This window comes from Papaver somniferum, unplaced genomic scaffold (genome assembly GCF_003573695.1).
Source record: "Papaver somniferum cultivar HN1 unplaced genomic scaffold, ASM357369v1 unplaced-scaffold_115, whole genome shotgun sequence".
Lineage (NCBI taxonomy): Eukaryota > Viridiplantae > Streptophyta > Magnoliopsida > Ranunculales > Papaveraceae > Papaver > Papaver somniferum.
Genome location: NW_020620492.1, coordinates 2,988,514 through 3,058,612, shown reverse-complemented (window position 1 = coordinate 3,058,612; position 70,099 = coordinate 2,988,514). Strand labels below are relative to the sequence as shown.

Here is a 70,099-nt window from a genome sequence, read left to right as displayed (position 1 = left end):
TATGTTTTCTATATCCATCTTCTTGATCTATCCATGTGATTAGTTTTGACTCCGGATATTGATGTCCATAGTGCGACTATCTGAGTAGATCTCTGTCACTTCATATGAATTTTAGTATGCTTGACTTGCAAACTTGTGTACAACAATTGGAATTTCACATCAGGGTACTTCCTCCTGTAGTCAATAAGTATGCCAACCAAGGAGATTCTTTAGTGCCTTCCAAGGTTCTATGTAGATAGCTAGGGTATGGTAAGCCCTCCGGAGTCAACACTCCGCCACTGGTGTGGAATGGAAAACACACAAAAACACTTGCAAGTATACAAGGTCAAGCTTTATAATATAGGGATAAGAAAGGGATCAGTCCACAGGGAGTAGGAGTGCATAAAAGAAATTTTCCTAAGCTAGCAATGGAGACAGGGCACTATGGCAGTGAGCAAAGCAAGGTAATGTGGCAGATTCAAAGAACTAAAACAGTTAACACAACAAAGCAGTTAACACAAGATGGCAAAACAGCAAGGAACCAAGGCTGTGAGCCAAGGGCAGGGGTGAGATTGTGCACTGATTTCAGTGCACAATAGGCTTCAAAATGCAAGAACTAAGCAAAACAGTAAAGGAATGTAACTGAGCAGTGAATAAAAGCAGAGCAGGAATTGTAAGTGACTGAAGAAAGGAATTGTGGCTAAGCTAATGGCTTAGAATCCACCTTGGTGTCCTAGCCAAACAATGTAGTTCTAGGTTGAAATTAAGACCCTAAGCATACAATTGGAATGGAAAGAAAATCAGCTTGCTCAACTAATGTGCTCCTAGCATTGACTGTCTTTTGACAGTACAATCAATCACAAGCACACAGATGAGCACTAATCTCTCCCATTGCACAAGAAAAACAAGCATTAAGGCTCTAACCTAGCAATTCATCATCCAACAATGCACTAAGGCTTCATCTGAGCCTTAGCTGCAGTAATTTAGCTCATGAAAAACATGTTAACAGTATCAACATTCATCACATATGCTAATTGAAACATAACATACACACAACAATCAACTGTTAACTGCATAAGAAGACTGAAATTGGAATTGCATAATATTTTGGTTTAATTCTCTACTGGCTAGTCCAGAGATCATCCCCCTCTACATCACCCCCTATTTATACATATAAGAAAAATCCCCAAATCCGGACCACATCAGTGAAATTAGGGTTTACCAAATATCCAAAATTGACTCACCTAACAGCTGTGATTTTACTCAATTATCTTCACCCACTCTGCTATTTCTAGTTACAATCAACAATTCCCAAAAATCTTCAATTTGTAAAATTAGGGTTTTCTGTTGTGAAATAGAAATCAAAATCGACTCACCTAATCTCTGATAACTGCTCCAAAGTGTCGACCCATACTTCAATTTCCTCTCCTGCGTCTACCCATGCTCTAATTACAACTCTATTTCAACCTATTCTACCAATTTCACATCTAGGGTTCATGAGATTGGTGAGGCGTGAAATTGGTGGAATAGAAGTCTATAGAGTTGGTGAAAGTGGTAGTGATGATGGGTTTTAGGGTTGGTAGGAGCCATGATGGCTTTGGTGGTGGATGAGGTGGTGGCAGACGGAGCAGGTGGTGGTGATGGCGCTGGACATCGAGTTGCAGAAGAGAAGAAGGGGGAAGAAGAAAGAGAAGGTCGATGGGATTAGGGGTGTGTTTGTCTGAAGGGTATAGGGTTAGGTTGTTCGAGTGTGAGGCGGGCTCATCAAATTTCGATGTTAGGCGAGTGATAGGCGTTGTATCGATACATCTGAAATGCATCCAACGATAAGATGGAACATAGCCTTCAGCGACTGTCGGATGAAGAGATACAACGAAACTAACGGCGTGAGATGGAGTTAGGTGCTGTAGTGTTGGTCAGGAATTTCAGACTTTGATGCACGAAGAGGAGGCGACCGTTGGATGATGATATGGATCCAATCTGACGGCTACATGAGAAACGGGTATGGATATAGGAAATGGACTTGGGTGAGGGTTTTGGGCATTGGGTATGCCAAGCCCATATCTTCTTTAAGAACAATTCTTCCTCTTCAAGCCCACTTCTAGCCTTTTGGTCTTGTGCACAACATTCTTCGCGGCTTCCTTGTGTAATTCCTCCCGGCTTTTCACCGCTTTTCTGCTCTTTTCCGCTCCGCTATTCATCCAGACTTTATTTATTACCAAAAAATGCAAAATTAAGTAAGAAAAATATTTATTCTTGAAAACAATGAAAATACAGAATATGGGATAAAATGTAGAATTAATGCACAAAAGATGAGTTAAAATGCCAACAAAAAGGGATAAATATATACAATATTAGGCACTCATCAAATACCCCCAAACCTGAATTTTACTTGTCCTCAAGTAGAACAAAACTAAGGAAATCCTAACTATACCACTGTCGCTGGTCTCTCGAATGCATTTAGCGTATGCATTAAGCCTTTTAAACCACTAAGTGTCCCTAGTGGACGAGTTGAAGTCTCGTGAAGGTTTGCTTAGAACGTACCTACAAAGTTCTAGGTCAAAATATAAGCTCAGATTCCATCAAATGTGACATGTGCAAGTCAGTTAAGCTCACAGCAAAATGGAGATGTCAATCTAGCTATCAAAGGCACAATCCTAGCACTGATAACAAAAAAAGACATGTGATAAGAGTGTAAAGTGTATCTACACATGTGTAAAGAAAGATCCGAAGTTATGACTACTAATCACCAAGAGATAGTTTCTCAGGCTAAGAACCAAGGTCGAAATCTAGCTAGCTGTCCGGACTTTACGAGAATTGTGAATGAGTTGGAGGTATTTCACAATTACTCGCGTTGTACATCAATGGCATACACCCTCCTTGCTTATTACAATGAAACAACAAAATGACTCTTTACATGACTCTTATTTACATTGACTATTCTCTTTTTATTTTTGGAACAAGAGATGATGGAATTGATAAATACTTGATTTTTTTGGAAACACTTTTGATACATGTACAAAAGGAAACAAAAGATTACATGACACTTTGCAAGAGGTAGCCCTTTTTGATGCACCCAGTTAAATTCGATGGTTGTCTTTCTTAATGTAACCTCCACCTTCTATCCCAACCAACCAAAGAACAAGCTAGTCAAGTTTCGTTCAGTATTCTAAAGTGATTGGCAATCGTAACTTCCTATCAAACACCTTGAAGATCGAGGCCATACATGTATTGGTAGATCGTGCGCGTGCAAATTTCTTATCACTATGTGAATTGTGCTAGAATCAGGGTGCCTAAATATCTAGACTAAGACTCCTAATAAAAATACATATTTGCACAAGAGTCAACATTTCAAGGTAAATGAGCTCCATTTTTATGATTTTTTTAATTTTTTAATTTTTTATTTTGATTTTTCAATTTTTTCAAAAAGAAGAAGGAGTTCGTTTTCAATTATGGCATATTATCATGGTATCTACTCTATACCCCCAAACCTAAACTAAACATTGTCCTCAATGTTTCAAAATATGGAAAGAATTATAAAACAATATATGAAGAGGAACATGCTGAGTAGAGTAAAAGGAGAGAGAATACCCGATTGTACAGCGAAAGCTCGATTAAAACTCCGTTATTCAAGGCAAAAATCCATCATATTAGGAGTCACAATGGATGAGCACAAAATATATACAAAAGGAAATTTAACTAACACATTATCTACAAGAAAATTTGGTTTTTAATGGGATTGGACTTTTTGGAAAAATTTGGTTTTGTTGGGAAAAAGAAAATTTTGGTTTTTAGGGAAAGATTTGGAAAACTTTTTGGTTATTTAGGGAAAGAGTGGACCAGTTTAGTCCACATAGACTGGGTCCTCCAGGTTGGTTGTTTCAATGTCGGGTGGAAATGGCTCAAGGAATGGCTTTAATCTCTGCCCGTTGACTTTGAAAACGTTCTTGTTGGAGACATCCTCCAGCTCTACAGCTCCATGAGGAAAAACTGTGCGTACTAGGTACGGACCCTTCCATCTGGAACGCAGTTTTCCTGGAAAAAGATGTAATCGGGAGTCATACAGCAAGACTTTCTGACCAGGAGTGAAGGATTTGCGTAGAATACGCTTATCATGAAACATCTTCATCTTCTGCTTATATAACTTGGCACTGTCATAAGCCTCATTTCTCAATTCTTCCAACTCGTTGAGTTGAAGTTTCCTTTGAATTCCAGCTTCGTCCAGAGAAAAGTTCAGTCTTGATTGCCCAGTAGGCACGATGTTCTAATTCCACAGGTAGATGGCACGGCTTTCCATACACTAGACGATAGGGGACATGCCAATTGGTGTCTTATAAGCTGTTCTATAGGCCCACAAAGCATCATTCAATCTCAATGACCAATCTTTCCTGGACGGGTTGACCGTCTTCTCCAGAATGTGCTTAATTTCCCTATTAGAACTTCCACTTGTCCACTAGTCTGAGGGTGGTACGGAGTAGCAACCTTGTGAGTTATGCCATACTTGCGTACTAAAGACTCAAAGTACTTTGAAAATGTGAACCACCGTCACTGATGATAGCTCTAGGGGTACCAAAACGTGAAAATATGTTTCCTTTAGAAATGAAAGTACCACCTTGTGGTCATTTGTTCTGGTTGCTATGGCTTCTACCCACTTAGAAACGTAATCAACTGCGACTAGGATGTACAATCTGTCAGACATGGGAAATGGACCCATGAAGTCTATCCCCCAAACATCAAAAATCTCCACAATCAAAATGGGGTTCAATGGCATCATGTTTCTCCTCGAAATGCTTCCTAGCTTTTGACAGCGTTCACAAGCAACACAATAATCATGGCAATCCTTGAACAATGATGGCCAATAGAATCCACACTGCAAGATCTTTGCAGCGGTTTTCTTGGCACTGAAATGGCCTCCACATGCTTGGTCATGACAGAAAGATATCACATCTTTCTGTTCAGTGTTGGGGACACATCTCCTAATGATTTGGTCTGGGCAGTACTTAAACAAATATGGGTCATCCCAAAGGAAATGTTTAACTTCAGCCAGGAATTTAGAGCGGTCTTGTCTCGACCAACGTGAGGGCATCCTACCTGTAGCGAGGTAGTTAACAATATCAGCAAACCAAGGAAGGTCTGAGATAGACATCAGCTGTTCATCTGGGAATGATTCTCTAATCAGCTCAAATTCATCAATAGACTCTAAAGTTAATCTAGACAAATGATCAGCAACCACATTCTCACAACCTTTCTTATCACGGATTTCGAGATCGAATTCCTGTAATAAGAGTATCCATCGAATAAGGCGAGCTTTAGCATCCTTCTTGGAAAGAAGATACTTCAAAGCCGCATGGTCTGTGTATATGATGATCTTAGACCCTATCAGATAAGATCTAAACTTGTCTAATGCGAAAACGACGGCAAGCAATTCCTTCTCGGTAGTTGAATAATTGAGTTGGGCATCATTAAGGGTTTTGCTAGCATAGTATATCACATATGGTAGTCTATCAACTCGCTGTCCTAAAACAGCACCAACAGCATAATCAGAGGCATCACACATAAGTTCGAACGGAAGCTTCCAATCGGGTGGTCGGACTATAGGAGCGGTGGTGAGAAGGGTTTTTAATTCCTCCCATGCCTTCACACAAGCAGCATCGAAATTGAAGGCAACATCTTTGGAGAGAAGACTGCACAGAGGTCTGGAGATTTTGCTGAAATCTTTGATGAATCGCCGGTAAAAACCAGCATGACCTAGAAATGATCTGATCTCCTTCACAGAGCAGGTTGTGGTAGATGTTGAATGAGGTCAACTTTAGCTTTATCCACTTCAATTCCTTTTTCTGAGATGATGTGTCCTAGAACTATTCCTGAATTCACCATAAAATGGCATTTTTCCCAATTTAGAACAAGGTTCTTTTCTTTACATCTGGATATCACGAGGGCAAGATGCTTCAAACATTCGTCAAACGAGGAACCAAAAACAGAGAAATCATCCATAAAGATCTCGAGAAAACTATCTATCATGTCAGAAAAAATGCTCATCATGCAACGCTGAAAAGTAGCAGGTGCATTACACAACCCGAAGGGCATACGTCTATAAGCAAACGTCCCAAATGGACACGTGAATGTAGTTTTTTCCTGATCTTCCGGAGCAATGTGAATTTGGTTATAACCGGAAAAGCCATCTAGAAAACAGTAGTGACTGTGTCCAGACACACGTTCTAGCATTTGGTCAATGAAAGGGAGCGGGAAGTGATCCTTCCTTGTTACTGTGTTCAACTTCCTGTAGTCGATGCATACTCGCCATCCTGTGGTTGTACGAGTAGGGACTAATTCATTCTTGTCGTTCTGAACTACAGTAATGCCTGACTTCTTAGGCACAACTTGAATGGGACTAACCCATTTGCTATCGGGAATTGGGTATATGATACCCGCATCAAGTAGTTTCAGGATCTCTCCTTTGACTACATCTCTCATGTTAGGATTAAGTCTCCTTTGCATTTCCCTCGATGGTTTGGCATTCTCTTCAAGGTTAATGTGGTGCATGCAAATGGTGGGACTAATTCCTTTGAGATCTGAGATGGTCCATCCTAAGGCCTCTTTGTGTTCCTTAAGTACTTCTAAAAGCTTACTTTCCTGTTCCGTGTCTAAACATGATGAAATAATGACGGTAAAGTATCAGAAGAACCTAGGAATGCGTACTTCAACGTACTAGGCAATGTTTTCAATTCAAGCTTGGGTGGCTCAACAATGGATGGAATAAGCTTGGAATCAGAGAGTAAGGGTGGTTCCACTTCATATTTCCTTTCAGTGATGTCCATTTGAGGTACAGATTCGAGCAGAGATAGGACGTCACTACAGTATGCATCATCATAGGAATCTGGGTTAAAGTTCTCCATACATGCTTGAAAGGGGTCGACGGATAGAATGTTAGTCAACGAATCTTGCATTAATCCTTCAATCATATTAACTTCATGCACATCATCATCATCAAGATTCACAGGTTGTTGACTAATATCGAACACATTCAATTCTACCGTCATGTTACCAAAAGACAGTTTCAACACTCCATTACGACAATTAATGATCGCGTTGGACGTAGCCAAGAAAGGACGTCCTAAGATGACAGGAATGTGACAGTCTGGGTTTTGTACAGGTTGAGTGTCTAAGACAATGAAGTCTACGGGAAAATAGAATTTGTCAACCTTGATCAAAACGTCTTCGACCACTCCACGAGGAATCTTGACAGATCGGTCTGCCAGTTGTAGAGTGATAGATGTTGGTTTCAACTCCCCAAGACCTAACTGCTCATAAACAGAATATGGCAGTAGGTTAACACTTGCACCTAGGTCTAATAACGCTTTATTGACCGTGTGTTCTCCTATAGTGCAAGAAATTGTTGGACATCCTGGATCCCTAAACTTGGGTGGAGTTTTGTTCAGAATGATGGAACTCACCTGCTCAGCTAAGAAAGCACGTTTTTGCACATTGAGCTTGCGCTTTTGAGTACACAAGTCTTTGAGGAATTTGGCATAAGCAGGGATTTGCTTGATTGCTTCAAGAAAAGGAATGTTGATGTTGACTCTCTTGAACAGATCTAACATCTCATTGTAATGGGTACTTTTCTGTTGATAGATCAATCTTTGAGGAAATGGGGCAACAGGAGAATGAGTTGGCAAAGGGACATTCACAGCAGTAGAATTGTCAGATTTTCCAACTTGCTCAGATTCTTTGGTTTTCTGGGGTTGTGGAGACAGCGTGGAATTTGTATCAGATTCATTAGGTTCGCCCACGTTGTTCTCGATGACTTTACCACTTCGGAGGGTGGTAATGGCATGGACTTGATCGGGTGAGGTTTCAGTGCAGGATGTTGTGCCTGTTTGAAATATCCTCTTTGGATTTTGTTGGGGTTGGCTCGGAAGTTTACCCTTTTCTCTCTCACACATTTGATCCATCTTTTGATCTAGATTTTTCTGACTTTGCATCAAACTCTGGAACATTTCCTCTAGGGTGGATAATCTCTTGTCGGTATTGTGTTGAGGATATGATTGTTGTTGAGAGTTTGATTGTTGTTGAGGGTTTCTCGGGTGTTGATAACCTTGATTGTTCTGATATCCCTGATTGTTTTGATAGCTCTGATTGGGTTGAGATGGTCCTCCCTGAGTGGGTCCTTTTGACCATGAAAAGTTAGGGTGGTTTCTCCATCCTGGATTGTAGGTCTGTGAATAAGGGTTATGCTCTGGTTTTTGAAACATGGCATGTGCCTGTTCAAGCCTAGATTCCTGGACTGCAAGCAAATCGGGACAATTTTGGAATTGATGGTTGGGGTCGTTACAAGCGCACAAACAGACGAAGCGACATGTTCTCGGAGAGTTGGTGGAAGGTTTTGAATTTTTATGTAGTTCTAACTCTTCTAATCTCCTAACTATTGATGCCATGTTTGCTCTTCCCTCGAAATCCGCTTCAATCCTAAAAGCCTTTGCTTCGGATGTAGTCTTTCTGGTTTCACGGATGGATTCCCACTGTTGCGTCTTTTCAGCTACTTCAATCAAGAAGTCCCAAGACGCATCAGCAGTTTTGTCTACGAATAGACCATTACACATCGACTCAACCGTTGTTCGGGTGGACACATCTAGACCTTCATACAAAATTTGCACAAGTCTCCATTTTTCAAAACCATGATGGGGACATTGGAGCAATAATTCATTGAATCTCTCCAGTATCTAGCTAAGGTCTCACCTTCTAATTGCACAAAGCTATTCAGACTTTGACGAATTGTCGCAGTCTTGTGGTTCGGGAAAAACTTTTTGAAAAACTCCTTTATGAGGTCATCCCATGTCATGATGGATTGAGGCTGTAAAGCATAGAGCCAGGCCTTTGCCTTATCTTTCAGGGAGAAAGGAAAAAGCCTTAACTTTAGGGTTTCGTCGGACATTTGAGTGAAACGCAGAGTTCCACAAATTTCCTCGAATTCTCTCACGTGGTGGTACGGGTTTTCATTCTCAACACCTCTAAAAATAGGAAGCATCTGTATTGTGCTTGATTTCAGCTCATAATGGCCATTAGCCTCGGGTAGCACAATACAAGAAGGTTGACTGGCTCTAGTTGGGTACATATAATCCTTGAGGGTACGGGGTTCTCCCATTGTTTCTGGTTGATCTGGACTGTCTCCCTCAGAACTTAGAATTTCGATAGGTTCGTCTGGGTTAATTCTAACAAGTCTGTTTGTTTGGTCTCTGTAGGTCACAATCATGTCCTAGTAGGTACCTTAACTAACATGTTGGTCAGACAGAGCAATCGGAAACAATTTGGCCCACAAGGGTTATGAAGATTTGGTTTTGAATGGGTGTTGGACTAACAAGGGATTTTGGTTTTTGGTTTAAAATTGGGCTTTGGAAAATTTTTGAACTAAACCGAGCTAAATTAAGCCACAACTCATAAAAGAAATAAAACAATAATAATAATTAAGACAAGCCCATAAAAAAAAAGAAAACGAAATAAAAAAAAATAAAAAAAAAAATAATAATTACAGTCCCAAATAAAAAAAGAAAAGAAAATAAATAAAAATTACAATCCCAAAAATAATTAAATTAATTATTACAAGCCCGAATTTGAATTTAAATGAGGCCCAAGTGGGTTAACTCATGGGTTAGGCTTACTTGGTTTTTGGAGGGAAGCCCAAAAATAGGCTTTTAGTCCCCTTTTAGTTGCACATCCCAGTTGGGCTTTAGGATCGTCCTAAGCAGCTCACGTTCAAGCCCAGCAGCAACAGGTGGAACAGAGCCCAGCAGCAGAAGGTGCACAAGCCCGGCAGCAACAAAGCCCAGCTCAGTTGAAGTGGTGAAGCCCAGCAGTAATGGTGGCACAAGCCCACCTCAGTTGGATGAGCCCAGCAACTTGTTGAGATGCAGCAGCCCAGTTGCTTTGGCTTGGCAGCAGCAACAGCAGCAGCAACAACAGCAACAGGTAACTCTGCAATGATCTTGACAGAGATACAATGGTAGATGAAGGACAGCAAAGGAAATCAGCAGATGGCAGCACCACTCCCCGGCAGCGGCGCCAAAAACTTGGTGTGGAATGGAAAACACACAAAAACACTTGCAAGTATACAAGGTCAAGCTTTATAATATAGGGATAAGAAAGGGATCAGTCCACAGGGAGTAGGAGTGCATAGAAGAAATTTTCCTAAGCTAGCAATGGAGACAGGGCACTATGGCAGTGAGCAAAGCAAGGTAATGTGGCAGATTCAAAGAACTAAAACAGTTAACACAACAAAGCAGTTAACACAAGATGGCAAAACAGCAAGGAACCAAGGCTGTGAGCCAAGGGCAGGGGTGAGATTGTGCACTGATTTCAGTGCACAATAGGCTTCAAAATGCAAGAACTAAGCAAAACAGTAAAGGAATGTAACTGAGCAGTGAATAAAAGCAGAGCAGGAATTGTAAGTGACTGAAGAAAGGAATTGTGGCTAAGCTAATGGCTTAGAATCCACCTTGGTGTCCTAGCCAAACAATGTAGTTCTAGGTTGAAATTAAGACCCTAAGCATACAATTGGAATGGAAAGAAAATCAGCTTGCTCAACAAATGTGCTCCTAGCATTGACTGTCTTTTGACAGTACAATCAATCACAAGCACACAGATGAGCACTAATCTCTCCCATTGCACAAGAAAACAAGCATTAAGGCTCTAACCTAGCAATTCATCATCCAACAATGCACTAAGGCTTCATCTGAGCCTTAGCTGCAGTAATTTAGCTCATGAAAAACATGTTAACAGTATCAACATTCATCACATATGCTAATTGAAACATAACATACACACAACAATCAACTGTTAACTGCATAAGAAGACTGAAATTGGAATTGCATACAATTCTCTAATGGCTAGTCCAGAGATCATCCCCCTCTACATCACCCCCTATTTATACATATAAGAAAAATCCCGAAATCCGGACCACATCAGTGAAATTAGGGTTTACCAAATATCCAAAATTGACTCACCTAACAGCTCTGATTTTACTCAATTATCTTCACCCACTCTGCTATTTCTAGTTACAATCAACAATTCCCAAAAATCTTCAATTTGTAAAATTAGGGTTTTCTGTTGTGAAATAGAAATCAAAATCGACTCACCTAATCTCTGATAACTGCTCCAAAGTGTCGACCCATACTTCAATTTCCTCTCCTGCGTCTACCCATGCTCTAATTACAACTCTATTTCAACCTATTCTACCAATTTCACATCTAGGGCTCATGAGATTGGTGAGGCGTGAAATTGGTGGAATAGAAGTCTATAGAGTTGGTGAAAGTGGTAGTGATGATGGGTTTTAGGGTTGGTAGGAGCCATGATGGCTTTGGTGGTGGATGAGGTGGTGGCAGACGGAGCAGGTGGTGGTGATGGCGCTGGACATCGAGTTGCAGAAGAGAAGAAGGGGGAAGAAGAAAGAGAAGGTCGATGGGATTAGGGGTGTGTTTGTCTGAAGGGTATAGGGTTAGGTTGTTCGAGTGTGAGGCGGGCTCATCAGATTTCGATGTTAGGCGAGTGATAGGCGTTGGATCGATACATCTGAAATGCATCCAACGATAAGATGGAACATAGCCTTCAGCGACTGTCGGATGAAGAGATACAACGAAACTAACGGCGTGAGATGGAGTTAGGTGTTGTAGTGTTGGTCAGGAATTTCATACTTTGATGCACGAAGAGGAGGCGACCGTTGGATGATGATATGGATCCAATCTGACGGCTACATGAGAAACGGGTATGGATATAGGAAATGGACTTGGGTGAGGGTTTTGGGCATTGGGTATGCCAAGCCCATATCTTCTTTAAGAACAATTCTTCCTCTTCAAGCCCACTTCTAGCCTTTTGGTCTTGTGCACAACATTCTTCGCGGCTTCCTTGTGTAATTCCTCCCGGCTTTTCACCGCTTTTCTGCTCTTTTCCGCTCCGCTATTCATCCAGACTTTATTTATTACCAAAAAATGCAAAATTAAGTAAGAAAAATATTTATTCTTGAAAACAATGAAAATACAGAATATGGGATAAAATGTAGAATTAATGCACAAAAGATGAGTTAAAATGCCAACAAAAAGGGATAAATATATATACAATATTAGGCACTCATCAGCCACTAGGGACACCTAGGGGTTTCAAGGCTTATTGCATAAGCTAAATGCAATCGATGATGCCTGCGACAGTGAGTTAGGATTTTATTTCTATTTTATTTTTGCTCGAGGACTAGAAAATAATAGGTTTGGGGGTATTTGATAGACACATTTTTCTGTCTGATATAATCTCAATTGTATATATTGTTAGTGCTCGATTTTGTATTTATTTTGGCTTTTTATGTCCTGGTAGGTGTTTTTGGAAAAATAAGATTTTGCGGCGAAATTGGATCGAAAAGTGTTTTTTGCGTTCATGGGAGGACATTTGCTATTCGGACCCTCACTTTGGATAAGGGGTAACCTAATTACTAAGGGAAATCCCATTTCCAGACATCTGCTAATCGCACCCCGACTGTGGATAAGGGGCAACCATCTTCAACATTCAAAAATCAGGTTTTGGCGGGAAAAAAGTGTAGTTAAAGAGCAGTTTTGGCAATCGTGATTTGGAGGAGTTTGAGGTCGATTAAACCTCCGATTTTCATAGGATACACTCCTTATGGGTCTAGGAATCTGATATGGGTGTTTAAATCGATTAGATTGGGCTCAAACGACGGATTTTTCTCACAACAAGAAAATATGGAAAGTCACGTGTGTGACCTGTTTTAGGGAATTTTAGAGTGATTAAAACGATATAAACCTTCCCAAAGATATGTATCTATCTAAGGAAGAGTTTAGAATAAAAAGGAAAGCTCAGAAACGCGTAGAAATCCTAAAACAAGAAATTGTCGCAACTTGGTCGTGAAGAGAAGGAAAGAGATTTTGGAAGATTTGGGAGAGATTTAATCGGTATTTTTGATATAAATAGATGTCTTGGGTCATATAGAAGAGGTAAGGAGAGTTTGGGAACCTAAGGAGAGCAAGAGAAGAAGAAATCAGGGATTTACCAAACTCTGTTTCTGCTGCTGCTGCTGTTGAAGAAGAAGAACAGCTGAAGAACATGGACCCTCGTTAGACAGTCGCAGAAAAGTGTCGCTGATTAACAGCTGAAGAACATTAAGCTGTTCAGGGCGGTCTTATTTTAGGGTCTTAAAATCAGCGACAATGCAACAGTTTTTCTGTAACAGTTCCATTGTAACAGCTGTTTTGCAACACCAATACACTGTTGCAAACGGTCTGTGTTATTACTTTTCACTCTTTTAATCATCTTTTGAGCAAAAAACACATATTTTGAGATCATGATTAATATGAGGAGCTAAACCCCAACACTGGGATGACAGAGGAAGCCATATTTCATATGTGTGGTAATTATATTTAGTTCTTTTTATGACTTTTTGCATTAATTTAATCGTTTTATGATTTTTCTTAATTAGTTGCGAAGTCGTATGATGAGGTATGCTTGGTCTAAGTGCTTTTGATGCATCATGCTAGTGATTTACATTTAATCTTTTTAAAATCTACCCTTGCAAAGAATTAGAGTCAATAAACAAGAGCTATAATTGTCTAAGAATTTATTTTTGAACCACATGGTATGATGTTTGGTAGAATCCTGAGTCTCAATAATCTCTCGACATTGTAACAAGTCCGAGTTGAACAAACTTTATTTACCACTTTAAAAACTACATCAACCAGTTGTAAGACAATGCTAGCATCAATATAATACGAATACTGCATGGCTTAATAACCGGACTAAAAGTCTCACCATAATCAATACCTTCTTGTTGATTGAATCCCTTGGCAAGTAGACGAGCTTTGGGACGCTCAACAGTACCATCAGCTCGTCTCTTAACACGATAAACCCATTTACAACCAATAATATTTTTGTTAGGAGGAGGTGGAACTTTAGACCAAGTACCATTTTTCAAAAGAGCATGAATTTCCAAATCCTTGGGAGGCCGCCATTTGGGATCATTTTTAGCCTGAGAAGGCTCAAACAAATCATCACTAATTTTAGCATGTTTCGAAGCACTTTAGGTTTAAAATTACCATCTTTTCCCGTGTTATCATTGGATGGTCATTAGAAACAGCTCGTTGCGGAACTGAATGCACTGGTTGTGCACTAGAAAGGACGTCTTCAGTTGGCAGCATACTGGTAGAATTCTGACTGTTGTAGTCAGCGGTTCTGTAGTCGTACAATAACAAGGTGGTGAGGTGTCAGCAGACACGAGTGGAGCTGTCAGAGAAGCATCAGGAGAGGTTGTATGCTGTTGGATAATTACACCTGTAGTAGTAGGCAGGTCGGGTGCTGTGACTGCTGTCTGAGGGATTGCTTCTTGTATTGTAGCACTGGCAGTATTAGGCAGTACGGGAGTGGGATGGTGTGTACTGCTGTCAGAAAATATCGGTGTTGTAATGGACCGATTGAAGCTTCTGCTGTCTGTTGGGGTAGTTAATGATGCGCCGGGTGGAAGCACAGTAGCGGAAGCAGGTAGGTCTACATCTGGTAATCGAGCATCACTAGAGATGCGCTGTACAATTAGACGTACTGCGTCTGTAGTTCTCAAATTTAACCACTCAGAACCGGTAGAAACAATTGAATCCAGATGAGACAACACAGTAGGAAAGATATTGGAAGAGGATGGTGAAGAAAATACCTGTAAGGGCGACGGAGAAGAGGGTAGCTTAGCAGGGATAGCAGCAAACGGAAATTTTTCTTCAACAAAGACAACATCACGAGACCAATAAACTCGACCGGTGGTCAAGTGAAGGCATTCGTAACCTTTGTGATGATCACTATAGCCAAGAAAAACATAAGGAGAAGAGCGGGGATCCAATTTTGTGCCACCATAGGGGCGAAGATGAGGAAAACAAAGACAACCAAATGTGTGTAATGATAAATAATCAGGCACACGATTAAACAACAACTCATAAGGGGACTTTGGACCGGTTGGAGCCGAAGATAGTCTGTTCATAAGAAATATGGATGTAAAGAAGGCATCGTACCAAAAAGATATGGGAACGGATGCTAAAGACATTAAAGTAAGACCACTTTCGACAATATGACGATGTGTATGTTTTACTAAGCCATTTTGTGCAGAAGTATGGGGGCAAGAGAAACGATGAAGAGTGCAATTAGATTGCAAAATTTTAGTGAACTTTCGATATTCACCACCATTATCGGACTGAAATACCTTGATTTTGGTGTTAAAAAGACTTTCAACATGTTTAGAGAATGTAATAAAAATTTGCAACGCATCAGATTTAGAATGCATAGGAAAAATCCATGTGAACCGACTAAAAGCATCAACAAACAGGATATAATAACGATAACCTTCATTGGATAAAATAGGAGCAGGTCCCCAAACATCTGACACAATCAAATCTAAAGGATGATCATATACCATAGTGCTAGACTGAAAAGGCAATTTATGACTCTTATTCTCTAAACATGAGGAACAAAACGAAAAAGTAGAACTAGAAACTGGGAGACAATGACGACGAACAATCGATTGAATGGTACTAAACATTGGATGACCTAAACGTTGATGCCAGGTTTGAATAGAAGCATGTTCACCGACACGAGCTTTAGGAGTGACATATTGAAGAGTGTATAAACCATCGCGGAGTTGTCCCTGAAGTGCTACCTCCCCCGTAAGTCGATCCTTAACAAGGAAAAAATCATCATAAAATTCAAAAACCACATCATTATCTCGACAAAATTGAGAAATTGGTAGGAGATTGTGAGACAGGTGTGGAACATGAAGAACATTAAAAAGTACAAACTTACAGGTGGGAGTTTGTAAAACAACATTACTAGTATGCGATATAGAGAGATTGACACCACTAGCAGTTTTGACCTGATCAGGACCAGTATATTCATAATGAGTCTGAAGATTACCCAGATTATTTGTCATGTGATTTGTTGCACCACTGTCCAGAATCCAATCATAGATATTGATAGGATTATGGGTAACGGTATATGCAGCACGAGGTCCTGACGATGTAGAATGACTTTTACCACCTCTTTTTGGACCACTCTTTGGTTGTGGACGACGTGGGGGATAATAGTTCTCATCGTAATGTTTCCAACAATTTCTAGCATATCTGACAGATGGTAGCTGGGGTGCCATTCTTTGTGAGAGGTGCATCACGGGTACTACGCACAATATTTGCTTGAGGAGGAGTAGCAAGCAATTTATTTAGAACATCAACACAAAGATCATAAGATAAAAGCATGGATTCAAACTGATCAGTGGTAATTAGACTCATAGTTGTAATTAGAGAACTAACAATGCTTTCATATGTCGAATCCAAACCTTTGAGAACATAATGACAAAATCCAGTACTAAAAATTTCATGACCACTAGCAGCAAGAGAGTCGACGATGTTACGAACAGATTGAATGTATTCAGATAAACTTCCCTTGGTGATCGTTTGTAAAGAAGACTTCAGATGAATCAAAGTAGCATCAGTTTTAGATGCATAAACTTCGGTAAGTTTTGTCCATACCTCTGAAGATGATTGACATGATTTCACCTTTGCCAAAATTGGTGATGTGAGTGATAATAAGATCCATCCAAGTAATAGCTTGTCGGTGCGATTCCAAGTGAGAAATCAGGGTTTGAAGAATCATCCTTGTTCTTAACCGGTGGACGGTTAGAACCATTAATAAAACCTTCAAGATCATAACCTTGTAAATAGGGTAATAATTGAGCCTTCCAAAGAAGAAAATTGTGACCTGTGAGCTTTTCTGAAATAGCTCCATGAAGTCTAGCAAAAGGGACATCTTTCCATAAGGAAGAAGACTCGAGAGGGAATTTCTCACCACCAGTCATTACGGTGTAAAAATAAAACAAATTCAAAAGATTTGGATAAAAAAGAAAAAAAAAACAGGCCTTTGGAAACCAAGATGATACAAAATTGGAACAGAGATTTTACGTGTTCTCAATGGATGAGAAACATAAGAGAATATATGTATATTTATATATCAAAGATTACAATTGGTATTCCCTTTGATACAAGGAATATAAGAAATACAGCATATATTAAGTTTGGTTACAAGATATTTCCAATAAATACAAGATATAACCTATTAGGAAACATAACATACGTGACTTAATTAGTCACGTCTGTTATATGTCTAACAGTTTCTCACCTTCTCAGCGATCGAGACCCTCCCTCACCTTTTAGGTGCATCTTCTTTTGAGTTTTGACTCATTGATTTTCTACTGAAAATTAAGATTAGAGACAATAATCAATTGACGACCAGCTTGCCTCGAGACCCTCACCTTTTAGGTGCATCTTCTTTTGAGTTTTGACTCATTGATTTTCTACTGAAAACTAAGATTAGAGACAATAATCAATTGACGACCAGCTTGCCCCGTAGTCCCAGGAACAATCTAGATAGAATTGCGAATTTGCAACACTCGAGAACTTGCATGATATCCTTTTATGCCATAATGAGAAAGTTGATGGAGGATATGCGTAACTTATTTTGTTTTGGAATACATAATTTTATATTTGAGAAGATTCCATTTACGGGCAATATACTAAGAACAGTTCTGCAACTAAAATTAAGTTCATATACTATATACATTTCCATTACACGATACTTCAATTTTTCAAATATAAAGAAGTAATAGCAAAAAAGATCTCGGTGTCAAGGAACTACCGAGTGCCTCTTTTATGGCCATTGCGGAATCATACGAGAAGCTCAAGAACTTTCAGAAAGTTCTTAAATGATACAAAAAGAGTTGGCACACATCTAAGTCTATTACGAACTTGGAGGTAAGTGAGTCGGTAGTTTATTTGATTGGTTGGAATCCACAGCAAATATAGTTTCACCAATCAAGTGACCATTTTTATTTATGTATAGTAATATTTTTTGTTTTTTTCTGATAGGTAGTAATTTTATTTTAATGGATTCTTATTTGATGTTAGTAATTTCAGGGGAAAGCAATAGCCAAGACTAAGGTTGAATACGTCTTGGGATCACAGAGTTAATGGACAACTCTTAATGGATTCTTAGAAGCAACTATTACCACTCCATACATATTCCACTGAAACAAACATGTTTTGTTACCAACGATTTTATGGTTCAAACGTTATACATTGTTATGCACACTCAACACTTCGCAAGATTCAATCAAAAGTGCAAAAGTACAAGCTTCAAATTGCTAACCGTGAAGATGAATCCACTTGGTCGGTGTTCTGAAACTAATACAAAAGGGTACGGTCGCCAATCTAATGAGTACAGTTTGCCAGAGTTCAATGAATGTGCTTCTGCAACATAAATATCTGAAGATGATGTCCTTCTGATTTCATTTTTTCGACCCAGAGAAACATTGTCCAAGCGAAATGTTGCTCAGGCAGAAAGATCCTTCATTACTCGAACTTTAATAATTTGAGTAACTCAACTTATAAACGGAAGATGTTCAGAGGCCCGAAATGTGTTTGGTTTAGTCGTTTGTGATGATAGAGTGATAATCGCGTGGCAAAGTCTGAAAAGTGAAAAATGTTATTTCTAAAGGTGCTCGACACTGTCGGGGACAAGCACACAAAAACTCCTGCCCTGATATTTAAGTTTGTGAACAACTCGGATTTCAGAATTTTGTACCCACTAATGGACTTATGACACTACAAAGATGAGCTTTTCAAGGTTCTTAATCTACACTTTTCTTTTTTGTGTTGTTTGCCCCATCTTACCAGATAAAGGTTGAGATATTTTTGTTTCCACTGAGGGCTTGGGCTTATGGCTCGAGCTCGTGCTTACGCCATGGACTTTGGTCAAACAAGATTTTTTTTTTTGGAAATTTTTTTTTTAATTTATTTCATAATCATTTTGAAAAACAAAATAAATTTTATCTTAAATATGGGAGGTATATGACCCGGGTGAATTTATTCTCTTACCAAAAACATTTTTCTTAACGGATTTATTTGCATGGATGTCGACATTTTTTTTTGAATGTTGATAACAGAGTTATGTCGACATCATGGCAGCATTATTTCGCATGCAGTATTGATTCGCACATTAATGTGCATTGATTTCACCCTAAAAGAATTCGAAACTTTCATTTTCATTTGTGTCCAGAAGAGCTACTATCCTCTTCTTTTCGTCTCTCTCCCTATGTGTGGTTTTTTTCTTTTCTTCCATTCTTTGTTGTTGAGTTCAGTCAGTTTTATCCTGGATACAACTTGACCACAGGGTATATGCATCACTCATTCTTGAGACGTACCGATCAACTATTGTGTTAACGACAGCGTGTTGGACACGTGACTCTGTCCTATGTTTATAGTCCATTTGAGTGTTTATTTACCTTCCAGAAATTTTACTTCTAACATCTTTCTTTGAGTGTTTTATTGTTACAGTTGCAACAGTCTTATGTCTAATCCATCATTTCTACCAACCTGTTACATGACCTATCATGGCTGCACTACCATGCTGTTTTGATCTCTAGGCCTAACAATATAGTTCCCTTGCTGGTTTTACAATATTGGAAGCTGGCACGACAAAGCTAATACTATAATAAAAGCAATTACCAGCCAGAAAGGCTCAGAACGGTCAAGCATTCATATCTAATAATGTGAAAATATATATATTATGTGCATGAGATAGACAAGGAAATCCTAATCTTACAGGACAAGCATTATAATTTGCCATGACTCAAAAGCAGATTAAAAGCTTATCGGCAAATAAATAGTAGGAGACCTTCCTAGATCATCCCCAGCCAAAAAGGGAAAAGCTAAAGGCAGACCTCGAAGCTTAAACCAAGAGCAAAAAACAATAAACCACAAGATTGATGCACATATATATAAGCATCTTGCACCACAAAAAAAAACAGATAATTCAAACACAGGGTTGTTCGTTTGAGCTTTCTAATAACATTGCAAGGTAGCTAGAGAAAAGGGAAAGAAAAACAAAAAGAAAAAGAAAATATTATTTCGCCCATGAAGAGCAGGGAAAGAAAGAAGGTAAGTTGATTGTACCAATCTGCTAATTAATTAGCAGAAAAAAATTATCAAAATTCTTGTTCTATGAAAAATAATGGGGCACTTGTGCTTAAACTAAATCAAGCGCCATGAAAAAAAAAAAATTGAAGATCACTGCCGAAATTGTAAAATATTGCCAAACTAACAATTTCAACTGTTCCTACCTCAAAGTTAAAAATCCTTGAAAAGTCCAGATATATCGTATGATTTTCCCGGACTCGAGGGTGATGTTTGACTAGTATTGAGGAATGCATCATTGAAACCAAACGTATCCGCATCCAAACCCGTGGTCGATGCTTGATCAGAAGAATTGACGAATGTATCATTCTCACCTGTGTACGGAACAAGCATGGACGACAACGAAGAATCTTCCTTACTCGCCATCTCATTAAGCATCATCTCATTAAGTCTCTTAAGCAGAGCTGCCTGCAAATCCTCCATAGCACTTTTCATCAGTTCCAGTTCCTTCAAACTCAAACCATCCATTGGTGCATCCCACCAAAACCCATCCGCATTAAGATTTCGCAACTTCTCCACCGCAATGCCTTTCTTTTTCTCAAAATCCGACTGCTTAGCAGCTTCCATGCCCTGTTGTTGGTACGGAACCAGTCTTTCGTTATAAAACTGAGTCACAGCGCCATCTTCCTGACCGGTTAAAAACCTGTTGAGTACGTACCTTGGGTCTGGATGTCCAAAAACGAAAGCTTTTCTTGCAGGAGAAAAAACTATCAGTGCGATTTCTGCACCACATAAAACACATAACTCACTTGCTTTGGTGAACAGCCCGGTTCGACGTTTCGAGAACGTAACCTGTCGATTCGCTTTGTTATCAATCTTCTTGATTTCTATCTTCTTGCGACCGCAACTTTTTTTTCTTTCATTGATAGGCTTCGCCATAACTAAAAGAGATAAGGTTTTACAAAACTTGAAGAAGCAAAAAGAGAGAATTGATTAGAACATTGAATATGTATATGCCCAAAAGGGGAATTCATGAAGTCTAAATATTGGCTGCAATCCAATTTTATATCCTCTAATCTTGATTAAGAATCCAAGATCTTCTAATTTTTAGGAAAATTTTAACATTCTATAAATACACATATTAATTTATTTTCTAAGTATTTAGTTTCCATAATTATTAACACCGAAGATTTTCAAGAATCCATATCTTTCGGCCCTACTAAGTTTGCAAGAACGACGATGTTGAAGTTTTTGGCACGCCAAAGAAAATCAAGAATCAAGAACAGGGGCAGCACTGAATGTGAAATGGCAACAGACAACGGTTCTGGTTCGGAAACCAATTTGAGTTCTGCGGGAAAAAAATATGATATAAATATCCGGATTCTTGTTAAGGGCATATACATATTCAATGGGAGGTAAACATAACAAGTAGATATCCAAATCATGGCGAGAGTATTTTTCTTAGTGGGAATCGAACACAATTACTTTTACTAAAGTGTTCCTTGAAGATAACCTGGTACTGAAACAGATCATATTCGATTTGAATTCATATATGTCTATATAATGCTTAAATCTCCGATATATCACAAACTTGCAAGCTAGTAATTCATTTCCTATCAAACAACACTGTTGCATACTAATGGCTCCGATTCACAGGCTACATGCTCAACACGAGTAGGAAAATTGTTCAGCAGACCAATACTATAGTTTTCTAAATTATGACATGGAAAAACTCCAGCGGATTTGTCCTCAATATTTCAAGAGTTTCCAGACTCTTGTTGGAGATGAAAACGGTGCTGGCACCATATGGCTCGCGACATTGGCTATGGGTAAGTACCAAGAAATTTATTAAACTGTGACCAAAATATCTAGATTGCACAATATCTAGAAATATACTTCAAAAGGGCACTGAGCTCCAAAAAAAAATATATAGGGGACATACAATAACTCACTGCCCCTCATAGATTCACCGTTACATTTACACACGTAGATTTTTTATCATCTCATTAATATTTGAACATTTTGTTATATATGATGTTGTTTAGGGCCTTCTCATGAGGAAATGGTGAAGGTGAAGCATAAGGTTGTAGCCGTGGATGATGAAAGTAGGACTCTTAATGTCAGTATGATCGACAGAGATCTCTTGCGTAAGTATCCAAGATAGAGCAGACATTCATTCACTGCAACTCCAATAGTTACACAAGGACATGAGCAAAGCTGCTTAGTGAAATTGTCCGTGGAGTATGAGAAAGAAAATGAAAATGTACCTCATCCCCATGAGTATATGGAGTGTGCAGCTATCATGAACGTTGCAAAGAATGCATAATTTATACTGGTAATACACAAGCTGGCTATCTGTAATAATGATGCATAAATAAAACTCTTGGATCGATCGGATCCATTAAATAATATATGGTCGTGAATATGCCTGTATCATCTGAAGTAAAAAATGGAATATTGGATCCCTTTCCAGATACAAGAATACCCCTTCGTGAAATGTTGAAAAAAGGCATAAAGCATATATTATATACGTGAACTTAAAGAAAAACTTAGAAATTTCTGGAAGAAAAAGATGAACAAGTTGTAGTGAGTACATGGCCTTGCGGAGCCACTATATGAAATACAGTCAATTCTAGTACAGTTAGATTAGCACAGAGCTAGCTTACAAAACGGTAGTTTTTGTCCAGAACTTTCTTTGACCTCTTCTACTGGGTATTTAAGAGCTGGGGTGGAATTCAAAATCTCACAGATTGGGACTACTTTTAACTAATGTTAGCTAGCAGGAAAGACTTGTGTAGCTGAAATAAAAGCAAGTGTTTCCTCTTCGCGACAAGAGATCAAAAGCTACAACTCATCGCCTACATCGGACTCAGCTGCATCGTTCTTCTTCCGTGGGAAAATAAAGTTCCACAACTTGCTAAAGAAGGTGTTGGACTCTGGTACTTCTGCCTTAACGCTGCACATGGAGTGGTAGTCCTGCCCCAGATGGGGATTCACAATTCGTTCCTGCAACAATGTAACAATCAAATTTTCATGCATTGAGATTTAACATGAAAATGGCAACTTGTAATAACTGTAACCATCAGAACTACAAGAATTCACTTAGTGGTAGGTAGTACCTTGAAATCTTCAAATGGGCAGAAATCAGAGTTATCACAGCCCTAGAGACACGAAATAAATAAAAAATGGAGTCAATTTAGTTAAAGCCAGTGCCAAGGATAAACTACAGAGATTTACGACTCAAAAATTGCATTGATATTTAGTTGATCCGCTATCTCCTCCCAGAGACATATTCTCATTTTCCTTCCGCTGTAAAAATCCACATTTGTCAGAAGCTTGTTATTAGGAAATAATATATATGAGAGTCTATATTTAGGAGATATGCACATTAAGTTGTGAGAGTTATATTAGGAAAGTGTCTATGTTTAGAGTTTGATCTTAGTTAGGACAGTACTTTGAGTGATCATCAAGTTTGTGAGACTATAAATAGGCTATTGAGCCATAAGAATTATATACCGAATTATTATCAATGTAGTCTATTGCTTCCGCGCGTTTATGCTCTCCTCTCTCTTGCTCGATCCTTATCATGGTATCAGAGCGAGGTGAGAGGAAGAGAGAGGAGAAGGAGAAAGAAGAGAAGTTTCATTGTTTTTCGTTTTTAAGTTTTAAGAGAAAAGTTAAAGAAGTTATGTGAAGTTGTGATGGTTTAAAGTTGGATAAGAAAGAAGTTGCGTTAGGTTTTGAGAGTTTGAAAAAAAAAAAGATTGAAGATGTGAAGGAGTGGTGTTGGATACTCTATCTGTGAGAAAGAAAGAAGTTAAAGGTCTGCATGACGTGTTGCTGTGTTGGTGTGTCTTCACCAAGATTTGAGAGTTAAAAAAAAAATATTGTTGTTGTTACAACACATTGAGAATGAGTAAAAGAAGGAAAAAGTTGCTTCCCTATATTTGATTTCCAAGGATAATGGATTCGATGTGAAGTTCAGATGGAGTTTCATGAATGAAAAAGGCAAGTATGTTATTACTAATCAACATGACAAGGAGATGGTAGTGCTGTTAATGAATGTGATGCAGGAAGGTGTAGCTCAAGTTAGGTTTGGCTGGTGATTGAAGCGATTGAAAATATGGGAGGGCGCAAACACCAGCAAACATCAATAACATATGAAAAGGTGCTCTTACCGGCAAGGGGACTGGAACTTCATTGTGCATTACTTGTACGAAATATTTGCTTTTCTTGTTAGATGGACAACTGTATAAAGTCAACATATTGTTTCCAGCAAAAGGTGCTACTGTGCTGCACCTCCAACTACGTTTCTGTGGTGGCTTAGGAGGTAAGTCCAATGCTTTCTCACGTTGTATTCTTTTATATTCTGTTCATTCAGTAGATTACCCTCCATTAGTGGAAAATGTGTAAAACATAAGCCGAGAAAGTGAAAATACTAAGTATTTACTCAGAACTAAAGCATTGCAAAGAAATTTCACAGGCAGAATCCAAATATCTATATAGTCCAACTGCAATGGAAAGTTGGAGTTGAAAAAAACTCACCGTCGCTTTCACGAAACAACCCAAGAAGACATGAGAATGGTACCACAGTCTCAGCATGAGCAAATCGAAGTCGGGCCTTTTCATAAGTGCCTGGAGGGTGGTTTTCTAAAAAAAAAAATAGACAAGAAACAATTAAGGAATGATAACCGTTTAGCCCTTATGGACTGATGAAATAACTACAGAAAGAGTCTATAAACTAGCCAAAAAAAAATCATGAATTCATTTATTTTACCTTCATTAGCTATAATAGCTTCTTCCATGGACTGAACAACATCTTGAAGCAAAGGAACTCCCATACGATAATTTATTGATTTCCCATAACCCTTCAATATATATGCTTCTAAATCATCTGCCCATTCCAACAAAGAAACCTGCAGAAGCACATGCTTTCGCATGTCAGAAGTATGAAACTAACATACAGGAAACACAATTATCTTCTCTAAATTGCAGGATTGTTGAGTCCCATCCACAAAAAGTCTAAGATAGACCTTAACACTGAGAATGAATCATGCGCCTTGCAACCGAACCGAAATTGTAAAAAGGCGTGCCCAAACAACGGTTAAGATGTTAACCAACACTGAAAAAGTTATGACGAAGTAATGAAAACGGCTATTTCTCATATGTAACAGAAAGTTTAGAGGCTCAACCAAAAGCTACACACATGTTGAGCTACTTGAATCAAATCTTCACACAAAAAAGTATCTGACAAGCTCACCTCAGAAGGGGTAAAGAGACCACAAGCTTGATCAGTTATGTCCAGCAAAGATGCTTCCTGTAGAGTAGAGAAGAGAAGGAAAGAAGAGTTGCAATGAAATGCAGTCAGTGGAAGAAATACAACGGAATTTGCTTTCTCTCCGGTAATATAAAATCGCAAAAGACATTCTGCACACGAAGTGCTGATTGAGGAGTATGAACATAGATAATAGTTACCTGCTTGCATAGAAACCATAGTGATGCAACATCTTGCCTTGTGAAATTCATTGGGTATTGCTTAACCATTGCAGAAGCAACTTCATCCAGGATCGGTTCCTTCAGCTTACCAACAGAAGGTTCCTGACTTTTCCTATAATTCTGTTTCAGTTCAAAAACAATAATAACATAAATATATGAAGTTTGAAAAAGAGTGCACTCGCACAAACATAACCTTAGTTAAATTTATTGTAGCCATAGATGTAAACACCTATAACAACTAATGATGTCTTTAAGGCTGTCAGCATGAATTGTACATAAGAATTTTGCTTCCAGATGAAGCAGATAGCTTGGGGATACATGTATCACGAAAATCTCAAAATCAAAGAGGGACTACCTTGTAACTTTGGCAGATATCATGAAATCTCAACAACAAATCGCTTGCACGACTCTCACTGGTCACAGCGAAAGCCCGATGTTTCCCTGTTCCAAGAGTTCCTTTCCCATTAAACAACCCCATGCCAAATGCCACGGCACTAGCTGATGCTCGAGGAATCTGCAACATCAAACAAGAACACAGATAACATGAGTCATTTCTATATTATTATACAAGCAGTTACACCAATTCGATACATAAAAGCACAAGTCTGAAACCAGATGCCTAACCTGACTTGATTTCATCGTGTAAATATCAGGATGATACTCCTCCTTAAACAAATCAGGAAACCTCTCTCTCATTCTCACACCAAGTTGATACAACTCCTCCTCTCCTTTAATCACCAATTCCCCACCCTTCTTCTTCCCTTTCCACGGAGATTTCCACCCCGACAACCACCCAGGAACATTACCAGTTGAATTCCCTGTCTCACTCACAAATGCCTCCAATCTAGTAGCCAACCTATCCAACTCTTTAATCCGTTTCTTAGTCGGCGATCTCGTTCCATGCCTCGCCTTAAAAAATCAAATAAAAACTAACAAAATCAACACCAAGATTAAACCACAGATCAATCACAAATTTACAACAAGATTTATGTTTAAAAATTTGGGGAAAATTACCACGAGATTGATGTGAATAGGAGTACATTCATCTGGAATCTTAGACGCTACAAAACTATTATCAGCTACATCTTTCACAGCACCATAACTACAAGAACAAATTAAACTATGATTAGAACTCCTAATTGCTAATATGAAGAAATTGGGGGAAATTTAAAAAAAAAAAAAAACCTAGAAAAATTATTACCTGGTAACAGTAGAGAGATGTTGTCGAACATCAAAGGTTTGTTGATTTGCAGTTGATGATGATGATGAAGAAATTGATAAGAAGAATATGATCAAAATTAAAACCAGAGATTTTGCCATTGACATTTTTAATCCCTTTTGAGAGAAGAATTTGTGTCTGGGTTTATAAAGGTTTAAATCTGCAATTATTGAGAAACCGTTGAGGCGAAGTAATTGATAGTTTCAAGATTCGGAAATAGGGAACCGACTGGGTTTGTGTGTATTAGAGCGCCTTATATTATTTATAAGGGCGCCTGTTTCTGGTAAGAGCATGTGAGTTTATCTCTGTCATTTTCCGATGAGTCTTTTTCGGATGAGTCTAGTGATTCTAGCTATCTTTTTGCTTTTGTCATGTGATGTGGCCAATCTGGTGCCTAGTTAGCAAATTCGGGTACGAGGGAAGTTCCGGACAACAAACGTCCTAGTGTTACATTGATTCGGATAATTCGAATTTGTTCAAAAATATGGATTATGATTCGGTGTTCAGCAGTTGATAGGAACAGTGTGCGTACATATATAATTCAACTCGACACGTAAAAAATGACATGGGGTCCATCTTTTTTTATTTTGTTGTTGTGCATCTTCTGCCTCAGTATAATTTTCACTGAGCCGTGACTTACTTTTGTAGCAATGAAGGGTAAAAATAAAATTCTACGGGTTGTGAAACAAACGACATTTTGCGAGATCTGAAAAAAAAGAAATCGCACGTGTTCTTACTAGTGAGAAATAATAAGAACTGTCTGTGGGGTATGTATCAACCACCTACCTAATCTACACCACACGTTTGCCAGATCATTGCACCATATATCACCAAATTCCATCTAATTAACACGAATGATTTTTTGCAAGCTAATGAAAGAACGTGGTTACGATAACCAGCCAATGAGAGGGAGACTAAGCTCCACCAAAGCTATTTTTATTCAGGAATGAAGGATTTTATTCAGAAATGAAGGATGATGTTGAGTTTTTAGGTTTTTGATTGATTTCCTAACGGTAAGAAGGCAGACGTGTTGGACCACAGCTCACGCCTAGGCCCGGCCAAAAAGGTGAAAAGTGCTGGTGTTGGGGGTCGCGTCTGGACTATTTAATACGTCTACCGGGCCGGGCCGTTACTGGCAATGGGCGGTTAGGGTTTTTGTATATTCACCAAGGCACTTCCCAAAGGCAAGTTCCAAAACTTTAGGGAATTACTTGGAGTTGTAAAACATCACATTAAGGAGGAGATTGTTGAGTGTTAATGTAATGTTCAAATGCAATAGGAGTGTAAGAATATAAGTAGTAGTAGAATTGTATGGACAATAGATCTCCACATGTCATCTTATCTCTATGGTCTTATATTGACCATGTGTAGAGAGAGAAATTATTATGGAGAGAGTTTAATCAAAAACAAAAAGAGAGTGAGTAGAAACTATTAGTTTCCCACTCCATTATCAATCAGAATCCTTCAAATCTTCATCATAAATTCAACCAAATATCTAATAATTGGTATCTAGAGCTTAGATCTATTAGATTTGATCTTGGTGAGTGAAAAAAATCAATTTTTACCCATTAAATCTCAAAAATCAGCGACATTCAAAGTTTTTAAAATCTAGATCTAGAAAAGAAAAAACTCAATTTCTTCAATCAATCATCAACAAAATCAATGGCAAGTAGTAGCTACTCAAATCAATCCATTCAACAACCTTCTATACCACTTTTTCATGGAGAAAATTATAACTTTTGGGCAATTAAAATGAAAACCTTGTTCATGTCTCAAGAAGTGTGGGAGATTGTTGAAGATGGGTATGATGAAATTAAAGATACATCAAACTTAGATGAAGACCAAAAGGATTTACTTAAGGAGAGTAGGAGGAAGAATGCAAAAGCATCCATGTACATCCAACAAGGAGTTGGAGACACTATTCTACCAAGAGTAATCCATTTTCCTAAAGCTAAAGAAGCTTGGGATATTCTACAACAAGAGTATGGAGGCAATAAGAAGGTAAGAGAGTTAAAATTACATTCATATAGAAGAGATTTTGAGAATCTTAGAATGAATGAGAATGAATGTTTAAATGATTTTTCATCTAGAGTAGTTGAAGTTGTTAACAATATGATGATGTGTGGTGAGAAGATGGAGGAGAGAAGAATTTGTAAGAAGATATTGATGTGCTTGCCGGAAAAATTTGAACCCATTGTGGCGGTTTTGGAAGAGACTAAAGATTTTTCTACATTGAAGTCACAAGAACTATGGGCATCTATATAAGGTGTATGAGAGTAGAACGAGAAGTATAGACCCAAAGGTCTTCCCGTCCACCAGTACAGAGGTCCACGTTGTAGTGGCTTAATCTCCCCCTACACGTGGAGGGGGAGCATGTTGGAGAAACTATAAGATAGTCCCACATAGCTAACTCCTTAACCTAGATCTTAATATATAAGGGGTGGAGCCACTCCACTCATTGTCAATTGGTTTTGAGTTGGAAGCCCACACACTTCTAACATGGTATCAGAGCTAGGCCCGTATGAGAGTGGAATGAGAAGTAGACCCAAAGGGCTGCCCGTCCACCCGTACAAAGGTCCACGTTGTAGTGGTTTAATCTCCTCCGCCCTACAGTGGAGGGGGAGCATGTTGGAGGAACTATAAAATAGTCCCACATCGCTAACTCCCTAGCCTAGATCTTAATATATAAGGTGTGGAGCCACTCCACTCATTGGCAATTGGTTTTGAGTTGGAAATCCACGCACTTCGAACAGTTTCATTTGCCTATGTAAATGCACTATGTAGACTTGTATACCGAAACTCAACACAGAAATCTGGCCTCGAGGTTCCATATAAGAACATGCCCGCATGAGCTTCAAGGCTACCAGTAATGTTCTATCCATCTTGTCCGGCTCCTACTAATTTGGGAAGGATTTTGAGGTTAGTTATCTTAGTTATTCTATCCCCTTTTCTCTCCAACCGCAGCTTCAATGGAGGATGTCCAACACTGTTCAGGTACGAAACACCTTTTGCCACGGATTCCCCTTTTATATCTGTAACATTCCGCTGGAGCTTGACCGGAGGGAAACATCTACGAGCATGGCCGCGCTTTATATCTGCTGTAGAGGACTGAGCCTCACCAAACAATTTTGTGAATGACACGGTTTTGGTGTTCCACAATATTTAAACTCTCCACAAAACCGTGTCCTACAATCCCGCCAGCGTCCAACAGAAGGCCGGTGCTCGAACTGAACTTGGATTGAACCAAACAGAGCTTCACTGGGTTAAGTCTCCTTCCTAAAACTTAGCTTCATGTTTGTTTTCTTCATGTTTCTGGGGTTGGATACGTTCTACTAAGCAGTAGAATTTTCATAAAACCCAATTTTTTTAATTTGTGGTGAAGGACGAGATTTGGTTATTGCTAAGATCAACATTTTGTTGTATATGGATGGATGTTTAGTTATCTCTAATTAAAGCTTCTTAGTAGATACTGGTCAATGTGCTATTATAATGCTGTATCCTCATTAGTCAAGAATTGCTAGTTGCACACATGATTTCGGTTTGCACAACCTAGTTAGGAGCAAACAGAACAACACACATTCCTTTCAGTTCTAGTTAAGAATTCCCAGTTCCCCAAAGTCAATTAGCTGCCATGCGTCAGCAGCACCACAGGATAGTACTTTTCTCTGCAAAGAAATCTACACAAAATATGGAATAGACTGCGGAGTCATCCTATCAACATGTGTTGTAAAAGGACGGAAATTCAATTTCAAGGTACAAAAATGCTGGAATAGCTCAGCTGGTTAGAGCGTGTGGCTGTTAACCACAAGGTCACAGGTTCAATCCCTGTTTCTAGCGTGTTTGTTGCAACTTTAAACTTTTTTTTGGACTGGTACTGTGTCCTGCAACCTCCATGACTGCAAAAAAAATGTTACTCAAGCAGACAGCACCCACTAAGAAGATTTGAGGAAATAATTGAAATAATGAGTCGAATTGGCCATAGATGGACAGTCTCACGGCTTCAAATTTCACATGTAACGTTTATTCTGACGATTGTTTGAATCCAGTGTTCAGATAAAAGAAACCATGTTCATAAAGTGACGTTGCTAAGATATGAATGTTCTGAAATCCATAGAGATAAAGGCCATGCTGATAAATTATAATTGCCATCCAAAGAACTAGAAGAAACGATACAAGGAAACTAACCTGAGCAAGAATCTGCACCGTCTTTGCCATTGCTGCACTAGCTCCAATGGCAACCAGAGCTGTAGCTACACCTACTAAACCTGATTCTAAGAACAAAACACATGCATACGAAGGACTCCCAAGAATACAGACTGAACAAACAATGGAACTTGAATTATGGTGGTGATAGTCAGGAATAAGCTCAATGAGATTAGCAGCAAGATAGAATCCACAAAACATGTGTTCATTGCTTTCCATTAAAACACAGTTATAACCGTGAACGCTGGCCTATTGGAGTATGTTATACTTACAAGCTCACTAAACACAAAACAGAAACAACGGTAACAAGTTAGTACGATTAAAAGTATGTCATAATTTTATATCCTTCCAGCTCACGGACGATCCATTTCTTGTATTCAAAACCCAAAATACCAAAGAAGATCACTTTAGACAGCTTAGAATTAATGAATCTGGACTGACAGTTTTCAATATGGGCAGACCAGCACATTTTTCCCAACTGATAGTCGTACTCATGTCAGGTTTACCAACAGGAACTGGCAGATTCAGTTTGATCATATTTGTCATTCTCATCATCGCCCTCTCAACTGCTTCCTCAATTTTCTGTAGTGCTACTGGATCTTCATTGAAGTCGAACCCATTTTTCTTAAGCTCGCTCAGAATAATCTCCAGCACGTGCTTGTCACCACTTGTTATTTTTTCCTGGCACACGAGGTAAACAACAACCAGCGGTTAGTAGAAAATCTAAATGCTGCGGAAGACTCTCAAATAGACAGTGTAACATACCCAAGTACGAATATCAAAATATTCATCAACATCGATTGTGAGTTTGCATCTAGTGCGTGAGTTTTTGCCATTGGAAAAAGAGTCCGGTTTCTCCAAACAATCAATCATGCCGTTAAGATTTAGGATAGCACCTGAACTATCTATTATACTTCTTATACGATCTTTGAAAAATGAAGCTTCTATAAAACACATCTCTGTTACTCTTTCTCCTCTGGCTGACTCTGCATCCTCCTTAAGACGCCTCATTAAGGAGTAACAAAAATCGATCAAGTTGCAATAGCTCACATCATCTCCATCTTTGCATTCAAAGAAAGTATGTCCTCTGGGAATCTCAAGAACCTTTCTTATTATGGGCTGGGAGGACCTACTGTTTTCTCGAAACTCGTCATGCCCGCAAACATACTTGAAAACTACCTTTGTTAGGTTGGACTCAGGAAATTTGTTCTGTTACATGGTATCATAGTACAGTAAGTAAGAAAGGGAAAATCAAAAATTATGATTCTCGATGACAAAACAATCCCAAAAGGGAAAATAAAAATAAAAACTCACCTGGGCAACTGAATCACTTGGATCTGATTTTGAGCTGGAGAAGAAACAAAAATATAAAATCAACTTACTGTAAAAGAATTTGTGGTAACATTCATGGTAAAGGGAAAGAGTTGTAATCACCAGAATGCTCTAGTACCCAAACTTGAGGACATTTTGCCAGATAGTGAATTATTCCATGGGGTGTTAACATTCCTAAACACCTGAATGCAGAACACCAAAAGAAAAAAACCACAAACAATTATGAACAGGCACTGACATTAAAGATTCAAAATGAGATACAAATCAAATTCTATTCGCACGTGTAAAAGGAACAACAGAACACCGATGGATTCAAGCTAGATCATGCAGTCATAAATTACTAGAATTACATTGTTGATAGAGGACATAGTCACAAAAACAGCATTACTTCAATGAATGAAGAAAACGAAACTTTCTGGAAGCTAACCAACACCGTACTTACACCACAGAGAACACTTCCATCATAGATACAAATTCAAGAGACACGCCAGCCAATACAACATGACCGTCTAGTGGGAAACTATAAAATCATACCAGACAAGAGCTGATGCAGCCTAACCAAAGCCGTAGTTACATGGGGGGTCTCTGTATAGTTGTTACAAGTAAGTGACCATATCAAATTAGCATAACCAGGGCAATTGATTGTTTGTGTGGCCGTAATTGGACCCAAATCAAAAGAAATGCTACTCCAATACCATGTAAGAAAGGGAATATAGCGACAAAGGAAGGGGAATTGGTTCCATGAACCATCTCTATGCGCAAGCTTCACAAGCAACATGCATTGAAGTAATTTCTAACTTACTTCATTGGATGAGCAAAACAGAACTTTCTGGAAGCTAGCAAACATCATACTTTACACCACAGAAATACTTCCATCATAGATACAAATTCAAGAGTTACTTCTGCCAATACAAGAAGACCCTCTAGCCATAGCTACATGAGATCTGTGTATAGTCATTACAAGTTAGTAACCCTATAGCAGTAGAAGGACTTAAATCAAAAGAAATGATGTTCCAATACCGCAAGAGTATAGGGGCATGAACCATCTCTATGTGCAAGCTTCATAAGCATTGAAGTAATTTCCAACTTTTTACCCTCCATCTTGGTTCTGAACTGAACTCGAGGGACAATATCAATCAAGTATGATTTACTATTGGAGCACATCCAATTTCGCAAAATTTTATCTCTCTATAGCGAAAAATCCTATATACTGCAGTCAGCTCACTGCCCGATAAATCCCTAAAACAGAAATCATGCCCCCATTCTGATAATTTTACACTAGATCACTGAATGTGATGTCTAAGCTTGATGTAGTATGTAAACAACAATTTAAGAACCCCTAAGAATTGAAACGTAAAAAAGCAATAAGATGCAGTAAAAATTACTGAATGAAACCCCAAAATTGGGTAGATGACATGAGAACTTACAGATTCAAAATTACTTGTCGATGTTTTGCCCAATAGTGAACTACTGCTTGAGGTCTTCACATTCCTAGACACCTGAATGCAGAACACCAAAAGAAAAAACCCACAAACAATTATGAACAGGCATTGTCATTATTGATTCAAAATGAGATGCAAAATTAAATTCTATTCACACATGTAGAAGGGCGAACAGAAAACCAATAAATTCAAGCTAGATCATGCAGTCATAAATTACATTCTTGATTCAGGGCATAGTCGCAAAAACAACATTACTTAGTTGACGAGCAAAAGGTAGATTTCTGGAAGCTAGGTAACACCGTACTTACACCACAGAGTATACTTCCATCATAGATACAACTTCAAGAGATACGCCTACCAATACAAGAAGACCCTGTAGTGGGAACCTATATATAAAAGCATACTAGACAAGAGCTGATGCCTAACGAAAGCCATAGTTACATGGGGGTCAGTGTATAGTTGTTACATGCCAGTAATCCTATCGAGTCAGTATAACCAGGGAAACTGATTGTCTGTATAGCAGTAATAGGACCTAAATCAAAAGAAAAAACAAATGCTGCTAGTACCTCGCAAGAAAGGGAATATATTGACAAAATCATGAACCATCTTTATGCGCAAGCTTCACAAGCATTGAAGCAATTTCTAAGTTTTTACCCTCTATCTTGGTTCTGAACTGAGCTCGAGGGACAATATCAATGAAGTCGAGTTTACATGTGGGAGCACATCCAATTTCGCAAAATTGTATCTCCCTATAGGGAAAAATCCTACATAGTCCATAGATTAAAGAGTTGCTGAGTATAAACGAAGAGGAGTAGAGAACTTCAATGAGATTCAGCCTCTCTCTCTCTCTCTCTTGGTAGACAAAGAGAAGTTACAGAAATGGAAAGCGCGCTCAACTCACAGCACAATAAAGCCCTAAAAACAGAAATTGTGCCCCATTCTGATAATTTTAGACTTTGTCTAACTAATGCAATCAGAACCCAAACAACACAAGTACAAATTACTGAGTAAGATGTCTATGCTTAATGTAGTAAACATCAACTTAGCAATAATGTAGTACTTAACCATACAACTATACAAGAGATACGTCTGCCAATACAAGAAGACCCTCTAGTGGGAATCTATAAAACCATACCAGACGAGCTGATACAGTTTGTACATGCCAGTAATCCTATCGAATCAGTATAACCAGGGCAATGCATTGGTTGTATAGCGGTAGTAGGACTTAAATCAAAAGAAATGCTGTTCCAGTATCCGCAAGCAAGGGAATATAGCGACAAAGGAAGGCTCTATGTACAAGCTTCACAAGCATTGAAGTAATTTCTAACTTTATACCCTCTATCTTGGTTCTGAACTAAGCTCGTGGGACAAAATATCCATGAAATCGATTTTACAAGTGGGACGAGCACGTCCAATTTTTCCTGTAGGCATAAACCTTACATAGAGCACTCAATTCATTGCACAGTAAATCCCTAAAAACAGAAATCATGCCCCATTCCGATAATCTTACACTTTGTACAAATAATTGCTTCAGAAACCAAAACAAGATACTGAATTACTGAGTAAGATGTTTATGCTTACTCTACTAGAGGGACCACATCCTATTTCGCAATACTTAATCTCCCTATAGGGGAAAATCCTAACTCACTGCACAATAAAGCCTTAAATACAGAAATCGTGCCCCAATCTGATCATTTTACACTTTGTCCAACTAATGATTCAGAACTCAGAACAACACACTAGATTACTGTGCTTAGTAAACAACAATTTGAGAATCCCTAAGAACTGAAACCTAAAAATCAATACAAAATTACTGAATGAAACCCCAAAATCGGGTAGAGTAGACAACTTACAGATTCATAAGCAGCAGAAAGAGATTGACTGCCACGGCGAGTTACAGCTTTGAGCAATACAGAAATCGCCATTAGTGCCACCACCAGTAACCAGTAAATTTGTAGGGTTTTAAGAAGACTGGAGAAGGAAGGGGTTTAGGTAAAGGGTGGATTTGAGGAAAGTACTGCTGATGAAAATTGAAAAATGAAAAAGAACAAAGACTCTAGAATGAGGCAGGCGTACAGACAAAATTCAAAACAGCTTTGTGAAAGGGTGCCATTACAAACTCGTTTTATGCTGGGACTTTCCAATTTTCTAAGCCACGTGGCTTGCCAAATAGGCTTCGCTCGCCACCGTGGAAAATCGGTATAGCAGTGTGGTAAAGTGTTAGTCGTCCGGCAGAGAATTCGTTGGCAAATTAAAAAATTTCCGACTTAACATCCCATCATACTGGATTCGATTTGCTGCTGTATCTATTATTGACCACGGTCAAAGATAAATATCGGCATGTAAGGCGTACTAATAAGTAATTACCACTCGAGCAGAGTCTTACGGGTTTAAACTGAGCCCGTTAACAAGGCACGTTCCTAGTACCAGGGCTTGTTTAAACCCTAGCCTGTGTTAAATCTGTGTTTCTTCTATTATTTATTCTTCTTTCTTCCAAAATCCTGCACAACGAAACAGCAGCTGTCTAGAGTACAACCCCATTTTTAAAACCCAAGATTTTAAACCCTAATAAGCTTTGCTGAGATCGTCTCTATCAACAATTTCAAAATTGTTCTGATTTTTTTTTTGAATTACCTCAACAACTTCAGTGGATATTCTTCTTCTTCTTCTTCCATTGTAAAGCACGCCTTTTCGCAGCACCAGCGGGTCAGTATTCTTCTTCTTTCGTTTTTTTTTCCTGATAATTGATTGATATTTAGTGAATGTTTATCAATTTTGGTTATTATTGCTGGACATTTTTGTAAAATTTGTTGGGGGTTTTGTGTTAAATGTCTTTAATTATTGCTGAAATTACTTTGAAACTTAATTAGATGATTAATTCATTGCACCAAGGAAACAGAGAATAAGAGTCTACTGTTGGATTTTGTTAGAGATTTTGGGAATTGTCATTTCCCTAGAACCAACAGTTTATGCTAGGTTCTGAACCAAAACAAAAATCTTTGAGAGTTTGGTAGAAGAATTCATGAGAAAAATTCATAAACAATTAAACCTGCATCTCGTTAGACCTATTATTGTCATAAAAATCAGTTTCCCGTGTAAGATTTAGACACCTTAATTCCAATGCGTGATAATTAATTGGGAAGTCTGAAACATATAATCCTTAAGCTGAGCTTAACGCGATGTCAACTGCTAACTTGCTTTCTTATACTAACTTCTACTTCGTGCTGCAAACAGCAATCTCATGCTTAATGAAACTATAAGTCTACACTTCTTTACAATAACCATAAGCTTAGCTTGATACATTTTTACTGAAGATTGCAATCAGGCTTGGCCTGGTTGGTTTGTGCTTATCTTCTACTTGTTTGACTGACATATTTAAGCCTTAGGCATAGCTTAAGGTGATGTGGCTCATACTTGGTAGTTAGAAATGTGATTTGGAATTCTGAAAATGTAGGGTTTAACGCCTTCACTGTCTGATAGTTAATTTGTTGTACTGACATTGAAGTAAAAGAAATTAGGAGTTGATACTAAACAAATTAGATCGAGCATATGAACTATAGTAAACACTTAATCAAATGTTAGAAAGTTGCGGCCAAACAGATTTAAAAGAGGCCAAAGCGATAGCGTAAAGCGTAAAGCGCCATTAAAAAGCGTTACTGAAGCGCTGCCTCACAATAGACATGTATAGTTTTTCTTTACATGAAAACTAAGAAGCACGCACAAGAAGAGGGAAAATAAGTCGGATAAGAAATTTCTTGAATATGATGACAACTGTTTCTTGTTTTTCATTTTTCCTAGACAGCTGGCTTATTTTTAATTTTAACAGCTTGCTACACCTTGGACAGCTGGCTTCTTATAAGCTATACACCGTTACTCTCTTTTGACATCTAGCTTCCATAGCTTATGTATAAAAACAATATCTGAATAGCCTTTCAGAAGAAAAAAGTATCCAGCTTGTTTCTACTTTCTAGAGCGCACGTTTCAGTGCGTTTCTTATTCAAAGCTCAAAAAAGTGCGCTCTGAAACGCTTTTTTAAACATGAAGGGCACTAGTTACTATATTGAAATAGCTAATAAAAACTAAAAACAAGCAATGAAAGCTGTGGATCTGAACCCACGCCCTTTCGAACCAGAGCCTAAATCTGGCGTAAGACCACTTGGCAAAGCTGTCTTAGTGATAGACATAAAGTTTGTATTAATCTGCTTGGTTAACCCTTTCAGTTTAATGTAATGATGATGTTTGTATCTTATACTGAATTTATAACAGTGACACTGGGATTATAGGAGTTGAGGCTTAACAAATAAACTAAACTGTCTTATTGCTCTATCTATTCTGTGGTATAACATATAGTTTACTATCTATTTTACTGTCGTGTATTTTGTTTGGCAATAAGAGTTTACCGAACCTTATAAACTAGTGTTTGTGATATCTATTCATATGCCCTATTAGGAGTTTCCCGCACAATATCAGGTATTCGTTTGTATAGTTGGAATATTTCTTAGTTGGTATCTATCCATGGATGGAAACATAGACAAATCTCTGTGGTCAGTAGTCTCCATGCTCACAATGTTAACAAATAAAAAAACAGGAAAAGAAAGTCAATAGAACAGTGTAATTTTCTACTTCTTACAGAGGGTTGTGAAACATAGCTATTGCCATTGTACTCTCAATGGTGTTTTGGAATTCATCTTAGGAGTGAAGTATGTGCAACTGTGCAAGTACTGGCACAATCTTCGTAATAGAGTGTAGTTGTTAATATTGCAGTACTAGTTTGTTCGTGTTTATAGTTCGTCTAAAGTTAATTTATTGAAAATGACTTTTGCATTGTAATTTGTATTTGATGTTTTCTTAACTTGCGGTGATGCTTTCAGAAGCTGGACATTGATGCAATATGAAAACTTCTTGTGTTGCGCAGGATATTAAATGAAAACCTACGCTGTGAAACAGAATGTTTATGTCCAATTAATACTTCATAGTGCATTCCACCAAGATCATCCCTCTAGCATTCTCTTAGAACTTTCCATTTAGTTGCTCCAGAATCCTTAAATCTTGTCACTGCGAAACACCTTGGTCCATATTCTAACATCTCCAGTACATGCTAACTTGATGTGTAAGGAGCAAAATCATGATACTTACCATTAGCCCCAAGGGTGTGATGATGGTTGCTTATGCCATTTACTTAGACCTTTCCTGTCCATGAAAATTATTCAACCTAGTATGGCATTCTTAGTTACTGGCCATTCATCGACCAAGTAGATTAGGTTTTCTTCACGCTTAGTTGCTGATATGAACAAACCAGGACATTTACTCTGAGAGTGAGTGTGGTTTTGTGGGTGCTATCTCAAATGATATGCTATCAACTTACATCAGAAAGAGTTTGAAGAATAATCATTTTAAAATTTAGTCAGGTTATATGTGGAATATGCCATTACAAAATGCTAAATCTGGAACTTGAAAATTTGACATAGCATGACTTTGGCTGTTGTAGATGGTCTGGTTAGGGTATATTAGACTAAAATTGAGCCAAATACGTCCTGTATTATCTTTGTGTACTACATAGCCAGATATTTCAACAATCGCTAGCTGGATATCGTAGGAAATATCTGATATTTTTCGTTAAGAAGGGGCATTCCATTGAGCTGCTATTGGGCATAGTACCCTTGAACATGGATCCACACTCACACAAAAATAAACCTCCGTCCCTATTACTAAAGTACCCTCCATTAAAGTCATATGCTCCTTCCAAACAGTGATATTTTTAAGTAATTTCAGAAAAGTCAAGGAATTAGGTTGACTTTCTATACTTACATTCTGTCTCTCTCAGGTAAGACTCGAGATAAGCCCTAAAGGGAGAATCAAAGATTTCAGTGTTTCTTTCGATTCCATACTGAGCTTTAATTACAATTTCCGGCAAATCTTCTGCCGGATTCAACGAATAATTCTCAAATTAATGTAAGTTTTCATAGTTCAGTTTACTGTGTAGAACTGTAGATTCTGTTGAATTGCATAAGCTCTGATAAGTTAATGTTCACCACGATTTAGGAACATTTTAATTCAGAGGCTTATGTGTTTATGGAAATGCCTAAGAGAAAATAATGCTTAAATTATCTGCTAAAGAGCCTGTAATTGATTGGATAGTATCGTTACAACTAAATTGGTCACTGTTTCTGTATTCTTCAAATTAAGGAAAAATCAGAGAGTAAGTGATGTTCTATTTGTCATGATTCGTTGCCTTTTCTGTGTTGCAATAAAGGGATTTACTTTTTTCGGCCTTGTTACCTAAATATGTCTTCTTCTTTTTTTTGTCGATGTAGATGGTGGCCATAACTAGTGAAGAAACGGAGATTGAAGTATTACAGTGTTCAGTGGAGAACACCGTCTCTCTTCAAGATTCTGATGGTGATTATGACCAGGAAGAAGAAGAAGAAGATGACGACGAAGAAGAAGTACCTGTTACTCTAGGTTTCGTCGAGAAACCGAATAATCCTAATTCCCTTCTCCCTCAGTTTTTTCCTAGCAAGGCCGGAGGAACACCTGTATGTTTTGTGAACTTATAGAATTTTAGCTTCTTATTTATGATTATTGTTTATCTTTATCTACTTTCTTTAAACAGGCTTGGTTAGACCCAGTTGATTTACCATCGGAAAAATCTCGTACTTGTGGCATTTGTGGAGATCCTCTGCAGTTCTTGCTTCAGGTATTACTTATAAAAACGTGAGGAGAAGAAAAAGGAAAAGTGAAGTATTAACTTGTATGTTTTAATCGACATGTGATCCTTGATTACTAGGTTTATGCTCCGATCTCTGGAAAGGAGTCCACATTCCATCGAACATTGTTTGTGTTCATGTGTTCATCAATGACCTGCCTTCTTCAAGACCAACACCAGCAATGGAAACGGCGACCAGAAAAGCAGTGCAGAAGGTGCTTATTAAGAGGACACTTCATTTTCTTGATTCAACATTTGCTTTGAAGTTTCTTACTGTTGTAACACTGAAAGTGTTTTTGTAGTGTGAAGGTTCTTTGGTGCCAGCTACCCCGGTCAAATGCTTATTACTCAAGTGAGCCTCCAAAATTGGACAGGGCCAGTAGATCGCATGGAGTTGGAGGTATCTTTTATCTTATTGTATAGCGTAAAAATCGATGAACTAAATAATGTGCGTATGCCCTCAAATTTGTAGGATACAATAACTGTTGTTATTGGATATGAATTTGCTTATCTTGCTATCTAATGATGTCATGCCTTTTTATTATTGGTCATGTTAGCTCTACTCTGTAATTGGTGTGGTACATGGAAAGGAGACAAGGTTTGCAGTAGTTGCCGGAATGCGCGCTATTGTTCTGGAAAACACCAGGTAATTTTGATTAATGAGGTCTTTTACCTAATCTTCCAAGTCAATCTTAAGGAGAAACTGGTTTTTCCTGTTGTACGCTGTTCATTGGCGTTCAGGGCATAAGCAGGCGTGTAAACAGATAAATATCTCATCTCAATTTTCAGAGTCTAGCACCAGCAATGGGAAAACCATTTCAAACCAAGGTTGGTATTTACAAATGAAAAATTAGTAGTAGTTTATTAAGATGATGGGATGCAACCACATTTATGAAGCGTTTTATAGAGGAGCTAAACATGTCATTTCACACCGTCTACACTTGTATTCATGTCTGATATAGTGATATGTAATGGGGTGAAAGTTGGACTTCTTGAAAATGACCAACTGGTGACAAATCCGTTCCTGGGTTTGCTCACTGCGCCATCCTCTACCGAAACCATCAGACTTTTGAGAAAATATGTACTTCACATTTTCTGAGACCTAAAACTTGGGGATGTTTCATTATCAAGGACATAAAGTAGGTGAAGTATTGTGGTGGTTTAGCAGTTATGACCTGTCAGGTGATTCTCACTAAGCAGGTAGCTCAACACCGCCACGGTCAAGGTTGTGTCTTGTAATTGGCTCATATCAGGTTTCCTTCAAATTGATTGCTTTGAATTTTGGTGGTTTAGCAGTTGTCGCCAGCAATGTCCTCTGGCCAGAGTTCGAGATCTCTCATGAGGATGAGGCTGAATATGAATACGATACTGAGGTATCTGAAAACGATTACTCGAGCTCATTGGTTCTTCCTTAAAAAAAGGATGAAGCTGTTGAAGCAATGATGGGTGATTTTGAGGTAAAAAAATATGTAAACTCTTGTGGATATTTTAGTTCTGTTTCTATTTTTTGTAACTCTTAAAACTTCATTGGATCTGGTAAACAGGGCGATGATGATAGAAGAAGTTGGACTTCTTTTCAAGTGCGCGTTGGTAAAGCACCCGAGCAAGTATTAAGGTTTGTTTTTGCGAAACTAAGCACAAAAGTATGCCTACATCCCATCTTTTTGTCTTCGATTTTTTCTCATATAAAGGCATATAAGTACCACAAAGTAAACATGGTTGGTATTATCATGGCAACAGGTATACTCAAGACTCGAAGGCAAAACCACTTTGGCCCATGGCAAGTGGACGTCCTTCTAAAGCTGATATTCCAAAATGCAACTACTGTGATGGCCCTCTATGTTTTGAGATGCAGGTAGAAAATTCAACAGCTTTATATAGTCTACAGTTGCCTTTTTTTCCTCTTGTATTGGCATTTACACAATCTAGAGGACAGATTTTGACAAATCCAAGATTTTGGTTGATTATTATGGTTCAACAACTTTACTAGTTAATCGTAGTCTCTTTCCTTCCCTCCCTCTGTTATGCGCATTTTCTGCTTTATGCATTTATTGTTTTATCTCCTTGCTGATCTTTTTAATGTCATTTGTGGCTTTTGTGTGTACAGGTTTTCCCACAGCTGCTGTATTTCTTTGGTGTGAAGAACGATGTAGACTCACTTGATTGGGCAACGATAGCCGTGTACACGTGTAGATTCTTGTGAAACAAGTGTTGCCTATAAGGAGGAATTCGCTTGGGTTCAGCTTAACTCTCAAACAACTACACAACCGTGAGCAGTTCCTGCCAGGTTTTATTCCTTACACCGTCTCTGGAAACGAGAAAATTTTGATTGGCTTTTCTTTCATTGCATCATATACTGTACGTCCAAAAACTTACTGAAAAAATAACTTTAGAGCTTGTTTGTGTTATCAGAAATCTTAAACCTGGTCATCGATCATGTGTTTTTCTTGTCTAAATACAGTATATTTATATTCATTATGTGTATCTATTCGTCATGGGATTGAATCATAAACCTCAGGAAATATCACTGTTCAAGACTTGAAGTGTTTTTGAGGTATAGCTCTGAGCTCCCTGTGGGATGTTTATTTCTGTGAACCATACACTTCACAAGAACATCATCCAATACACCAAATAACATACTGCCACGTAACTCAATTTTAAGGAACTGAGAATTAAATTTCGTTAACAGAAAATTCTTAACAGGTATGGTGATCTCATTTTCTGATCAGAAGATGTTTGTGACTCGGTTTGATCTGACTCAATGTACATATCTAACTTGTTTGTTGCAGTCCCTCTAATCTAAATGCCCTTAAGCACCATTATGAGTCGACGCTAGTCTTTTAGGATGTTGGTGATTCGGCTGGATCTGACTCGATTGAATCGGTCAGTATCTGACTTTTTGTTACAGAGGCCTGAATGTGAGGTAAACTAGGAGATGCTTGCCACCGATTCCAACGACAAATCTCTATCTGGCTAAATAATGCAGGGTAGTTCAGGAACGAAGGGCCGAAAAGACGCCAGGAGCTCGAATGAAGAAATATGTGAGCTAAATACACCAAGTCGCCGCCAATAAGACGCCAGGAGCTCAAAAAGACGCCGCCAAAAATACACCAAGTCGCCACCAGGGAGCAAGTGAGATATATATTTATTTATTTTCCTTGTCATTTTTGTACCAGTAATCTCATCTTTGTGTAGATATTGTTTTTGGTATCACGGATTCAACATGGCCTATGTAGAGATTTTATTTGAAGGCTGATGGAAGCCCAATAGATATTGTTTACAACTGAGCCTTCAGTTTTTCCCCAATCTGAAATTTTGCAACAGCTTCCACACCCTAAGGCTAAGCCCTAGCTTCTGAAATTTGAGCAAATGCATCTAGTTCTGAGACCTGAATTGTTTTACAGGAATTGAAACTAAGACGGTCATTATACCGTCCAGAATGCCACTCCGAATACCCACCTAGATTAAAATGCAGTGAAAATTACAGAATGAAACCCGGAAATTGGGTAGAGTAGACAACTTACAGATTCATAAGGAGAAGAACGAGATTGGCCACGACGAGTTACAACTTTGAGCAGTACAGAAATCGCCATTAACAACACCAGTAGCTTTGTAGGATTCTAAGAAGACTGGAGAAGAAAGGGGTTTAGGTAAAGGGTGGATTTGAGGAAAGTACTGCTGATGGTAGTGCTGGGGAATTCCATTTGATGAAAATTGAAAAAGAACACTCCAGACCAGACTCAGGCATAGAGACAGTACATAGAGGACAATTTGTGAAAGGGTGTTGTCACATTATAACAAGTCTTATGAGACTGGCCAAAAATTCCAATTTGCTGAGCCTCATGGTTCGGTCGCCACTGTGAAAATCATTCTGCAGATCGATATAGCGGTAAAGAGTTAATGGAGCGGCCGAGACTTCGTTGGCAAATTTGTCAGTTTGTGTAAGTCCTCAAATTTGCTGATTTGCCAAGTAATTTCACTAATTTAACAGCCCGCATTGGATTCAATTTGCCCCTGTGCCAAGTCCATAAGACTTGCTCTTACAGTCACATTACATTGCTTAGCTTGCATAGGGCACAAACTTGTAGCATGCCTTTATTTATTTTTCTGTAACCTCTGAATCATCACCTATGAACAGTATAAAAAATGGCAGAGCCCAGGGATGGACGTGGTTGGCTGGGCCAAAAAAATGTACAGATGGAAAATTGTAGCAGACTCTAAACATATTGAAATCAAGAAGAATTTCAACAACAATCTAACAGCGAGTTTCTAAAAAATGTTTATTTGGCGAAGGATTATTTTCAATATAACCCCCACTGTTCTCATTCCATCTTGCATTACAGTGCCTTTTAGCTCTTGTAACTTCACCTAATAATGTAGTGCTTGCTGTCATGAAAATGCAACAATTCACACCATGTGTTTTGTTTGGGAGATGACTTGTTGCTGATGAACTGGGTGCTCGAGTTTGTTCCAGGCAGCAGCAGGCTGATTCTGAAAATTAGATACCATATCATTGAAATGTTAGTATTGAGTTGAACGAATAATTCAACACGGGACAAACTTGGCCAAATTGTAAGCCAGAGTATAATGAAAACATTAAAAACTGAAATATGAAGTTGCAAAAAGGCATGCAAACAATGTGCATAAGAACCGATTGATTCAACTGATAGCACGGTTGATTAGAAATTTCATGTTCTAATGATTTTGGACCTCAAGTGCTAAAAGCTGATTTTGTGCCCAGTGGTGCTCCTTATACAGGCGGTAATATTCAAGTTCTAAAGACAAAAACAAAGAAGATGTTTCGGCTAATTTCTGGTTTATTGGGTGTTTAAAAGCAGAAGATAATAATAAGTACTTGGAAATGGGGAGACTCGAATAGCTCAACCATCTCAGTGTACCTTCCTTATCTTATCAACGGTTTTGGAACTTGTCTACTGCACTACTCACTAATACAGTTGGCAAGAGATGGAAATCTGACAATGTAATCTCAAGTACTATTCGATATAAAACTTGGAAAGACACATACTGTGAATTTAGATATGGTTGATATCTAAAGATATCGTAAGTTAAATAGCAAACATTCATACTAAAAAATGTTTCTCAACACCGTATCAATTGTATGATTTCAGTACTCAGAATAGAAACTGATGCAGGGCATACTACAGTTCCAGAAGATTCCGTTTAGAGGTTTGGCTTCCATGGTTTCCTAGTTTCAGTCTTTCTTATTTTTAGGATTCTTTTAGACTTCCTTTTAGTTTTCTGTTTCCTAGTTTAGTTATTCTTCAAGCCTATATAAAGGCTAGATTAAGTCTTGTAAGAGCTATCTATTACTCAATCAAATTATTAAACACAAAACTTATCTTTCTCTTCTTGCTTGAATTCTCTTCTCTTCTTGCTTATAGCAATCTAGTATTGCTTTCTTTTACCTTGTTCCACATTAGTTGGTATCAACCGCTTAGTTTTAGGTTTTCATCCTATAACTTGATCCTTTACCTCGCTTCCACAACACCTTTCAGTCCTTTTTAGTTCCTTTTCGTATACAAAAAAAAAATATGACTGCTCAACCAGTTACTCTAGCAGCAATCGAAGCTCTCATCAAATCTCATACCGAGATTTTGGCAAAAAACATTACTGAAGCTCTTGAGAAGTCCATGGAGGACAAATTAGGGTTAAGAGATACCAAGCTTGAAACCATGCAGAATCAACTTTTGAAGGTTGCAAAACATATAAATCTAGATTTGGATATGCCTGAGCTTGTAGACTTAGAAGGAAAAACTAAAGAAGATATACTTCAGTTTTTACAGAATGATGAAGTACCTGAAGATGTATTGCGTACTTTAAACATTAAGAAACCGTATGAAGGTTTCATAGGTCATTCAAAGAAGAAGATAGTTTCTCCTGCACTTGACAGTGATGATGAAGATGAACGTGAGAACGATCTAGAGAAGAATTGGATTGAAGAACGACGTTTAAAAACTGGTCACAACCCTTACAGTTCTTTACCAGAATATAAACTAAAAGCTGATATTCCCAAGTTCTCTGGAAATTTTCGTATTGAAGAACTAACTGATTGGTTCTTTGAGGTAGAAGCTTTTTTCGAATTCATGGAGGTCCCTGAAGATTCTAAGGTTAAACTTGTGACATACAAACTCAAAGGAGGAGCTGCAGCTTGGTGGGATAAGATCTGTGATGATCGTAGAAACGCTAACAAACCGAAAATACGTACTTGGAAACGTATGAAAACTTTGATCAGGGATAAGTTCTTACCTAGAGACTTTATGCAGCAACTTTTCATCAAATTACAAAACATTCAGCAGGGGGCACGAACTTTTGAAGAATATGTGTCAGATTTTTATAATTTGGTCGCACGAAATCAACTCAAAGAATCTGAAGAACAGTTAGTTACAAGATTCATTGAGGGACTAAATAGATTAATACAAAATGGTATGACTCATTCAGTTTTTACTATGGTCGAAGCTGTGCAGCAAGCTATTAAGATAGAAAATCGTCTTATTCGTTCTTCTAGGATTTATCCATCCAGACAAGGGCGTTATCAAAATACTTACAGGGGTACCAATTCATCTCAAAACTTTTCTCCAGATACTGTTTTGAATATTCCCAGGCCTCCTTATGATGATGTTAGCCATTCACATCGACAACCTAGCCATATTGTGCCTTATACTCCACCTCTGGCTACACCTATCTTAGCCAATCCAGTTGATCTTCAGCCGGGTCAGCAGTCTCACTCTCTGCAACCAACTCCTCCTACTACAGGGAATCGGTTTCATAACAGGCAACAACAATTTCCACCGCAACAGCGAGCTAATAATGCTTATACAAAATTTCGTGGAGATAAGTGCAATAAATGTCAGCAATCGGGGCACACTTCTAGTGATTGTCGGAAATTCAATGCTTTGATTGGTGAACCTCAGTTCATTAATGAAGTCACTGGTGCGCTTAATGAGTTCGAAGATGAAGACTCACCTGGTGATGACGACGAGTTTGTTGGGATGATTCGTCCATTATTTCTTACTCAACAATGCAAGTCTCAGAGACACTATATTTTTAAATCAAGATGTTATATTGGAGGTAAAATCTGCAAGATGATAATTGATAGTGGCAGTGTGGATAATTATATTGCTGATCACGTAGTTAAGAAGCTTGAACTACCAGTAACTTCTCATCCAGAACCTTACACTGTAGGATGGGTTAATGCCTCTAGCACACAGAAGATTACTCTTCAGTGTTATGTGTCATTCTCTTTTGAGGGTTATGAAGACACAGTTCTATATGATGTCATTAATATGACGGCAACCCATCTTCTTCTTGGCAGACTTTGGCAATACGATCTTCACGCGGTTCACAATGGATTCGAGAATACTTACACTTTTGTTCATAATGGGAAAACCAAGGTTCTTAGTCCATCCAATTCCACTTCAAACTCTTGTGCGCAGACTGATGCTGTCGTAGCTACTGTTATTCGTTCTTTGCACCCACAACATTCTTTACATTCCCATGAAGATTCTAAGCCTATGATTGAGTTGCCTGCAAAGGTGAAGCCCTTATTATTTCAATATAATGTTTTATTTCCAGATGAACTACCAACTGCATTACCTCCTTTACGGAATATTCAACACTGCATCGATTTTATTCCTGGAGCCTCTTTACCAAACCAAGCACACTATCGCTTGAGTCCTGCTGAGCATGAGATATTACAGGGACAGGTAAATGATTTGCTTACAAAGGGTTTGATACGACCTAGCAACAGTCCTTGTGTCAGTCCTGCCTTCTTGGTTAGTAAAAAAGACAATGGATGGAGGATGTGTATCGATTGCAGAGCATTAAATCGCATCACCATTCCTTATAGATTTCCGATCCCGTGTATTGATGATATGATTGATTTACTGTCGGGCTCTATTATTTTTACTAAGTTGGATTTACGCAGTGGTTACCACCAAATACGCATTCGAGGTGGAGATGAGTGGAAAACAACATTCAAGACACGTGAAGGTTTATATGAATGGCTGGTCATGCCATTTGGGTTATCTAATGCACCTAGTACTTTTATGCGACTCATGAATCAGGTTCTCCAACCCTTTCTCAGTAAATTTGTTATTGTCTATTTTGATGACATACTAATTTTTAGTCGCAGTGAGCCAGAACACCTCCAACATCTTTCACAAGTGTTTCAAGTTCTTGCTGACAACTCTTTATATGTTAATTTGAAGAAGTGTACCTTCATGGCTTCTTCAGTAACATTTTTGGGATATGTGATTTCTACTGATGGTATTCATGTCGATCCTTCTAAAGTTCAAGCAATTGAAGATTGGCCAGTTCCTACTTCTATTCGTGATGTTCGTAGTTTTCATGGTTTGGCTTCTTTCTATCGAAGATTTGTGAAGAACTTTAGCTCTATTTCTGCACCTTTGACTGACTGTCTCAAGAAGGAGAAGTTTGAGTGGACGGAAGCAATGGATAAAAGCTTTATTCTTCTTAAAGAAAAGCTTTGTACGGCACCAATTCTTGCACTTCCGAATTTCAACAAGCCTTTTGAAATAGATTGTGATGCATCTGTTGTTGGTATTGGTGCAGTATTATCACAGGAGGGTCATCCAATTGCATATTACAGTGAGAAGAATTCAGATGCACAAAAGAAATGGTCTACATATGAATTAGAGTTATTGGCTCTTGTTCAATCTCTTAAGCAGTGGCATACTTATCTTATACATAGGGAATTTGTTGTCAACACTGACAACCATGCTTTGAAGTTTTTGAATACTTCTGCTAAAGTTAACAGAATGCATGATCGATGGTTTTCACACTCAACAAATACACTTTCTCCGTGAGACATAAAAGTGGCAAATTGAATCAAGTTGTTGATGCCTTAAGTAGAAGAAGTCATCTATTAACTACAATTCGTAATGAGAGTTATGCATTTGACTATATCAAAGACATTTATCCAGAAGATGAAGATTTTGGCAAACTATGGGATCAATGCAGTTCTCAAACTCATGGGGTTGATGATTTTCTTATACAAGAAGGTTTTCTTTTTAAAGGGAATCGATTATGTATTCCTCAAGGGTCTTTACGTTTACATCTTATGCGAGAATTACATGGCAGTGGTCTTGGTGGTCATTTTGGGAGAGATAAAACCATTGCCCTGATTGAAGAAAGATATTTCTGGCCATCTTTGAAACGTGATGTACAAAAGTTCGTACAAAAATGCATGGTCTGTCAGAGAGCAAAGGGTACAATTCAAAATACCGGGTTGTATACTCCTTTACCAGTTCCTAATGCACCTTGGGTTGATATAAGTATGGATTTTATACTTGGTTTACCTCGTACTGCTAGAGGTAATGATTCTGTTATGGTCGTAGTTGATCTTTACTCTAAAATGGCTCACTTCGTGGCTTGTAAGAAATCAACTGACGCTTCTAATGTTGCATCTTTGTTCTTTAAAGAAGTAGCAAGATTGCATGGGGTTCCAAAGTCTATCACTTCTGACAGAGATACCAAATTTTTGAGTTATTTCTGGAAAAGTTTATGGATGCGCTTAGGAACAGTTCTACAATTCAGCACAACTTCACATCCGCAAACTGATGGACAGACTGAGGTTGTTAATAGATCACTTGGGAATTTGATTAGAGCTAAGTGCCTGGATAATAGTAAGCAGTGGGATGTGTCATTGCCACATATGGAATTCGCTTTCAACACTTCTGTGAATCATTCTACTGGGAAAACTCCATTTGAGATTGTGTACTCTAAAGTACCTAATCATACTCTTGATTTGGTAGCCTTACCCACCACACAGAGTACAAACACTGCAGCCGACTCTTTTGTAGACAAAGCAACTGAATTACATAATGAAGTAAAATCTAAACTGGAGAAGTCCAATTCTAAATATAAATAGGATGTTGATAAACACAAGAGGTTTAAAACCTTCAAGGAAGGGGAGCTCGTGATGATACATCTAAGAAAAGAGAGATTTCCAGTGGGTACTTATAACAAAACCAAGATGAAGAAATATGGTCCTTTCAAGGTTTTAAAGAAGATCAATGATAATGCTTATGTTATTGATCTACCAAATGATTGGAATATCTCCAACACATTTAATGTTCAAGAGATTTTTACGTTTCATGGTGACAATGAACTTCTGGTTTGTTTGGACAACTCGAGGACGAGCTTTACTCTAGAAGGGGGGACTGATGCAGGGCATACTACAATTCCAGAAGATTCCGCTTACAGGTTTGGCTTCCATGGTTTCCTAGTTTCAGTCTTTCTTATTTTTAGGATTCTTTTAGATTTCCTTTTAGTTTTCTGTTTCCTAGTTTAGTTATTCTTCAAGCCTATATAAAGGCTAGATTAAGTCTTGTAAGATCTATCTATTACTCAATCAAATTATTAAACACAAAACTTATCTTTCTCTTCTTGCTTGAATTCTCTTCTCTTCTTGCTTATAGCAATCTAGTATTGCTTTCTTTTACCTTGTTCCACATTAGAAACCGTATTCATACAACGAGTGATGTTGAATATGAATGTTCAGAAAAACATGGAAACAGAGGCCATGTCCAGCCTCAAGGCTCAATAATCATTCAGGTATTTGCTGATAAATTAAAATTGTCACGCCAAAGGAATAAATGAAACGATATAAGTTATAATGATACTAACCTGAACAAAGATCTGCACCGTGTTTCCTAATTCTCATGGCCAGACCCAGACTTGAATGAAAACATCTGGTTGATTTCGTCGTCAACAATAAATAATGTAGGTCTATGGTAAATTGAAAGCAGGCATTGCACATATAACATTCCCATATCCCATATAAGAAGTGCCAGATTAAAAATTTAACAATGGAATGAAATAACAGATAATTGAAATGGTCTCATGAACATACCCATCATTTTGTTGCGAATTAGCACTCAACGGAAACACAAGAAGCACGGCGGATAACTTCGGGCAAATCAACACCTCTTGACCACTCCTCCACATTGCCATCATAAACCAAAACCAATCCTTCCTTCATCCCTCTACAACTCCTTCGGCTTCTCCTCAATAAATCATCAATACATCCCAAAACTTGAACCAACACCACCTTATTATCATTGCCACCGCTATAATTCTCGCCACCAATTCCAACACAACTAAACCTAACACTACTATCCAATCTAACTTGTGCCGGCAACGGCGGACTCTTCATCCTACACCACTTGCCAAACCCACCACCACCACCATTTCGTTTCCTTCTCCCATCAAACCTCCAAAATGACAATTCAACAGCATGACTTGCCAAAATGTAAACATAACCCCCCGCTGCACATGCCGCCACAACACATCCACCTCCTGGCACTGTCCGGCTCCTCATCCACACCCTACTCTGCACATCAAACAAATCCATCGAACTCGCATACAAATGCGCCTCCGAACAACCTCCCCGAGTCACCATCTCATTTTTCCCATTACCGCCGCCGCCAATCTTCAACCCGCCAATCACATAGAACACTCCGTCCACAGCTGCTCCAATGCAACCATATCTCCTCCTCGGCGCTTCCGAAACCACTCTCCACGTATCTGTCTCCGGCTCATACTCCTCCACCACTTCATTCCGTGCTGCTCCACCGGAAATGTAAATCTTCCCGTTGACATTCGCCATTGCAAATTTCTTCCTCGGATAAAGCATCGGAGATTTCACCGTAATCACACCCATCCACACATCGTAACCAAGCGTGACATCTCTATTCACAATATAAATCACTTTCCCAACTGAAATCACCCGCGAGTGAGAAAACGAACCCTGAGTTAACATTCCGGCCGCGCTAAACGGACTACTCAAACTCCAACCAGCTGAAGACGAAGACGAATCAACTTCTTCTTCATGACTCTCATCAGATTCGCCATCATTTACACAGTGATTCGCAGCATAAACACCGTAATCAGTCACACTAAACGCGTAGATTTTCCGGCGGATATGACCGAGACTCCGCCGTAGGTCGAAATATAACGTTGAGTTCAGTATTCCGAACCATTTTCTACAGACAAGGGAAACTGATGAGAGTGATGATGATGGGACTCTCGATAAACATTCTTGAAGCAAATCATCAGGAAGTACCGATATGAAGAATGATGAAGATTTCTGATCATCTTCTAACAAACGATTTCTGATTGATGGTTTGATGATCAGGTGATGAGATTCTTGCTGTGGATTTGGAAAACAGGATTTCATTATCCTTGAAAATCCTCTGGAATTGCAGTAGTTTTCCCCCATTCTTGTGTGGATTGGATTGTCAAATCGGAACTCTCAAATCTCAATCACTCGCTCAGTGTGAGTGTGAAAGAGAAATAGAGAGAGTGAAATACTGAAATTGGATTAGGGGTATTTATGGTATTATGGTAAAGGGTGTTGTGTTGATTAGATTTTCAATTAGTCAGAATTTAATGTCAGGTTGTGGGGCTCACTGTCAGGCCTTTAGTCCCCTATGTCAGGTCTTGTCTCCTGCCTTAGTTGGTGGTAATTTTATATGTCATGATTCACGTAGGTGAGGGAAATTATATTTGGGTCATGTTTGTTTGCCCATAGCTTATCTAAGTCGTCCGATTTCTTTGAAATCACTTAATTTGAGTCAGATTTATCTTATCATCTTTGTTTTGAGTCAGATCTGATTCAACTGAGCTAAAAATACGCGAGTTCATGATTTGATTTCATGAATTATGAGTAATTTGTTACCCGACTCAAAAAGAACGGAATCAAAAGCTAGATTTGAGTCAGAGGTTAATTTAGATCTGACTCAAAAAATAAAAAGATCTAACTGCTGAATCCTTATGAGATTCGGATCCAAACACCGAATCAGCAGCAAACAAACTGGATCCTACTCTGGCTAAAGACGAAGGGTGAGGATTTGAGATTCTGGATAATTAGAGTATTTTTTTCAAAGGAGATTGTACGTAGGTTATCATCATTATTAGTGGGAGACTATGATGATGAGGACCGAGGACTAGGAGCATCCAATGGAGAATCAGCAATCATGGCTAGGCTAGTGTTTTGTTATAGAGTAATAAATAGCACGTGAGGTTACAATACAGAAGAAGCCTTTGGCTTGGCATGTGGTGTGAACAAAGACTGTTACCTTCATTATAGCTGCTGCTCCGTGTACTGTTGATTGTGCTCTGGTGGACCAAAATGTCTCTGTTGGTCCCGGTCCTCCTATCCCCACTGCTACATCATGATTATATATATGGGATTCTCGTATTTACTTTACAAGTATACGGTGTGAAATGTAACGCAATGCTCAAAATAAACGAAACTTGGTTACATCGGAAAACATTGTACTCGGCCCCAAATGGATTCTCATGTTTTTCTTTTGGGCAAGTAAAAGTCTATAAGCGCGCACACACGCAATTTACAATATACATACTCGCCGGCAATTTCATAATGCCATAGCTAGTCGCAAACGGGCCAACAAAAATACTGAATGATATGATGGAGAACATAAAAATATGTCGTCATTCTGTGTTTCAGGTCCAGATAAATGCATTTGGAAGCCAACCATGACTAGCCTTGTTTATGAATTCTAAACTAACTATTGACCCACGTACCATATTGAGCACAAAGACCATCCAAAAGTTAAGCTAAACATTAATTATACTTCAGTAACAAAGTTAAAGCTCTCAGATTCACACGCCACGATTAGATTGGTTAAAAGAGCACATTAACTTTTAAATTGCCATCCAACCGCCACAACACATGTTCAAACCGTCTAAATGTAGACGGCTGTCCTTGTTGATCCACCTTCTGTTCGGAATCTTCTTCTCCTTCAACCAAGTTTACTTCTCCAGTTACCTCACACAGTCAACTGATGAACTAAAAGCAAGACTAATAATACCATATGGCAAGAGCAGAACATAAAAGGCAGTGAGACTAATGTCTAGCTCCAACAATTTTTACTATGGACATTTCTAAATTTCAGAGTGCATCCATAGTCACTTTACTAGGATCCAAGAATAGAAGGCTTCTTTATTTTAACAGCATTATGCTCAGACTAAGATGACAAATGAGAAGAGGAAAATAAATAGTACCTTATACCGACTTCTTCCACTGATTCTATATTGAAGTGGGGAAATGCTTGATAACTATTAGCCCTATTCAAGAAGAAAAAAAAAATCAACATATAATTTCAGAGCTTCATCTGATATTCTGGTGAACGTCACGTATTTAAGAAAAAATGCTCTGAAACAAATTACATTCTACACAAACAAAAAAAAACTATAAACTTACCAGTTAATGAAGAAGCTCCACCAGCACCAGGTGTATTTAATATCACTAATTCATGACCCAGAGCACTGTGACTGTCGGTTTGCACCTTCGGGCAACTTCAGTCAGAGTTGATTTAAATCATAAACACCATACTGAGAGTCTTGAGCCTCCTTTCCAACAGCTCGTTCAAGTTACCCATGCTTTTTCTTGAGATTGAAAAATGGAATATCAGCTCATTAAAACTTTCATATCTTCCTCATGCACTCGATATAGAGCCCCAAATTGGCCATCTTCAACTTCTCCTGAATAGAAGTCTCAATCTCATCGTGCACAAAGCTGACAGGTGAAACAGTAGCAATGATAACATAATTTTCCTCGTTTCCTACATTTATTTCATACAACTGCGAGAAAACTTTCCTCAGTTCACAAATCAATACCTCGTAGAAAGACTTACTCAACGGAATTACATTAACCACGAGAATTCCAAGAGTGTTAAGAGCCAATTTAGCATCCAAAAGTATCGAGTTTTGAACAAAATCTAATGGTGGAGCACCTGGACCATTCATAGCATCATTAGAATCTAAATCAACCATTATAATGTCAAACTTCGACTCATCCTCAGCATAAGTAATCGAATGCTGATCACTCTCTAAATCCGCATTGGTAATAGATGCCACAAACCCTGCTCGAACTCCTCTCCTGGCAACTCTCCTTATGACATCGATACCATCTCCCACCAGGACTCGAAGAAATTCGCTTTCCACCAAACCAAAATATCGTTTTGCAACATTTACAACCATCTCATCATTCTCCACCCCAAATACTTGAAACCCGAATTGGGTTCTCAAAAATGTAAGCAACGCTCCTCCACCAATCCCAGCACAGAGCACCTTAGGCAGCTTCAAACCCGAACAAACATACATATCATCTAAATTTCGAGCAATAAGAGATAGACTTGCCACCATTGGTGCAAGGTAAGGATGCACCAAACAACCAGTATCAAGCTCACACTCCATTTCACCAATCCTAAGATTAACAGAATCAACTTCTATTCTATTCGGAACAATACGTATTTCCGTCTGAACTAAATTCGGCATTCTTTTAAACCTTAATCTCCTCCTAAACTCTCTTCTACCCAAATCTAATTTACCATCCACATAATTTTCTATTTCAACATCTTCCACTATCATTTCTCCTACACAGGAACCAATACATCTCTCAACTAATACACTACAAATCAAATTATCTTCATACATTGCAAATGGAATCTCAAAATTTTCACCCAAACCTTTCAAATACGATTTAGGCGATACTGCAATGAGGAGAGGCAGCAAGGCTTCCTCAAATTCCACCATGTACTCTCTATCACCGTCAAGTATCGGACGACGGCTATAATTTACAGGCAAATCACCGGTCGGTAGATTCCCTACAAGGATTAACCTAGAAATTTCCTGTAAATTTGATAGAAGTTGGAAATTTCCAGATTTTGTAGAGAAGACCCAGTCATCCTCTCGATCTATTGGGACTAACATCGCTGCGATTTGGGTTGGATGATCTGAGGTTTGAATAATAGGGGAATCAAGTGCTGTGATTCTTAAGAAATTGCCGTAGGTAGAACTAATGGTAGTAGATTCTCTTGAGTGATGAGGATTTGGGAAATCAAAAGAGATGTATTGACAAGGAATTAGGTTTTCGAAGGTACCTTTATCCATAGCCATGAATGGAGCCGCTAGTGAGTGTGATGAACAAGAATCTGCAGCAAAAAAATGGGCGCAAGGAAATGGCTAGTTGCAAAATCTAAAAGGTAGAGTTAGCGCCAACTTTTAGGGCAACTTCAGAAATCAGGCCACCACTACGAGCAAGTGTACTGCGGTGGTAAGTCTAGGTTAGGCCTCACCAAGGATTTCCGGCTTACATGTTGGCCCGTGATTCGCGAAGAGTTAGATATTGGATAGTTTGTCTTTTTAGTTTGAGTCGGATCTACCTTATTAGGACCGTTTGAGTTGGAGGATGAAATGCCTCGTAATAAAAGGATCAAGCTATTGACTCATATTTTGGATCAGTTGGGTCAAATTTGACTCAAACAATAGAAATATTGAGTTAGATCTAGATGAATCAAGTGATCCCAGTCAGAAACGGACGATTCAGATCAAAAAAACAAAAACAAACTAGTCTTGAGTAGAAAAAAAACCAATCACTATGCAGATGTGTTTTCGGGTTAGTCTCGAGCCAAAGAAAACCAACCATTATGAAGCTGGGTTACGTAGGCGGGAAGATATAAAAAATCGGCTGAAACTTAGTTTTCTACTTACCGGACATATTTTTTGGTATCTATAAGAGTATCTCCGACTGTGGGTTCCTATGCGGAGATCTTATTTAGATTCTTATTATTTTATTTTATTTTGAAACCTATTTAGACTTTTATTTATGGATGATCTTTCGTAATTATGGCGAAAATAAAAACGTCTTTCCCATAAGCCATTTCTAGTGGTGTAGGTCTTATTTTTAGGATTTGATTTGTGGATAAAAAATAAATGTGGTTTTCTTTTTCCGTATTCATTAAGAAAATTTTATCTAGAAATAATAATTAAACAAATGGCATGGAGACCTAACCAAAACCTTTCAACTACCGCAATTCTAGAAAGGATAAGTGGCGGGATTCTATTGGCAGGAGCATTAAAATTTGAATTACACTCCGTTTACACCTTATATTTAACTGGCCGTTTGTAACACTGTTAGCCAAAACGTGGGTATACAATACTTATGTGTGAAGTTACACCTAATTAATTACTTATACTTGGTTTACACCAAATATTTAACTGGACGTTAATAACACTGTTTGATGTAGACAACACCTCGTCAAAATCTAACCCTAAAACTAATCGAAACTATAACTTGATTTTCCCGGCTGCTTCATATGTTTTCTTATATCGATCTAAAAGAGAAAAAGAAGCCTCCTTTCTTCCCACTTTCTTCTAAAAACTCTTCTATTCACTATCTACTGTTCTAAGCCGTTTAAACCACGACTAGGGCATATATGTCATATCATAACACTCAAAATCCCCACGAAAACTTCTCAATACGATGGTGATTAGTTTCACAAGGATCATCGAATGTAGTAAGTGATCTTTATCGTATTATTATGTTGGATTCCAGTCATCGTGCTAGACGTCCCTTCGGTTTCCACCGATGTGGGAGGATGCATGCTAGCCGGCCTTATAGTTCACACCGTCTCAAATTGGTGAGGGACGATCAATTCAAGTGTCTGCTAACGTTCCCAAAACGGTTTTCCAAGTTACCAATGATGTGGTGAGTTCCCATTTAAGGCCTGTAAAACTCATATTACTAGGTCAATTTTGCGAAGTAACTATCATAGTTAGGGATGCATAGAATACCGAAAATCTGACTTATCTCGGTTGGGTTCTAATTTACACCTAAATAGCGATAGGGGCGTAATTTCTGGTCTGTCACAGTTATTATATAGTCGTGTTGATGACAGTGACGTATTTCTAAGTTACTATCATAGAGAGCGGATCAAAGAGTGTTTTAGTGAGTGAAACGAAAAATTACTCCCCCGGTGTTATGTATGGCCATTCGAAACTCCCCAATGTGTGTAATGAAGTAACCAGGACGTAAAGCTTAATGTTCACCGGGAAAATGCTCTTCAATTTTCCTTAGAAAATATGCTTTGAAAGCATGATGTCTTAAATGTAGATTCCATGTTGTTATAACTTACCTTCTTTTGTGAAGGGTACATAGCCTTGAAGGCCAATGCTGACGCATTTTTCATGCATCACTGGTTTTCATGTCCTTTCCAGGCATAAAGCATGTCCTGGACTTGCACCTATGTCATTCCAAGCCTATCTCCAGCTTTCTTACTTCTCTACAACGTACGTTAAGCTGAAAGTATGCACTAATATTTCTCGTGCGAAGGGTGGACAAGTTAGACTCACCATCCTTACTTTGCATTATCCTAGTGATGTAAATGTCTTATGCAAGCTCTACTAACTTGCATGCCAGTTACCTTCCTTTAATGACCTTTCCCAATTTTCAATTAATGCATGCCCATGCCGAAAGGCTTGATAGATAATATGAGTATCCAACAAATGGAAAGCAGCTACTTTGTCAACTATGGTAACAATCATATCTTGAATCGCATTACCGAAGCAGGTGATATAAATTATCAAAATATTGCATGATATACAAAATTCTCAACCACTAATGATGCATCTCATTGTGGCTGCCTATGTACCCTCCTCATGGATAAAAGAGATCAAATGCAGACCGTAGTTCATCCACGTCGGGATCAGCAATTATATCAAACTCATGTTACATAAACAAATCTAAGAAAAACCTAGTCCGTATAGGCCAAAGGTTCCTTCCCATATGACGCGCAAAAGTATGCAATATCGTCATGTCCTTCGGAATGCATTATAGCAGTGCATTCTTGGTTTAGCAATGCTGCAACAATGATACCTACGCATCATGAAGATTTTCCAAGTAAACAACACGGTATAATGATTCTTTCGCATCAAATATGCTTCACCGTCCAAGCTTTATAAGCTTAAGGAGAATCCTAGCTAAATATGCCTTCAACCAACATTCTCTCTTATTTACTAAAAGTTTGGGAGAGGATGAACATGTAGCAAGTGCATCTTCTTTCGCGACAACGTGTTTCGACAATTGTGCCAACTTTACGATAGATTACACTAAACTTTAAATATGGAATAAATTGTCAGGGTTTAGATTGTGAATAATTCTATGACAGATTACATTAAATTTCAATATAATGTCCTTGCTTGGTATATTTGTAAAGATTCCTAAAAATATATTGTTATACTCAAATATTGATGACAATATTTGTGTTCCTTTGTAGGTGACAACAAAGAGTGTGGAAAATTTTGACAAGTTCGTCCAAAATCGACAGAGCATACTGGGATGCCAAATACACCCAACTTTTTCGTTCGACAATCTGTATAGACAAAACTTAATACAATTGCACGTAGACCAACTTAATGATCCTTGAAAATATGTATATAGAGTTAATATCTCAACCTCTACTCAATCAGTATGTATATGGATACAAGGTTTGTGAACCTGATTGTTAAGTAGAGTACTTGGACGATCTCAAAAATCAATATCCAAGATCCATCTAGTCGTATACAAATAATTTAATCGTAATTGTGCCAAGTGATTAAACTTGTTATCTATCTTTCTATCTTTCTATATACGAATTCTACAAGAAACTAATCTCGTAATTGATTACAATCAAGGGAAGTATCTACTTAGACTGAATACGTACAAACCTGTGTAAATCCAATTATATATATAAACAATATAGTGCGGAAAAGGAAAAACATAAGACACCAGAAATTTTGTTAACGAGGAAACCGCAGTAGCAGAAAAACCCTGGGACCTCGTTCATATTTAACACCACATTATATTAAGACGCTATAGATATTATCCTACTATCAGACTTCGGACTAGAATGTAGTTGATTTTAGAGCATTGCTCGGTTGAACCCACCAAGCATTGGTATGTCAAGTTTGGTTGTCATATTTTAGTGAATCAAAACTCAATTAAAGAGTCGCTTGATTATATACTAGAGTCAACTTCGTATAGGTTAGCTTGAAAGTATTAGGATTTGAGACTTACAAGTATTACTGAAGACTTGAAGACGTGAAGAAGTATGGGGCTATAACGACAACAATTTCATCTCGAGGTTAGTAATATTTGACTTGAACTGTTTCATTCCCTAATGTATCTTTCAAGTCGTGCATATTGAAAGCGAAACTGTGAAGCTGTGTATCACTACACCATATTCAGTGATTAGTAACTAAAATTAGTAACCAACATGTAGCCATCACTAATTCGTAACTGGAAATTTCAGTTACGAAAATTTAATAACTGCTATGGTTCAGTTACGAATTAAGAAAAGTTTAGTAACGGCCAGCCCATGTAACTATTAGAAACTGCTGGAATAGAATCGTGTTAAAAACGCCTGTCCCAGGTAACACCTAAGTTTACGCATGCTACAAACGTGTGTGAGAAAACTAACCCTAACTTATACTTATCGTCTTTTCTCTTTCATTTTCATTCATCCACCAGCATAGCAGCCTCCATGAGGAAAACCTTAACAAGCATCTCCATCTATTACCTCAATCTTTCAGTATCTTCGTCTCTCGCTCTCAATCTATCTTCCTCTTTATCGATGAAGATTCATTAAAATCAACAACAAGAAGAAGAACTTTTCTCTTTGTCCTGGTCTCTCTACCTCAATTCAAAGGTAAATCATCATCATTTTTTTTTATCATTTATCCGATTTTCTAATCTTTAATAGGTTCTTATAATATCCCTTTCAGTTTTTTTCAAAATCAATACTTCTATTTGGCGATTTCAGAGATGATTTCTTAGGTTTTGATCTTGTTTCTGATTAATGTTGTTTGTTTGAAGTGACGAAGAAAACCTAAAATCCAGAACACATATTCCTCTTCAAACCTAAAATAGCTGACGATGATCAAGATATGGGTGGTTGAGGGTAACTCTTTTCTATCGTTTTTATCGATTCCACCCATAAATTTTCAATTAGGGTTTCCAATATTGTGTTTTTAGGTGGTTTTAGATTTTGTTTAGGTTTTTGTGCCTAATTTTGGTAATGAAAAAGGGGTTTTCTTATCTTCTTATACTGATATTGATTTTAGTGTTTTGTCTTTCAGATCATTGATAATAATCTTTATGGAACCTAAAACTTTGGCATACAAATCATTGATTTTATATAGTTGTATGATATTGTGGGTGATTTCTTTTATAATGATTTCTTGGCCATATATTGTGCATATCTGAGCTCACTTAATATCCTACTTGCATATTAGCAAAGAAAATTATCCTCGAGTCACTAAAGGATGGTGGCGTGATGACTTACTTTACTTTTGTTCAAGGTGTTCAAGGTGTGGGCAGGCCGGTATAAAACCTATGTCTAATTTTCGGGAGTTAACTTTGACTCCTACCCAACCCGGTACTTGCTACTGGAAACGGGTTTTGGTCTTTGGTCTTTGGTCTTTGGACTTACTTTACTTTTGGTCTTTGGACTTACTTTACTTTTGTTTACTTTAATAGGGTTCAGATTGGGTGACGTATCTTCACTGAATTCTCGAAAGGACTGATTCCCTAGGTGCTGCTGGAAGCAACAAAAGTCTTGATTGGTTTGCTCCTTGGAGCCCTGCTTCCATACTGGTGTTCTGATATGACCATACATGAATATTGTAGGAAGCTACAACTCTTAAGATGGTGAAAGAACTTCGTAGGAAATTTATCACCTTTCCTCGTCTTATAGAAGGTACTGCAAATCCACACATTCGAAATGGCTTTCATGATTACACGTTTCACATACTATATGTGTGTTTGGTTATGATGGAGTTGTATGCGAGAGTTTGCGAAACTCTATCTCTAAATCCATTGTATTCTTGCTTGCAGACGAAGCAGTTATCAGGATTGTCGAGGACAAGCGGATATTGAATTAGAAAAAGAAACAAGTAGAATTCAGGTAATCTTATTTGTACTGCTGGAACTCAGATTTTTAGATGAGAAAAGAGTCATCTTCCTATATTTAGCATTTATGATTCATCCGACAGTTGAACTCACTATAAACCTAAGTATCATCGAACAAATCGATTAACTTATATATTGATTCAAACAATGTTTGCTTCTTTTCAATGTAGAATGAATGAATGTTTTCTTTCTTTTGAATGGAGAATGGATGTTTGAATTGGATTGAATGTAAACAATTCCAGGGGATAGGGTACTTGCAGAGTAAAATAAAAGAGGTGGTAATTAATTTTGACCGGGTCAATGAAGACTGGCATCCTTTTTTTTTGTTACAAAAAAGTTAGTAACGACAAAAAGGTGTTACTAAAAAGGGGTGGTAATTAATTTTGACCGGATAATAGAGAGTGGCATCCTTTTTTTTTGTTACAAAAAAGTTAGTAACGACAAAACGGTGTTACTAAATTTTTACCAGGATAATAGGAGTCGGTCAATGTTGACTTAGTCAATATATTTGTAACTCTATTCAAAATTTAGAAACTGTCACAGGGTGGTTACTAATTTTCAATCCGTAAAGGCTGCATTTCAGTTACGAAATCAGTCACAACCCTAAATTCGTAACGGCAACATGTGGGTTATGAAAATTTGTAACACCCTCTTTTGTAACGGCTAAGGCGCGTTACAACCCCATTTAGTGATTGAAATAGGGAGTTACTAAGCCCTAAATATGGTGTAGTGAAACTCTAGATAGACATAATATTAAGGAATACGATACGAGGTTTATTGCTTATCCATTAAACTTTGTATATAAGACATCGACATAATCGTTTAAATGCTATTGTGATTATGTATGGGTGTGAGTGAAGATTTCATTCCAGGAAACAATGTTTACATTCGTTTAAAGGAAGTAAGTTCACAAACTTGTTTGTGGATCGAAAGGGAAATCGCTAGGATTATTGGTAATGCTATTCATATTGCAAATCTATTGTGAACAAACCAATATACGTGATGTGTATAACCCATCATAAACTTGTTTATGTGGTTGGTAAAACTATTCACGGATTCCTGTCTTAAGTTATTGGTACAACTTTTATTAGTAAAACCGATCTTAAGAAATCACTCAAGATGGAATGATCGATGCCTTATAAATAGAAACTCTTATTAGTGAAAGGGAAACTGATCCTAGTGAGAGGTGCAGGTAAATTTACAAGAGGGGAAACGATCGTTGTAAGAGGTGCAACACATTAGGGGAAGAGATCTTATGCACATGTGCAACAAAGACAAGTAGTTACCATAAATAAGGGGGGACCGATCCTATGAACATGTGCAACAAGGGGGAACCGATCCTATGCACATGTGCAACCGGCCTCAAGAATTCTCAACCCAATCTGAGCACGTTTTGTGTTTTTAACACAAAAATAATTCCAAATATAGCTTTTCGAATTTTCTGTTGTTCTAGAAATATTAGAGATACCAAAAATCATTTGGTTAATATGGAGAACATAAAAAGATGTCGTCATTCTTTGAACACGAGTTGTAACTCTTATCATTAATTGTTCAAAGATATTCCTTGATAGCTAAGAGAATCCCAGGATCGAAATTAATTGAGAATCTTTTTTATTAAAGGTTTCTTGATTTTATATGGTATTTAATTTCCAACAATTAAATAACATATCTTTAGAAAAAATTATTTAGTAATGTGCATTTACTAATTAAAGAATTTTCTAAGTGAATTTCGGTCAATATTTGGACAAATCATTTCCAAGAATTATGAAAACTGAATCTGCGTTTATTGCATATCTTGAGAATATTTTCGATTTTGGAAATTACTTGGTGTCCAAACTTCCTTGTCTATAAATATCAAAGTTTGCATCTCTAACAAACTAATCCTCAAAGCCAGCAAAACTACCTCAGTTGTGTTTTTACTGGCGGAGCCTCCTATTGGAGTGGAGAGTACCCTAATCAGGAGAAATCTCTTACAGCCGCTCGGTTTAAAGACTTCTTTGGGATTGAGAAGTTCTATTAGTACCGTTGTTGAGAAACTAGATAATTGCGGTTTATATTAGTTTTCGATTGATTTAATTGACTAACGGTGGTTGAACTTTGATTGCACCTAGTTTGTTTATGCTTGAGAATCTTCTCTTCTGATATAAGATTCACTCAAACTAGATCGAAGTTTCGACGGGGATCTTTAGATCTGTATGCAGATCTAAAAGACGTCTTGTGATAATCCGACGTTAACAGATTCCATTCTGTGTGGATTAGATCATAAGAGATTCAAGTTGATTGTGTGCAGGTGTTTATTGAAGATCAAAGAATATCTGAAGACAAGAAGATTTTTGGGTTCATAATCTTTGGTGTGCACAGTACTTGTTTCGGCTGGAAAGGGATCCAACTACAATCGGATTTATCCTTGTGATAATCTTGGATTAAATAGTTGTGTAGATCTACATCAACACCATTCTTTGTGATTAAGAGTGTTGATTGCATGTGTCTTATAATCACGCTATGATTGATAAGAAGGAGATCTAAGGATCCGAAAAAGGTGTTTATGTGATTAAACGAGAGAGCCTTTGTCAGACTCATATCACTTGGTTGAAAAGAGTTGTTACCGAACAGATTTTTTGTTCCTTTACTGTTTGGAATACGAACCAAAGGAATTGTTCCAAGTGCGTGACTTATTAGAAGTTGGAGGCGCAGGGATACTGAGGAAACTAGGTAAACTATAGAGTTAGTTACTTGGTCTCAACTATACGAAGTTGGTTTAGATTTTGTATAGCGGCTTAATTCTGAGAGTATTCAATATGGACTAGGTCCCTGGGTTTTTCTGCATTTGCGGTTTCCTCTTTAACAAAATCTTGCTGTGTAATTTACTTTTCTATTTCCGCAATTATAATTGTTATTATAATTCAAGTAAAATACACAAACGTTATATCCCATTTACTAGATAGATAATCCTATAGAGTTTGGTTAAGTCCGAACCTATTATCAAGTAAACACACTTTGTTGATTGTATTGTCTCGATGTCGTATCCATAGACGATCACTCGAAATGTGATACCGATTAGTTGTACTGTCTCGACTCAGTCCATAGACGATTACTTTCGGAAGAAAGGACTTATAGGTGGAAAAGTTTTAGATTGAGGTATATTTGGGTACCCTCGTCTTTTGAATTGGTATCAGAGCTGGAAAACATGAAAAGATCTAACAATTTGTGTTTGGTGTGATCCAACCTATCAGAAATGAATTCGAGTTCTCACGAATCGACTTCTATTAACGTGCCGCCAAGATTTGACGAATCAAACTATCCATGGTGAAAATATGCTATGAGATCTTTTATTTAATAACGAGACTTTAATACTTGATTGTTAGTCGTCGATGGTTATGATCGTCCGAAAGTTATAAATTCGGAAACAGAGTATAAACGTTTGGTTGATTACTCGACATAAGAAAAGGCTTTTTCTAAGCATAATTCAGATGGTTTGAATGCTATTATACATGATGTAAGTCGTTATCTACAATATCATGTATCATCTTGCCTAACTTCGAAAGAAGCTTGGGATAATCTTCAAATCGCATTCGAAGGAAATACTACATAGAAAGTAGCTAGACTTCAAACTCTTTTATCCGATTGGGAAAACCTTCGAATGGATGACAACGAAACTTTTGAATAGTTTTACCTCAAACTCTCTGAGATAGTTAATGCTTCTTACTCACTTGGAAAGACTATTTCTGAAAAAGATATAGTATGCCAAATTCTCAGATCGTTGCCATCAAGATACGATTCCAAGAAGCATGCAATCATTGAAGCTAATGATCTCTCTTCTCTATCAAGATGTTCTCTTGTTGGAAAACTGAAGATATTTGATCAAGAGTTTTTGTCTAAACAAAAAGACAATTTAGCCTTCAAGGATAACAAAACGTCCCCGACTCAGTGTCTAGAACTCTCCAAGGATCTGGAGAATCAAAATGGTGATGACGAATCAGAAATCAACCATCTACTCTCACTTGTCTCTCAACAAATTAAAAAACTGCTGAGATATTGGAAAAGAGAAAATCTTGTGACAAATGGGATGCAAAAATCTACGGTTCGTAGAAACGACACTTGGGATAACAATGAAAATATTCCTCAATGCTAGAAATGTAGAGGATTTGGTCATATCTCTCCCGATTGCCCTACCGAGGACAACCGTTGGAAGAGAAGCGCTTACACTGCAACACTAGATTATTCTGATGAGGATAATCAAAGTCTGTAAATAGACAATGTTGCAACAATTGCAGAAGTCTCTAACTCCGAAACTTCCTCAATAATAGATACACAAGAAGAGAATGCTTCCTCGATTTTCAAAGAAATATCTCTATATGTTAATGGAATTATATCATCGCTTGATCAACTCAAAAGGAGTTTTCTCAAAGACAAAGAGAAGTTTAATAAGCGACTTGAAAAAATCTAGGTTTCTCAATGTTCCGAAAAGGTTCAAGTATCTAAACTAATTCTTGATATCAAACTATGTCAAGATGAAATAAGGAAGTTAAAAGCTGAAAATCAAAAGCTTAGAGATGAACTTAATTGTTTCAAGCAAACATTAATTGATATTAATTTATCAAAAGAAAAGGATTCCTGGTCAAACAAGTCTGTGAAACCAAAATATTGTAACCAGAATATGTCTGGAGCTTGCTTTCGTTGCAAGAAAAAGGGGCATTATCAATGATGATACTTGTTTCGGCTGGAAAGGGATCCAACTATAATCGGATTTATCCTTGTGATAATCTTGGATTAGATAGTTGTGTAGATCTGCATCAACACCATTCTTTGTGATTAAGAGTGTTGATTGCGTGTGTCTTATAATCACTGTTGTGATTGATAAGAAGGAGATCTAAGGACCTGACAAAGGTGTTTATGTGATTAAACGAGAGAGCCTTTGTGAGACTCATATCACTTGGTTGAAAAGAGTTGTTACCGAACAGATTTGTTGTTCCTTTACTGTTTGGAATACGAACCAAAGGAATTGTTCCAAGTGCGTGACTTATTGGAAGTTGGAGGCGCAGGGATACTGAGGAAACTAGGTAAACTATATATTTAGTTACTTGGTCTCAAATATACGAAGTTGGTTTAGATTTTGTATAGCGGCTTAATTCTGAGAGTATTCAATATGGACTAGGTCCCGGGATTTTTCTGAATTTGCGGTTTCCTCGTTAACAAAATCTTGTTGTGTGATTTTACTTTTCTATTTCCGCAATTATAATTGTTATTATAATTAGAAGTAAAATACACAAACATTACATCCCATTTACTTGATACATAATCCTATAGAGTTTGATTAAGTCCGAACATATTATCAAGTAAACACACTTCGTTGATTGTATTGTCTCGATCTCGTATCCATAGACGATCACTCGAAGTGTGATACCGATTAGTTGTATTTTGTCAACTCAGTCCATAGACGATCACTCGAAGTGTGATACCGATTAGTTGTATTGTGTCAACTCAGTCCATAGACGATCACTTTCGGAATAAGGGACTTATAGGTGGAAAAGTTTTAGATTGAGGTATATTTGGGTACCCTCGTCTTTTCAGTTGATGAGACCAAATCCACCCTCCAAGCGATTCAGGTACAGTCGCGCTTCTTACGTCTCTTGAACCTCGCCAGGGTCTATGCACTTGATTCCCTTAGTTGATGTCCTTTATATCCTAAGAGTTTCTTAAGACTATTTGATTTTCGTTTAGATCAAGGATCAAGGTTTGGAAATATGTTAGCAATAGAAAATCTAGCAAACCTCATAAATCCGGAACTTACGACTCCCGAAGAGTATCCTAGAATCTTAACCACCTATCAAGAACAATCGTCGAAAGATCAACTGAGATCAGTCTTTAGGTATCTATCTTAAGGAATCACAAAGTCTGAGACAAAGATAACTTTGTGATTACTATCTATCTTGCCTGAAAGAGATTACAACCTTGATAACAGAAAAGAAAGATTAGCATTCATGAACTATCAAGATACGTAAAGATAGTCGGACCTGGAATCATGAATCCCCCAAGAGAAGTCTTTTTAGTAGTAAACCTAAAAGGTCAATATGGGCGACTCTAGAATCAACTAGGACTTAAAGTGTCAAGGACTGATTTTCCTAGTTGACAGAGCTGCTCTATTTATAGTTTTCAAAGACCATGGTTAGATTATGTTAGAGTATAGCTCGGTTGATCCCACCAAGTATCTAGAGTCGCTTGATTAATTACTAGAGTAAACTTCGTTTATATTAGAGTGGAAAGTCTAGGAATGTTGAGACATACAAGTATTACTCCAAATACCTGAATAATGAGAAGAAGTGTTACAGCACTGCTCGGTCGAACTCGCATGCTTAGATGGTTTCGCGTCGTTTATGCAACACATTAATTACTTCTTTCCGCACAATTAACTGGTAATATAATGGCAAGGAGTTCGTTCCCAGGAAGAGCAGGGAGATTTCACCTGTCAAAAAGTAACTGAAAGAGGGTTTTCATATTTTAAAATGAAATAAATGAATAAAATGAAATAGTAAAGACTGAAATAATATGGAGAAAGATGACCAGGGAATCATTCTCTGTCACTGAACCGAAACTTAATTAAATACAAATCTATTTCTTGTTGAATATATTGTTACCAACCGTAGAATAGCAATAAGCTCTGCTATCCCCCGGATTCCTACTGCCACTGGACACGAAAGCGCTCGACTACCAGATTCTATCCAACAAACCCACCAAGAATAAGCTCTCAAGGTGTAAATTAGTCCAATGCTTTACACTCTGTGAATCAGGTTGATCCCAGCATCAGACGCATAGGCTCGGCCTGCTTGCTGGTGTTATCTTTACACACAATTGCTTAACAAAATCCCTCTGTCAGGTCTTCCGATTTACTACTTATATAAAGAGTTAATTTGACAATTACACGTATCACATAACCCTAAACTAGTATAAGAAATATTAATTGGTTAATTTAATTGATCACTTTAAATAACCCCTCAATATTCTTAGACATTAACAATAGTAAAGATAATCAACAATAAAATAAAACGTGAAATAAACGTGGTTAAAGAAAATAATGTTTCATGATTCAGGACTTTGAAATCATCCCTAATCAATTAAAAATTTAGCTACTTGTGAATAAAAATAATGCTACTGATAAAGAAAAGAGAAATAATTAAAAATAAAACTTTGAAATGAAAACGCTCCCTATCTATCTCTTTATTCTTCTCCTCCCAAAAACTGAATGGTAAAAGAATGTGTGTCGAAGAATGAATTTTTCTTTGCTATTTATAACATCCAGAACCATCTCCATTTACCTCATGGTCCAATAAACAAATGCCACATTGTCTCTTATTTATCTGTTTTTCTTCCAACTTCAGAACGTTTCTGCGTGAGAGAATAAGTGTATCCGTCATCGAATGAGAGAATAAAAAGTGTTTCCGTCATCGAATGAGAAAATATCCCTTTTCTTGTTGTTTTTGCACGAAAGGTTACTCCATGGACCCCATTTGAGTTTTGCATGCGCCAAACACTTCTCTTGCACATTGTGTCTTGGCATGGTCCCATCTTGTTTCAAGTGTAAAAGAAATCAGTAAATTCCATTTACATTTTGTTCTTTAATTAATTAATGTGGTGCCACTTCATTTTTGTCCCAATGTTCGATAAATAACCAGAACAAATTTGGTTCCACGAGTACCATATGAGCCTGTCAATCACATTTTCATGTAAAATGACAATTTTTCCTTTTGTCCTTCCAAATTCTTGTTTTGCTCATAACTTCTTCGTACGAATTCAAAATGACTTCGTTCTTTCGCCGTTGACTTTGTATTTTCATCCTATTCAATGTGATAGCAATAATTCCCGGGTTTTAATGATTTTATCTTGGTCTTTGGTCCAATCTCCACTTGTAGCTAGCTTCTTTCATTGAACAATTAAGTACAAATT

General features: G+C 37.9%; 5 protein-coding genes, 1 long non-coding RNA gene, 1 other non-coding gene and 1 pseudogene across 9 annotated transcripts; 3 read left to right on the top strand and 5 right to left on the bottom strand.

Moving 5' to 3' along the window:
• Window positions 1-20,177: 20,177 nt before the first annotated feature.
• LOC113329165 (agamous-like MADS-box protein AGL62) lies at window positions 20,178-20,903 on the bottom strand. Its single transcript, XM_026576131.1, has one exon. It carries the CDS (start codon window positions 20,901-20,903, stop codon window positions 20,178-20,180), a length of 726 nt encoding a protein of 241 aa, XP_026431916.1.
• A 666-nt stretch (window positions 20,904-21,569) lies between these two features.
• On the top strand, window positions 21,570-22,373 carry LOC113329214. Its single transcript, XR_003349747.1, has 2 exons — window positions 21,570-21,793; window positions 22,010-22,373. It is a non-coding gene; the product is annotated as an uncharacterized LOC113329214 (long non-coding RNA).
• A 36-nt stretch (window positions 22,374-22,409) lies between these two features.
• Window positions 22,410-26,840, bottom strand: LOC113329213 (multiple inositol polyphosphate phosphatase 1-like). The gene is made up of 11 exons (XM_026576179.1): window positions 26,662-26,840; window positions 26,475-26,562; window positions 26,085-26,369; window positions 25,816-25,974; window positions 25,440-25,580; window positions 25,225-25,281; window positions 24,742-24,880; window positions 24,510-24,614; window positions 24,143-24,333; window positions 23,084-23,125; window positions 22,410-22,970 (listed from the first exon to the last, which is right to left on the bottom strand). The coding sequence occupies exons 1-11, from the start codon at window positions 26,784-26,786 to the stop codon at window positions 22,809-22,811; spliced, it is 1,494 nt and encodes a 497-aa protein (XP_026431964.1). The 5' UTR covers window positions 26,787-26,840; the 3' UTR covers window positions 22,410-22,808.
• Window positions 26,841-30,442: 3,602 nt separating this feature from the next.
• On the top strand, window positions 30,443-30,516 carry TRNAN-GUU. Its single transcript has one exon. It is a non-coding gene; the product is annotated as a tRNA-Asn (tRNA).
• A 550-nt stretch (window positions 30,517-31,066) lies between these two features.
• On the bottom strand, window positions 31,067-35,756 carry LOC113329234 (chaperone protein DnaK-like). Its single transcript, XM_026576194.1, has 6 exons — window positions 35,510-35,756; window positions 33,642-33,713; window positions 32,317-32,396; window positions 32,197-32,230; window positions 31,648-32,091; window positions 31,067-31,563 (listed from the first exon to the last, which is right to left on the bottom strand). The coding sequence occupies exons 1-6, from the start codon at window positions 35,579-35,581 to the stop codon at window positions 31,285-31,287; spliced, it is 981 nt and encodes a 326-aa protein (XP_026431979.1). The 5' UTR covers window positions 35,582-35,756; the 3' UTR covers window positions 31,067-31,284.
• A 401-nt stretch (window positions 35,757-36,157) lies between these two features.
• On the top strand, window positions 36,158-43,668 carry LOC113329004 (annotated as a pseudogene).
• Window positions 43,669-44,436: 768 nt separating this feature from the next.
• LOC113329265 (F-box/kelch-repeat protein At5g26960-like) lies at window positions 44,437-52,709 on the bottom strand. 2 transcript variants are annotated; one of them, XR_003349774.1, is made up of 3 exons: window positions 51,257-52,709; window positions 51,031-51,095; window positions 44,437-44,853 (listed from the first exon to the last, which is right to left on the bottom strand). XR_003349774.1 is itself a non-coding variant. In XM_026576224.1 (2 exons), exon 1 carries the CDS (start codon window positions 52,622-52,624, stop codon window positions 51,275-51,277), a length of 1,350 nt encoding a protein of 449 aa, XP_026432009.1. In that variant the 5' UTR covers window positions 52,625-52,709; the 3' UTR covers window positions 44,437-44,853; window positions 51,257-51,274. The 2 variants fall into 2 exon arrangements, 1 of the variants encoding a protein (XP_026432009.1); XM_026576224.1 differs by lacking the exon at window positions 51,031-51,095.
• A 971-nt stretch (window positions 52,710-53,680) lies between these two features.
• On the bottom strand, window positions 53,681-56,447 carry LOC113329017 (methyltransferase-like protein 13). Of its 2 annotated transcripts, XM_026575986.1 has the most exons (3): window positions 54,632-56,447; window positions 54,433-54,495; window positions 53,681-54,168 (listed from the first exon to the last, which is right to left on the bottom strand). In XM_026575986.1, exon 1 carries the CDS (start codon window positions 56,326-56,328, stop codon window positions 54,856-54,858), a length of 1,473 nt encoding a protein of 490 aa, XP_026431771.1. In that variant the 5' UTR covers window positions 56,329-56,447; the 3' UTR covers window positions 53,681-54,168; window positions 54,433-54,495; window positions 54,632-54,855. The 2 variants fall into 2 exon arrangements, with proteins under 2 accessions (XP_026431771.1, XP_026431770.1); XM_026575985.1 differs by having other exon boundaries at window positions 53,681-54,495.
• Between the last annotated feature and the right edge of the window lie 13,652 nt (window positions 56,448-70,099).

What these genes read in the sequence shown, in the direction of transcription:
- LOC113329213 (XM_026576179.1), bottom strand. Translation starts at nt 26,786, where the DNA reads ATGTCAATGGCAAAATCTCTGGTTTTAATTTTGATCATATTCTTCTTA. An exon ending in ATATCTGCCAAAGTTACAAG is followed by an intron (nt 25,581 to 25,815) that starts GTAGTCCCTCTT and finishes GAACTGAAACAG; the next exon opens with AATTATAGGAAAAGTCAGGA. An exon ending in GCCCATTTGAAGATTTCAAG is followed by an intron (nt 22,971 to 23,083) that starts GTACTACCTACC and finishes ACATTGTTGCAG; the next exon opens with GAACGAATTGTGAATCCCCA.
- LOC113329165 (XM_026576131.1), bottom strand. Translation starts at nt 20,903, where the DNA reads ATGGCGAAGCCTATCAATGAAAGAAAAAAAAGTTGCGGTCGCAAGAAG.
- LOC113329265 (XM_026576224.1), bottom strand. Translation starts at nt 52,624, where the DNA reads ATGGGGGAAAACTACTGCAATTCCAGAGGATTTTCAAGGATAATGAAA.
- LOC113329017 (XM_026575985.1), bottom strand. Translation starts at nt 56,328, where the DNA reads ATGGCTATGGATAAAGGTACCTTCGAAAACCTAATTCCTTGTCAATAC.
- LOC113329234 (XM_026576194.1), bottom strand. Translation starts at nt 35,581, where the DNA reads ATGGCGATTTCTGTATTGCTCAAAGCTGTAACTCGCCGTGGCAGTCAA. An exon ending in TTTCTGCTGCTTATGAATCT is followed by an intron (nt 33,714 to 35,509) that starts GTAAGTTGTCTA and finishes TTCTGCATTCAG; the next exon opens with GTGTCTAGGAATGTGAAGAC. An exon ending in CGACAAGTAATTTTGAATCT is followed by an intron (nt 32,397 to 33,641) that starts GTAAGTTCTCAT and finishes TTCTGCATTCAG; the next exon opens with GTGTTTAGGAATGTTAACAC.